This window comes from Amblyomma americanum, chromosome 1, assembly GCF_052857255.1.
Source record: "Amblyomma americanum isolate KBUSLIRL-KWMA chromosome 1, ASM5285725v1, whole genome shotgun sequence".
Lineage (NCBI taxonomy): Eukaryota > Metazoa > Arthropoda > Arachnida > Ixodida > Ixodidae > Amblyomma > Amblyomma americanum.
This window is the reverse complement of record NC_135497.1, coordinates 246062195-246134283: the sequence shown is the minus strand read 5'-3', so window position 1 is coordinate 246134283 and position 72089 is coordinate 246062195. Positions and strand designations below refer to the sequence as shown.

At 47.6% G+C, this 72089-nt stretch overlaps 2 protein-coding genes across 2 annotated transcripts; one reads left to right on the top strand and one right to left on the bottom strand.

The window, feature by feature from the left end:
• The first annotated feature begins 6029 nt into the window (after nt 1–6029).
• Nucleotides 6030–7292, top strand: LOC144096344 (G-protein coupled receptor dmsr-1-like). The gene has a single exon (XM_077629390.1). The coding sequence runs from the start codon at nt 6051–6053 to the stop codon at nt 7194–7196; it is 1146 nt and encodes a 381-aa protein (XP_077485516.1). The 5' UTR covers nt 6030–6050; the 3' UTR covers nt 7197–7292.
• Nucleotides 7293–24785: 17493 nt separating this feature from the next.
• LOC144116499 (uncharacterized) lies at nt 24786–47928 on the bottom strand. The gene is made up of 5 exons (XM_077651203.1): nt 47749–47928; nt 46893–46986; nt 46283–46358; nt 36662–36773; nt 24786–24847 (listed from the first exon to the last, which is right to left on the bottom strand). The coding sequence occupies exons 1-5, from the start codon at nt 47762–47764 to the stop codon at nt 24786–24788; spliced, it is 360 nt and encodes a 119-aa protein (XP_077507329.1). The 5' UTR covers nt 47765–47928.
• Nucleotides 47929–72089: the final 24161 nt, after the last annotated feature.

The window sequence follows — 72089 nt, the reverse complement described above, 5'->3', positions numbered from 1 at the left end:
ACCGCGGTCGTTAGTAATAGCCATATCAGTTTTTAGAATTTCGAAAACGCGATTACCCTCGCCGCTGTGGCTCGACAAAATCTAGCTGCATCGTGTGAAAGTACATGCGCTTTCGAAAGCATGCAGGCAAAGCAACTCCTCCAGTGCAGGTAAGAAGTCGAAAAGGCCAAATTTTGTCGAGCTACAGCGCCAAGGGTAATCGCGTTTTCAAAATTTAAAAAATTGATGTGCCTAATGACCGGCTAAAAATCTCTAATTGCAACTAGGCGCCTAAATCTGCTAGTTAAAAAGTTAATTATTGGAAATAAGTTAAACAGCTTACTGCATAAGACCAGCTTACTGCATATTCGCTGGTTTTTTGGTGTCCGCCAACACTGTCAATAATATGCCGCAAACACATATTTTTAACCCAAAATGCCTAATTTCGATTTTTTTTGAAAGTGTTTACTGAAACACCCGATATACTTGACAGGAAAAGAGAGCCCCAAGAAGTAATATAGCGACGGAGTGATAAAAATCTCACAAATTCCAAACTCCCTACTTCCCTCTATCCTTCACGGTGCATTGATAATGCAACAAGTTAGGCTCAAGTACAATTCTCGAGATATGTTTCCATACTATTTGATTATTTGAGGACCAAATAAACTGAGCATTAAAAGCCGGGAAAAATTCCTGCCTTCAAAATAAATTCCCGCCAGCATTTCTCCAGCAAAGAAAGCAGGTTGCGCTTGACATCGGGTTCCGCCAGCTGACAAAGATATTTACTTCAATTTCTTGCTTAGCCTTTTAATTTCTCGGCTCTATTCAATCTTAAACAGTGAAGATCGCTGATACCTTTACCGGATGGAGGCGCAGGTACGGTTCAAAACGGGGGAGGTTACCTTTGCTCTCAGGGGTACGTATGCATGCGCACGTATGCTTGTGGCAACACAATGAATCTATATGCACGTAAGGAGTGAATAAACATCCAACGCCTCAATGCTGACAAAAGAAAAGTTGGAGAGAAAGATCTGATATGCTATTGTGATGAGTGGAGACGAGCTCCACAACGCCCGTGTACTAAAACTCCGTTGCACTTTTAAAATCCGCAGGAGGTCAAAATTTTTCCAGAGCGCCGACTAAGCGCGCCCCGTATCTCACAGTGTTTCAATGGCGCGAAAAAATTCTCTCTTAATCGTTAATCATTCAAAGCCTTTCGGCATCACGATAGATCCGAAACATTGTGGCCGGGTTTTGACTCAGAGCGGAAAAAAATAATTAGGCGCCCGAAAAATCCTCGCATTTTTTTTTGTAGTATGAACGCGAAAAGCCCTACTGTCCTACGCGACCGAGAAAACGACAAAAGTTCGCGCAAGTGGCGACAAATGTCTACAGCAGGCAACACTTCGTTTATTCGCGGGGTGCCGTCTAAGCATCTAAGCACCGACCCGCGCACCTACCTCATATACAGCGCGGCGTGATACTGCCAATTAATTCGCCATCATCACCGACGTTTACTACTTCTACTGAGACTTTACTATACTGACAGTTGTAAATGTTTACAGCGCATGGCGCTGTTTCTTTGTTTCCTTGTCCTATCATCGTGTTTACACCAGTTACCGCTGCGTTGCCGCTACAATGGCGCGAACTCTCTGTAGGTAGCGCAAATGCGCCCTCCCGTTAGCTTGAGTGATGTGCCTTCAAGCTGGTAGGCACGGCGTATCAAGTTTCTTAACGCCCACAAGTACGGCCGGGGGAAATTTCCATAGCGGCTGCCAAATGTGCCTTACAATTCCGACAACGCAAGTGGCAAGAGGAGGCAAGGCGGGTGGCATGCAGTTTGCGTGATAGGGCCCGTTGCTTCAAGGCTGGAAATGCGACAGGACCACTCGAATGGCAGGACGTGCAAAAAGGAAGGAGGGCTCTAGTCTGTGTCTTCGTTTACGTCCTCATTTCTACTGCGTTCTTTCGCATTTATGTATTCTCTGTCTATTTAGTAAAGAAATTTGCAGCGCCAACTCTTTAGCGTGCGGCAGATTTTTTTTGAATAGCACGGTAACTTAAATTCTAGCTCCCATCAATCCTGTGCAACACTTTCAAAGATGCCGAAAAATAAGTGACTGCAATAACATCTTAACCCAGTTTACTGGACCGACAGAATCTTCATTCGATTTTCTCAATGTGTTTTTTGTCGCATGCATGACTTTTCACACTGAGGTGCAGTTCACAAGATTTCCAGCCTTCCACCTGGACGATTTCTGTTGTTTTTTTTTGCGTGGGTGGCATGAATTCAATTTTTGTAATTGTGAGTTTTCTATTATGACCCTCTACATCTATTCGTCTCTGGGGCAAAAACGCTGCGATACTACCACATTCGCGTCTAATTTTTTTCGTGTGTGTGTGTGCAAAAACTTTGCAGCGTAGCCACTCATAAGCAGTTTTTTCGTTTAGGTTACGGTCACATTGCTTGCATTTTTCATTTCAATGGTGTCTTCAATTGGGGCTGAAATTTTAGCCTGTTTGCACGCTTGTTCATTTTTAACGGTACGCTGAGTAAAGCGTGCAACAAATGAAGCTATTATTCGACCGATGCCAGGCGTACCAACCTGCTCTTCAGACACTTGTATTCGAAGAGAGCAGCACTGCATTTTATGTTCGGCTCACTATTGAATTTCCTCTAATAAGACCCGTCAGTTAAACTCAAACTTTACTCAGCCTTTGGCATTTCTGGTAATGCGAACGTGCTTACTTCCATTTTATGTTAACGTAAGAAGTTCGTCTACGTGGTACGTATTCATGGTTAAGGAGCGCAAAAAGACGAAGACGCGAAGAAGACGACACAACACAGAGCACTTGTGTCGTGTTGTCGGCTTCTTCTTTGCGTGTTCGTGTTTTAAGCGCTCGTTAACCATTAGTTCATTATTTAATGGCCAATCTCTGTTCCACTCAATTTTAATGCAGGAGTGCACTCTTCCCATATATTCATAAAACAACGCTGTCTATAAAACATTTTCCATATGCCGTAACGGCGTGGAAAAGTTCTTTTTCATTAGCATTATTACTGCGAAATCTTTTTAGACGCTTTGCCGAAACATACACACAGACATTTATTATACATCTATTTAATATTGTGAGCGCTGTACGCGAACCTTCACATCTTTCATCTGTATATCCCCATCATCACCATCGCTTGACTGGGCTCCGGGGATCGCGCGCTGAGTGCCCGGCTGTTCCAGAATAAAGACGCTTGTGCAAGCAGTGGCTCACAAGTGGCGGAGGTGTTACTCGTATCCCCTACCTCTCGCTTTGGACCCGTCTTTCGCTCTCCCTGAAGCTCCGATCAGGCCGTCGTTTGCGTCTGCAGCCCTCAGGTATGGAGGTAGGCAACGGAACACGCTCACCCCCGTCGACTTCGCCGGTTGCTGCGTCTGCCCCAGCCTGGACCGTCACCAGCCGCCAGCGCGACCATCAGGTCTCCGCCGGACTTCGTGGCGACGACGTCGACGACTGGCTCGACAACTACACCAGGGTCAGTACGTTCAACCGGTGGGATGACACCCACAAGCTCCTGAATGTCGTCTTCTACTTGACTGACGTTGCAAAGACGTGGTTCCTTAATCACGAAGATAACATCTCCGACTGGCCTACATTCGCACAGCAGCTGCGGCAAATTTTCGGCACGACGGCAGGCCGCTCTGTGCTAGCCAAGAAGAAGCTCGCCGCGAGCCTGCAGCAGCCTGGATAGTCCTGCACATCTTGCATCGAGGACGTTCTTGTTCTCTGCCGCCACGTTAGTGCTGACATGCCTGAATCGGAGCGCGTCTTCTGCATTCTTAAGGGAATGGGGACCGTTGCTTTCAACGCCCTGTTAGAGCAGAACCCCCTCCACCGTATCTGCCAATACCTCCACATGCCATCGCCTGGACGAGCTGCAGTCATGCCGCGTTCAGCCAGATCACAGTGATGGCAGCGTCCTCGTAGATGGGAACTTTCGTTCCGTAATCCATGCCCTGATACGCGAGGAACTCTACGGGCAGACCACCACTCTCGCTCAATTCATTTACGTTCGCACCCAATACTATTCGTGTTCCATTTGATAGCGAAGACACAAAATTTTTGCAGGATTGGGTTGTGAAATAACGGTGCTCGCAGATACCTCCAGCCCCGAAAATCATAATTTTTGCCTCAGTTCATTTATCTCGCAATCCAGAGCCACGGGCTAATTTCTGTTGACAGGGGTAACTGTCTACAGACTCAGCCATTTATCGTGCCAGAATAAGGGCGCCTGCGTGCCTCGCCAGTGATCGTAAGGGTGCTGCTGTCCCGGTGATGCTAACCACAGTGCGGTAATCCTCTTCCGTCCTGAGAGCGGAACGTCCGCTCCCCACAACACCCATATAGCGATACGTGGAATCCGATGCTCTTTCGTTATCACATTCTAACGCAGTCTACTGCACTTACGGAGCTCAGCCTCATCACAGCACACGCCCTCAGGGCCTCCACCGAGACAAGAGAATACACATTTCATAATGGGCTGAAGGAATTTAGCGTTTTGGTTATTTACGGACAACGTCATCAAAAAGCCTCAGACATCAATCTTTATAGCGCAGCGTGTTCGCCTCGAGTACTTGACCCTGTAATTCATGTGAAGAAGAGCCGTTCGCAGCCCATGAGGCACTGCAGCAACTGCTCTGCTGTAGCTTGAACAACAACTTAGCAACGGTTTCTCTTTTAGGTCAGACTCGATAAATTTTTAGGCTATTTTTTATTCCCTATGTATAATCAGCAGACAAAATAAGGAAAGAGGATCAGGTAATTGAGCAGCAAACGGGAGCAGGCACCAAGGATTAGGTTCTAAAAGGTATTCGTGGCTATACGTAATGAGGGTCTAGGATTTAGCTGTTTTCTGGTCGGTCATTCCAGTTAGCTAGCACGTGGGCGCTTGCCGAACGCAGGCCAACCTTACTTAAGAGATACAGACAGCTCTCTGAATCTTATTCCAGCTTTTGGAGGATTTTGTTTCATGTTATTACGGGGGTTAGCTCAGCAGCAGACGCTGCAGGCCGCAGTCTGAAGGCATACAATAATGAGGTCACCCCAGCACTACTTGCAGCATCTTCGACGTCATCAACAGCACAGCGAGAGAACGTCCTCTTCGCCTGGCGACTGTGTACCGTACCAGTATAAACCATTATACCAGTATACCATTTTGCGCACAGGCATCGCACACAGTGCATGACGTCTTAATAGATTATTAAATCGATAGCCTTAAAGGCCCCGTTGTCCAGAAAATCTGCGGTCGGCGTTGGCTTTGTGAGCGAAGAATCACAAGCATGCATGACGCTGGCTCGTAGCGCTCAGAGAGCAACCTAGGAGGTAGGTGGGCCACCTAGCTCACGTGACCTTGGGGCGTCATCACAACCTGCCCACCGGATAGTAAGCAAACTGCCCATCGTAGCAGGAGGCAGTTAAATTAATGATTGGTTGCTCGGGAAGAGCAGCCTAGCTGGGTCGCACAAGGTCCACTTCTTGGAGCACCTGCCATCTCTGGGCAGTGGCGCAGTGCTCAACCGGTTCACCACTGCGCCAGGAGCGGTAAAAGGGCTCCCAGGGATCTATGAATGTAAAGTGCGGAATGACCTGCATATATGGGAGAACCGACTACGCTATCGCGTCATACCCTTAAGGCGGAGCTTAAGTGTCCCCTCCAATTTTTTGTTCCTTTTCATAGGATGGGAGCACGTGAATTCAAAGCCGAATGAGTCAGAAACAACGAAGGCGAGGCAATATTTGAAATGACGGCAAATGAAAGTACATACGCTTAATTTGTATCTAGCGTGCATCAGCCCCAAAATTTAGCTAGAACCGAAAGGAATGCTTTCTAAGGTAAGCGGGAGGACGTTGGCGTTTTGTTAGGGTTAAGAAGTGATGTGTTGTGGGCAAACAAAATAATGATCTCTCTCTCTCTCTCTCTGAAGCGCAGGACTCTCGTGCTGCCTCAGCTGCCTGGTTGGTTGGCGAGAAGGAGCGCTACTGAAGCACTCATTGCCGAGTTTCTCAACGGGAACGATATGCTGCAGATCGTGGACAGCCTCTACCTCGACGAGGAGAACCTATGCCGGACGGAGGCTAATTTGTGTGGGCCGCACGGCATCGTCGAAAAGGAGGAGCTTCCTTACCATGGTGCCGAGCTCGGCCGCTTTTGCGCGTGGTACACGAGTCACCTGCATGGCTACCTGAGCATGCCCGTGTGCGTGTTTGGCATTCTGGCCAACGTGCTCAGCATCATTGTGCTTACGCAGCGTAACATGGTGTCGCCAACCAACGGCATCTTGACGGGGCTCGCCGTGGCTGACATGCTTGTGATCGCCACGTACCTCCCGTACACCATCACAACGCACGTGATGCCTCAAGAGTGCAAACAGAGTTTTGAAAGGGCCGTCTTCGTCCTAGTGCACAGCCATGTGAGCGTCGTCTTCCACACAGTGTCCACGTGGCTGACGGTGACACTAGCCGTGTGGCGGTTCCTGGCCGTCAGCTTCCCGGCATCAAGCAAAGAGTGGTGCAGCATGCAGCGTGCCCGCTGGGCTGTCGTCAGCGTGTACGTGTCGTGCGCGCTCTGCTGTTTGCCGCTGTACCTGTCCTTAACGGTGCACCAGATAGGCACGCCCCAGGAGCCGGATTACATTGTCAACTTCACCAACATAACGCTTGCCAACGACGCCTTCCTCCGAAATCTAGACTTCTGGACCTACTCGGTCCTCATGAAGCTGGTGCCGTGCGTGGCTCTGACCGGCCTCAGCTTGGGCTTGCTACGCGTGCTGTACAAGGCGAAGGCGCGTGAACGGCGCCTCAGGAAAGGAGATTGTGGCCACACTGGCCACGGCGGCAACAGCGAAGGGGACCGCGAACGCACCACACGCATGCTGCTCGCAGTCCTGCTGCTGTTCCTGGTCACCGAGCTCCCGTCCGGCATTTTAGCCCTGCTGAGCGGCATCCTGGGCCAAGACTTCCTCAATCACGTCTACAATAAGTTGGGCGCAGTCATGGACATCCTGGCACTCGTCAACAGCGCCGTCAACTTCATACTATACTGCTCTATGAGCAGGCAGTTTCGCAAAGCTTTTGCTGCTCTCTTCATGCCCCGCATCGTGCCCAAATGGTTTCCCCTGACTTCTAAACCACCAAACAGCACATATGCCACCACTTGTGTCTAGAGCAGGCTACACTTGGTGGCACCGCACTGTTTGGTTCCTGTGAGAGTGCGCGTGCACAATGACTACTACGTCACCGCGATTCATTGTTTTGCTCACGTGCTTGAAGACGGTATCTTATCAACATTGCCGATCTAAGTTAACTTCGGACGCGCTTTCATCACCGCTCTTCCATTCCACTCATCAATAAAGACACAAGATTTTGCAAGATAATGAACCGACCACAGAGCCCGAAGCCCGTTCTCAGCTGACAGAGCTGAAATTTGTAGGCCATGTGTGCGTCACCGCAGAGCTGGAAAGAATTTGTCCTGCAAAAGAAAGCCACTCGGCGTCGGCCGTGAACGTGCGCGTGGAGCATGCTTTGCTCTGGGTCCTGCTCCTTCAACTCAGCTGGCTCAAAATATAGCCATTAGTCCTCCACGAGCAGACTGAAGTGCCAATGGGGAAACTGTGCATGCGTACTCAGTGATGAGTTTTATCTGAGAGAGGACGTCTTGCCACAAATAATATCTTACTCAGCCGAAGCAACGCAAGTACCGGCAGCGTCGCCCTGTTCCCACAACCAAACTGTCAAAAGAAACGAAAGCGGTGGGACATTGTGACGAAATACTTAGTGAAAAATTAAAGAGCATGCCCAAGTGTAATGAGAGATTCGTAAACGAGACTATTGCATAGTGCTCATTTTAAGAGCCCGAGGTACAAATTCCTCATTCTGCGGTCACGTCTCGGTATTGCCGATTCAACAAGAATTCTATGAACACACGATTAGCAGGATAGTAATACATGACGCTGGCCCACGTGCTTCAGCAGCCCATAATAAAAACTGGTCCTATCTTTGCGCCGTTTTTGTTTATGTGGAACAGCCAGCTATTCTTTCTTGCGCGCCAGTCCTTGGCTGAAATAAAGAATATTTTAGAAGGCCTATGGCACCATTAAATCCTCTGTTCAAAATGTAAGATGGTCGTGCTTGTCGTCCGGGAAAGTAATTAAAGCTTCCTGCATAAGTTAACGGAAAGATCCTTGCGTCTAGACCAGCCACGAGAGCACGCGCTTTGCACTGTTTCTGAGACGAAGTCCAGGTAGCGTTCGCCGTGCTCGCCAGTCAGCGCAAAAGCCTGTCACCTTCCAACCTGTAGGGCGCCGCTTATTACTATCCTCCTTGTTATTGTGGTTGTTGGTGCTTGTCCGAAGCGTCGTGGACACCCGTGCGTTACTTGTTCGTCGTCACGAGCCCATCACGAGAGGGGAGCGAAAGCGTTCTTTGTACCTGTCGCGGAAGCCGCGCCGAGACCCCTACCCGTGGCTGGTCGCCGGCCGGCGGCGCACAAATACCGTGCTCGAGAGGGCCGCTCGCGCCGCCCACGCGAGGTCGCTGTCCACTCCTGCACACGCTTACTCCCTACCTGCCTCCCTTCCCTATTTCTCCATCCCGTTTCTTGGCACAGCCTCTGCGCATGAAGGCGTAGCACGGCTGGCTCAGCGGGCGACACCGATGCCTATGATGGCCCCTCTGCTGTTCCTGCTGCTGCTGGTGGTGGTGACACACCGCGCGCTCGCCGTCATGAGAAAACAGCACACGAAAAACCAGCATGCGTCAAAACAGCACACAAAAACAGCGCAGCGACAGAACAGCACAGGGAAAAAACGGCACAGCGACAGAACAGCTGACGGAAAAAGCAGCATGGCGACATAACAGCACAGAAAAAAAAACAGGAAGCGTCAAAACAGCACGCTGGACCAAACGGCGCAACGAGAAAACAGCACAGCGAAAAAAAAAACAACAGCAGGACGAAGGAAGAATGCAAGGAAAAAACAGCAGGACGACAAAACGGCACATCGGAGTGCGGTGCAGCGCTACTGGAGGGGGGAATAATCGTAGCCATAAACGAACGGTAAATCACAACGCATACGGCAGCGACCTTTGAAGTTGGCTAGTGCTCCTTTCACATACTAAGTAAGGAACAGGGTAGGGTCATATTCGTGATCTCAAATGTGCAATTTTCTGGCGTGTAATGGAATGAATAACGCTGAAGAAGTTGTTCTGCAAGCTTCGATTCTGCGGTTTGACAATCATGATGCTGAATTCGGACAAATAGCCCGATCTAGGGCTCTAGACGTACAAAAAGTCCTTATTCTTCAAAACTGTCGCGGTCGGCAATTTAAAGCTCAGCAATATTGTTTGGAGCCAGCTACAGGGCCTTCATACACTGAATATATCCAGTATGTGATGCTTACTTTTAGCGATGGCAGAATTGCCCGAGCCGACATTTTCAGTTTGGTGTTTAACCAGGACGCTGCACAGTGGTTGTCTGAGGCTGACCGGCAGTTATTGTACTTTGCGAAACGGGCTACTCCAACTGACCTGAAAATTTATGCACCAGCGTGCATTTGTTGAACGCAATTTTATATTCAAGCTGTTTTTTTTTTTCACTTGAAAGATAACTATCTCTAAACATCAATTTCCGCGACATTTGATCAAAGCTACGTTTCTCACTTACAAGACAAATCCTTTAAAACATCAATTTTCGACAAATTTGAATCTTTTGCTCAGAAACCACAAGAAACACTTAACCTTACCTAACAAACACAGGTGGGAGTAAACTGAAGCAGAGTTGTAGAATGAATGCAGGGAATTGCAAGCATGCAAGGACTATACATAACCACTAGTTCTACCATAAGTCCCCGCAGGGGAGCGCCTGCAGCTTGCAGGCGTTGGTGAGTGGTGACACCACGGGTTCAGCGCACCACAGCGGCCTTCGGCACCTGCCCAGCTCACATTAAGTGAGGTTGAGGCAGGGCCATCCGTGCCCCTGGCAGATGCAGCGAGAGCTGCTATGCCACCCCCACAAACGGGCGTGTCGGCCTCCAAGTCGGCAGCCCGCAAGGCTTCCCCCATTCGGGAGAATTCCACCACCCCCCTGCCCGTGGGCTTCCCACGGAACTCCAGCGCCTCCACTGAGGCGATGGATACAACTCGGAGCTCGCCTCGGCCGCTACGGCGGCGGGGCTCCCTTGACTGAAAAAAAAGAAAAAAATCACGATAACAAGCCCTCAACAAGAAGGGACCTGATGTTCTGAATACATTCCCTTAAAAATTTATAATGGCTTTTGTTATCCACTGGAACTGCTGTGGAATTTTAAGTAACTATGGTGATGCAACAAATCTCTTACATTCTCTGTTTCCTGTGGCATTGTGCCTTCAGGAGACAAATTTGGGACCCTTACACAAAAATATTTTTAAAAAGTATAAAGTACTTCGCCATGACCGTGAGCAGGCGAATAGACTCTCTGGAGGCGTTGCTGTTGTAGTTCATAGCGGTGTTGCAACGCATGAAATCAAGCTCCAGACGAGTTATGAAGCCGTGGCAGTCACTGTCATTCGCTTCAAAACAATTACCATATGCACAGTGTATCTTCAACCACACACCACAGTAACACTCCACGACCTATAAGCACTTTTTAATCAGTTGCCAGCGCCATATGCGGTAGTCAGAGATTTTAATGCGCACTCCCCATTTTGGGGGAGTGAACAGACGGATACTAGAGGCCGGGTTTTAGAAGATTTTATTCTGTGCAACAACGTCTGCTTGCTCAATACAGACAAACCCACATATTGCTCTTCATCCTCAGGTAAGATGAGTTGCATAGACTCGCCTTTAGCACTCCAACCGTTCTTACAACTTTTAAGTGGAATGTTCTTGATAACCCGTACAAAAGGGATCACTTTCCAGTGATAATTAACTTTTCATCACCACCACCAATCATCCCAACTAAACCACGCCGTTGGAAACTGCACTTAGCGGACTGGCCACTATTTCAAGAAAGGGCCTGTCTAGAGAGAATATATTCTGATAATCTTAGCGTTGATAAACTAACTGAAATCTTTACAACATGTATCATTGCGGCCGCACGTCTAGTTACTCCTTAGCCGTCAGGAATAGTACGCAAAAAAGGCTCTGGTACACACAAGAATGCCAAGACGCAAAAAAGAAAGAAAACAAAGCCTGGGGAACTTTCCGAAGGTACCCCACACACGACAACCTCATAAATTTTAAAATGGCGAGAGCAAAGGCATGGTACATTCATCGCAATGCTGCGAAAACTTCATGGAAAAGCTCTGTGTCGACCATAAATAGTTCAGTTGCATCGAAGCCAATGTGGCAGCAAGTCCGCAAACTTAATGACAGCTTTACTTATTTCACAATACCTTTCCTAACAGCTCCGGACACATAAACAAGCATTAGCGAACAGGCCGACAAACTAGGGGAACACTTCGCCGCAGTTTCTAGCTCCTCACACTACACCCAATCATTTTTAAAGTACAAGAACACAACAGAAAAACAACGACTGCCGACAGGTGGCAGTGCAAATGAACATTACAATAAATTAATCACACTACAAGAAATCTGTACAGTACTTTCGGCCGGCAAACAGACAGTACCAGGCCCAGAAGAAATACATTATGAAATGCTTGCTCACCTCTCCGAAGATGCTGTAGAAGCTCTTCTAAAACTCTTCAATAAAATATGGCAGTCCAGAAAAATGTCAGAGGCCTGGAAAAACGCCGTGGTTGTGCCATTCCTGAAATCTGTAAAACCGCCAACTTCGGCTGGTAGTTACAAACCAATAGCACTTACGAGTTGTCTCGCTAAACGTTCTGAAAGTGTGCTAAATATTACGTTAATGTTCTCCCTTGAATCGCGAAAACTTCTTGATATCCATCAATGTGGTTTTAAAAAAGCATGCTGTACAAACGACCATGTCGTCAGTCTTGAAAACACAGTCCGTGAAGCGTTCATACGCAAACAGCACTGTCTGGCAGTATTATTTTACTTGGAAAAAGCTTATGATACCACCCGGAGGTATAAAATTCTTCGTGACCTCGCGGATCTAGGCATCCGTGGAAGGATGTTTAACTGTTTAAAAGACATTCTTTCTGATCGTTCCTTTCATGTACGTCTAGGTTGCACGCTTTCGAAAAAAATCATCCGAGAAAACGGCGTACCGCAGGGGTGTATTCTAAGTACCACACTCTTTATTGTAAAAATGAACTCAATATCGCGAACAATTCCAAAGTCCATCATGTATTCCATATATGTAGACGACCTTCAAATTTCATGCACATCTTCTAGCTTATCAACGTGCGAAAGACAGGTACAACTTAAACTGAACAAACTAGCGACTTAGGCAGACCAAAACGGATTTAAGTTCTATCCACAAAAAACAGTTGCTGTCCTTTTCTCGCTGAAAAGAGGCATGCAGATTGATCCCACCCTGCACTTGAATGAAAGTCTTCCAGAAGTAAAACAAGGGCATAAATACCTAGGCATAACTTTTGGAAGTACTTTTCCTTCCTTTTTACTATTATTTCAATAAACAACCATTACCACCACCACCATAACTTTTGACAGAAAGCTCACATTCTTACCCCACATAAACAGCCTCAAAAAGAAAGCTTCTCGATCTCTAAACATACTGAAGATACTCCGACGGAACCACGGGGGATCCGACAGGTTATGCCTTTTACAGATCTACCGCTCCATAGTACGGTCAACTTTGGACTATGGATGCACTGTGTATGGGTATGCAAGACCATTATACCTAAAAAAACTGGATCCCGTACATAACATGGGTCTTCGTATATCAACTTGCGCATACAGAACATCCCCTATAAATAGTCTATATGTAGAAACAAATGAACCATCTCTTGCAAACAGAAGAGCAATACATACCTGTGCATATGTACTGAAAATAAGATCCTTACCAAAACACCTTTGTTACCCCATAGTTCCAAGTGCACATCTAGAAGACTGTTCAGTAACAAACCACACTCGATCAAACCTTTGTTACTAGGCTTTGAAGATGCATGTCATGAACTCAGAATACTAGATGCTCTATCAAAAATTGCCCCGAGGCACGATCCATTGCCTCCATGGTACTGTCTTTCCGCTGCTTGCGACTTCACTCTAACACAGTTCCGTAAAAAACAAACACGACGTGAACACCTAGTACAAGAATATTTGGCTTTGAAAGGGAAATAATAAAGCTACATGGAGTTTTACACAGATGGCTCTAGAACAGCGATGCAGGTTGGAAGTGCCGTATTAGAGGGGAAATGGGAAAAAATACTAAGATTGCCAAGTTATGTATCAATCTTTACTGCCGAATGTTATGCAGTGTGTATGGCTGTGGACAAAATAGTACACGAGAACATCGAAAACAGTATAATATACACAGATTCCCTCAGCCTACTCACAGCGCTGTAGTCAAAAAATGCAGTTGAACCTTTAGTAGGCCACATTATACACAGCATATAAAAAGTCACAACACAAGGACATATTATAAGGTTCTGCTGGGTCCCAAGCCACGTCGGCATAGAGGGTAATGAGCAGCAGTGCTAGCTCAAAATGGTGAAATCAAAAATGTGGACATACCTTTTAAAGACTGCATGAAGTTGATACATAAGAAATTAAAGAACAAATGACCGAAAGAGTGGGATAATGAACTCAACAACAAACTACACTTCATAAAACCTACCTTGGGGGAATGGAAGTCATGCAGGCAGCAGGAATGTTTCACTGAAGTAATCTTATGTCGCCTTCGCATAGGACACACACATTTGACACGCAACTACTTACTTGCAAAAGAAGCTAAACCTGTTTGTGAAAGATGCGGAGAAAAGCTCTCATTAAACCTTATCTTATTTACATAAGAAAGAAGTATTTTAAGACAGAAGTATTTTAGTCAATATTATAATCAATGCATTCCATTTCACCCAGCGCTACTCTTGAGTGATAATGCAACTGTTGACATTTTCGATGCTTTTACCTTTTTATGAGAGGCTGGTTGTCTTAATAAACTGTGAATGCCTCACTTTTCTTAGATAAACCTCAGCCACTTTCTCACTCCTGAGAAGAAGGCTGAGGTGTCTATTTCATTGGTTGGGGGCCTCGACATCTTCCCTGCAAAGGATGGCCGCTGAGGCTACCTGACCTTCTTTAAAGATTTTACCATCAGACATTTTAAAACTTTTTTTCTGGCCTTTACCTTTACTAGGTGATATGAAATAACATTTTAGGTTCTTTACATCACCGTTTTGTTTTCTTTTTTGTATAAAATCGAGCACAAGGCAATTTTCTACACCTTGCGTTTGGCGCATGATGGCCTTAGCCGCCTATGTGCCATAAAACCCAACACAACACAACACTCTACCATATGCACCGTTAGAGCAACGCTCTTCCTGAATCAATGAGCCCGACCTGTTTCTTAATGAACCCGCGAAACGAGCACTCGCTAACCCTAAATGTCGCTGCCGCAGATGTTGTGATTTACCGTTTGCGGTTATGGCTGTGATAATTCACCCCTACAGCAGCGATGCACTGTACTCCGCTATGCTGTTTTGTCGCTGTGCCGTTTTGTCCAGCGTGCTGTTCTGACGCATGCTGTTTTCCCTTGTGCTGTTTTTTCGCTGTGCCGTTTTTCCCTGTGCTGTTTCGTCGCTGCGCTGTTTGTGGGATGTTTTGACGCATGCTGTTTTGTCGTGTGCTGTTCTTTCGTGTTCCCAGCGCGCTCATGCTTCACTCGATTGGCGTGTTCTGTGATACAGGGCTGCGAAGCACCCTGCATTCCTGGTTCTCTGCTTCCGATGTTGGTCCTAAAGGGAGCTTTGTAAATGTCTTGTGGGGAGAACGCTTTTGTTGTTCTTTGTCTCCTGGCCGAAATAAAAGGAATAACTCAGAGTCAGCTCCTTTGGACAAGTGTCAGCGACAGTGTTGTGGTGTTGTAAGTTCACTGAAAACTTGCCCCTGCGTCTTTATTATGTTCTTTCCTGTGTGCTGGAGAGAGAATGTCGGGCGCAGTGTTCTGCGCGCAGATTTTTGGTCCGTTTTAAACGGTCAAGGGTTGAAGTGCGCGCACAGAGGAAACGCCGAGCGCTGTGGCATCGTGCATAGCAATTGTTCTAGGCATTAGCTAACTGTGTTCTGTAGAGATGGCGAAGAGCTCATGGATATCATGAACGTATAATTAAATGTTCTCGTTCAACGACCTCCACAGAACAGTGCTGTCGTAACATACCGGAAATGTAAATACGAAAAAATAAGTAGGACAGAAACGTTGTAGCATATGTGTACAGAAATGTAAGCTGTGCAACAGGAACACGAGAACGTGCTTGAATCAGGCAAAAACAGAGTACACTGAGACACGATGGTGGCTCACGTTTCGGTGGGCTGACTCCTTGTTTAGCATTTGCTGTTAATTGCGATAGGGGTATATCAGGGTCCCACTAATATGACAGAAACATTCGAGACTTAAAAATTGGAAATACTGACACTGGCGGATATTAACGAGGTGGCACGTATCTTACCTGAGTTTCAAAAGTTTCAATGACAAGGGCCTCTGCTACATTTACCGCGGGCTACGTTGTAATCTGGGAAACAAAACCGCAAACGATGTCTGCGCAAATTTGCGGAATACATTGTCTTTTCGTATATGCGCCACTGAAATGGGTGAGAGGAGTTTCAAAGGTTCGAATGTATAATCAGCGCATTGGTCATAATGGCAACTGCGTGAAGTGATAGCTACACAATGTAACCCGATGACTTTGTCAGATTTTCATGGTTGAAAAAAAAATATTCCTTGTGCTCCCGCAGTTATTTCTGTTTCTAAATTTATTTCATGTCGCCCATTACTCTTCAGTCATTGTATGAGCCGATGCAGTCGTCGTTCATATAGTGTCAGGCTAGCGTAGTACCATGGCCTGGCATGCAGTCAATGCATGGCACAGTCTGTTTTGCTTAGTTCAGGTTGCTCGAGCTATAGCAGCGTAATTCGCAGCGAAGTACTGTTGTCTGCTCCACTGAGAATTATCTACCAGGAGTTGTTTACCTGCAGAAGCACTGCTTCCACCCGAGTACATTTCCCACGGCAGCGCTCTAGAAACCTGCACCACGCGAGTTTGCGTAAAGTGTTATGCAAACACAAAAAAATCATAAATATTGTCGCCGACGAACGTAGGGCGACACAAAAGGGGGCTTTTAATCCAAAGGCCAAGAAGACCAGCAGCGCGTGTCCGAGCGGGAACGTCGTCTTTTTCGCTTCCACACGAGCCCAGCCATGCCGTTCGGCCGCATGGCAGCGCTCGCAGAATGTGAGCAGTGTGGCATTGGCCCCCTCCTTTCAAGAGGCATCGCCTCGATGCCTGCGGCAAGAGGGAAAAACAGAATTGAGGCACCGAAAGTGCGAAGGTGCGTGTGGCGGCGGCACTGAATGTGAACTCCAACAATGGCTAACGGGCGTAATACGATTTCATGTGGGACACGTGGACGACTTCAGACTTGGGCGGTCGAGAAGAGCGGACGAACCTTGAGGGAACACTTCATAGTTCACCTCGCTGAGTTGACGTAGCACTTCGTGGGGGACGAAGTAGCGGCGCAGAAGATTTTCAGAACGCCCGCGCAAACGTATAGGGCTCCATACCCAGACGTGCTCGCCGGGTTGGTAAATCACCTCCCTGTGGATGAGGTTGTAACGCCGGGCGTCAGTTTTCTGCTGGTGTCGAATCCGTTGTCTAGCAAGGTGGCGAGCGGCTTCTGCATCACGAATGAATTGGTCAGCGCCGGTGACAGACGAAGGACCACAATCTGGGAGCAGCATGACGTCCAGCATGGTCAGGCGTCCCGGCCATACACCAAACGGAAGGGAGTGAAGTGCGTCGTTTCTTGGAGGGCGGTGTTGTACGCAAACGTGACGTAAGGGAGTATCTCGTCCCAGTTGCGATGGTCTGCGTCGACATACATAGACATCATATCTGCAATGGTCTTGTTCAGCCTCTCAGTCAGACCATTCGTTTGAGGATGGTAAGCAGTCGTTTTTCTATGGCTGGTGCCACTGAGAGGTAGGACCTCATGTGTAAGAGCCGAGGTAAACGCGGTTCCCCGGTCAGTTAATACAACCGCGGGGGCACCGTGGCGAAGCACAATGTGGTGAACAAAGAACTGTGCAATTTCAGCCGCGGTGCCACGGGGTAGAGCTTTAGTTTCACAGTAGCGGCTGAGGTAGTCCGTGGCAACAACAATATATTGGTTACCCATGGAGGACACTGGGAATGGGCCCAGTAAGTCCATGCCGACTTGCTGAAATGGGATTTGCGGTGGATCAATTGGCTTCAGAAGGCCGGCTGGGTTTGACAGCGGTATCTTCCGTCACTGACACTCACGACAGGTTCTAACGTAGCGTTGGACGACCGCAGCAAGCCGAGGCCAGTAGTACCTGTGGCGGAGGCGTCCCAATGTTCTGGAAATACCAAGGTGGCCAGAAGAAAGGTCGTTGTGGCATGCAGCGAGAACTTCCTGACGAAGCGCGGTTGGGACAACAAGGAGATACCCAGTTTCGGTCGGGCCGTAGTTTTTCTTGTAGAGGACTCCATCTATTAAGCAAAACGACAAAAGTCCGCGAGAGAAGAGTCTGGGCGGAGACGGAGCGGTTCCTTCGAGGTACTCGATTAGAGGCAGCAGTTCGCAGTCGGCCCTCTGGTGGCGGGCAAGGTCGGATGTGGTGACAGCGCCGAGGAAAGCAGAATCGTCGTCGGGCTCATCTGGTGGGCACAGAAGAGGAGCTCGAGAGAGACAGTCTGCATCGCTATGTTGCTGACCCGACTTATACACGATAGTGACGTCGAACTTTGGCAACCGAAGGCTCCACCGTGCAAGGCGCCCCGATGGATCTTTGAGGTTCGCAAGCCAACACAAGGAGTGATGATCGCTGACGACTCGAAACGGGCGGCCGTACAGGTAGGGACGAAATTTGGTGATATCCCACACAACAGCGAGACACTCCTTTTCCGTGCTGGAATAATTCATTTCGGCACGGGACAAAGTGCGACTTGCGTATGCGAGCACGCGTTCCACACCGTCTTGCCACTGCACAAGCACCGCACCGAGGCCAACATTGCTGGCATCTGTGTGCAGTTCCGTGGCGGCTTTCTCGTCGAAGTGGCCAAGGATAGGCGTAGATTGGAGGCGGGCCTTAAGTTCTGTGAAAGCTGTTTCCTGATCCTGGCCCCAGAAGTAGGGTTCGGAGTCTTTTGTCAGGTGAGTCAGTGGCTCTGCGAGCTTGGAGAAGTTTTCAACGAACCTCCGATAATAGGCGCAAAACCCCAGAAAACGCCGCAAGCTTCGTGTATCTGGTGGCTGGGGAAATGCAGCAACGGCGGCCATATTTTCTGGGCCCTGAGCGCTCACAATATGGCCAAGAAACTTGAGCTCCCTAAATACGAAGTGGCACTTTTCAGGCTTCAGAGACAGACCTGCGGAACGAATGGCCTCAAAAACAGCACGCAAACGTTCCAGGTGCTCCTCGAACGTGTCGGAGAAAATCACGACGTCGTCAAGATACACAAGGCAGGACTGCCACTTCAGGTCAGTTAGTACGGTGTCCATCATACGTTGGAACGTTGCAGAGGCTGAACACAAGCCGACAGGAAGCACCTTAAATTCGTACAATCCGTCAGGAGTAACGAAGGCGGTCTTTTCTCGGTCACGTTCATCGACCAAGATTTGCCAATAACCGCTATGCAGGTCGAGTGACGAAAAGTAGGTAGCATGGCGGAGGCGATCTAATGAGTCATCAATGCGCGGCAGTGGATATACATCCTTTTTGGTAACGTTCTTGAGGCGTCGATAATCTACGCAGAACCCTAGGCTGCCATCTTTCTTTGTGACGAGAACAACAGGTGATGGCCAGGGACTCGTAGATGGTTGTATGACGTCGTAGCGGAGCATTTCGGCAACTTGGCGGCGGATGGCATCACGTTCCTTCGACGAAACACGATATGGACGCTGACATAGTGGTCTCTGGTCACTATCGACGATAATACGGTGCTGAGTTATTGGCGTCTGAAGAACCTTAGAGGTTGACGCAAAACAGTCGCGGAAAGAGTCAATAAGGCTTTCCACGCGGCGTTTCTGATTGGTCAGAAGGTCAGGGTTCACGTCGATCGTAATGGCTGGTGCCGTGTCCTGTTCCGCTGTCCCGGAGTCCGTTGTGGATATGGCACATTGGACGGCATGCTCACCAAGTTCTTCAAAATGAGCAATCGCTGTGTTTTTTGTCAAATGTTGGGGTTCGCTACTAAACTTGGTCACTAAGAGCTCAGTACGCACGTGAACAAGGTCGACAAGGGCGCGAGCAATGCAAACTTGCTGAGACAGTAGCAGCGACATGTTCGCTTCAGCAATGCCCCGAGTTCCGAAGCTGGTATCAAACTTGACTGCGACAAACTTGCTTGCTCTCGGCGGTATCGTTGTGTGGTCGTCAGAGATGCGTAGTGCTGCTCTGTGCGGCTCGGAGTCTGTAGCAACGGCTCGCTGTGTCGAAAACGATACCAATTGCTCATGCAGGTTGACGACCGCGCCATACTCTTTAAGGAAGTCCATGCCGAGACTCAGTTCTTTGGAACACTCTCGTAGCACGGCGAAGAAGCCAATGAAAGTTGCACCTCGGATCTTTATACGGCAGGTGGAGACGCCAACCGGCGTCACCACATGGCGACCAGCTCTGCGTATCTGCGGCCCATGCAAAGGTCTTAGAACCTTTCTTAGGGTCGTTGCTAGGTGGCTGCTCATGACCGAAAAGTCGGCTCCGGTATCCACGAGTGCTGACACGTCATAGCCATCGGCGGCAACAATAATTTCGGTGGCGGAAACAATTATTTGAACACTCATCGGTGAGGTGTTTGGTGCCGTCGTCGATGGGGTCGTCGGTGAGGTGATCGGCGTGGTCGTCGACGCGGTCGTCGGTGGGGTCGGCGGTGGCATCGTCGTTGCGGTCGGCGGTGAGATCGTCTTTGATGTCAGCGGCTGGGGTCGTCGGCGTTCGGGTCGTCGCATACAACCGCCGAATGGAGGCTGTTCACTCTCTGTGGCAGCGGCGGTCCTACCCCCGGAGGCCGCCATCTTCAGTTTCCCCGGCGGCGGGACCGTGCGTCTGAATTGGCCAGCGGATGATGCGCGACTGGGAACCCGTCTTGGAGACGGCGACCTAGACTGACTTCGTGGAGGCGGTGAGGGCAGCACATGATCGGCCAGGTACTGCTCAATGTCTCGCGGTCTCTCATCATAGCGTGGTCGATGTGCGCTCGGTGGAAATCCTCTTAATCCCATCCGCCGGTATGGGCAGTTGCGGAGGACATGACCAGGCTCCCCGCAGTGGTAGCATAGCGGCCGGTTGTTGGGTGTGCGCCACACGCCCGCTTTTCTAACAGGGCGCGGGTCACACAGCTCGACGAGGGGAAGGTATCCCTGCGTTGGTTCGGCAGCAGGGCGGAATGCCTGTGGCACTGGCGCAGGTCTCCGCAGGGCTTCACTATAGCTCATGATGTACGACTCCGGCTGTGGTGCCGGTGGTGGCTGGACCACTCGCCGAATTCCGTCACGGACGGCACCGGCTACAGCTGCAACACTGGCAGGTGGAGCATCTAAGCGGAGGTTGCGCAGTTCTTCTCGAATCACACTCCGCACAAGCTCTCGAATCGCCTCGTCTCCGGCGACTGGCAGTGACGCACAATAGTTGGTGGCCGCAACACTGCCCAGACGACCGCACTACGCACTGAGTTCCTGCAAGGAACGCTCCATGGCCGTGGCTTCTTTGGCGAAGTCTGCGACGGTTCTTGGAGGGTCGCGTATGAGGCCAGCGAAGAGCTGCTCCTTCACACCATGCATGAGGTGGCGCACGTTCGTAGCCTCGGGCATGGCAGGGTCAGCCCGACTGAAGAGACGCGCTATATCTTCGATAAACATGGTCACGCTTTCGTTCGACTGCTGTGACCTGGAGTGAACGGCGATTTCGGCGTTTTCCTTGCGTGCGTTGGTGCTGAAGGTAGCGACCAACTCACGATGGAACGCTTCCCAGCTGGTAAAGAATGCCTCATGGTTCTCGAACCATGTCTTCGCCGAGTCTTGGAACGCGAAATACACGTTTCGTAGTTTTCGGTCGTCGTCCCACTGGTTAAAAGTGGCCACACGGTCAAAGCCGGACAACCAGTCCTCGACATCCTCGCACCGATTGCCGTGGAAGGTTGGCGGCGAGCGAGGTGTGAGGACTACAACCGGTGGGACAGTGCCGGAAGGCTGACCTGTCTGACTGCCGGTAGTAGACGTCATGGTACGCACCGACCTCGTCAGTGGCTGACACTCAGGTTGCAGGCCTCGCAGGTGGCGGCTCGCTTTGTGGACGGTGTTGTGTCCAAGCGGCGCTGATGATCGTCAGAATTGCCCTTGGGGTCAGCGTTCATGGGATGATACCCAGAACCTCCACCAAAATGTCGCCGACAAACGTAGGGTGACACAAAAGGGGGCGTTTAATCCGAAGGCCAAGAAGACCAGCAGCGCGTGTCCGAGCGGGAACGTCTTCTTCGCTTCAGCACGAGGCCAGCCATGCCGTTCGGCCGCATGGCGGCGCTCGCAGAATGTGAGCAGTGTGGCAATATAGTGGTCTTGTTTTACTGATATTTGCCAAATCCTAACTAGACTCAATGTGTGCAGGAAACCTTTGCGCAATTAAAAACAACTAATGCTGCGTGCGAGTTGTGTAAATAGAGTGTAAAAAGCCTTGCACTTGTGGCCTCCTTTAGCAAACAAGCACTTCGAAATCGAATGTGGTGCACATATTTTGCAATGTTCTCTGTGATTACGTTCAGTGCAGAGCTAGCTTCGAAAAACTTCTGCAAAAATTCCATGTCAGTAACCCTCCAACATAACATGCGACCCCTGCATAAATGGTTTCTTGTGACGAGCTTGAAATCCTCACTATCCAACGTTGTAGAGAAAACAGCAATCACTATGTTATTCACCAGCACTCTCTTATTTACATTGCGCATGCGATCTTTGGCTAGTGCTTTCCATAAGATTGTCAACTGAGCTCAGTCTGTATAAAATGTCTGGAATTCATTTCTTGTTTTTTTTTGTCAACTGTCTACAAAGTTTTTTTAGCTGACGAGTCGTTTTATTCCTGTTAGATAGGAAATCGCCCAGTTAAATTAAAGCAAGGAGAAGTTTTCGGTTTGCTTCACTTCTGTGCGTTTTCGATCATTTTCATGTTAAAAGCTACAATTCGGCGTCTTGCCGTTTACGTCTCCAGAAGTTCTCGATCGGTTGCATTTCTTGTTACGTACAACTCGAGTAGCAGCATCCCATCGCTGCCACCAGTGTTACGGCTTGACTAGCATGACCAGCTGTGATGCTGTCGCGAATTGGTAACGCGTCCCCGACTTTCCGGAGGGGAATGCTATCGCCCGCAGGTTCAACACAGAGATCAGAGAAAACAAAGCGAAGCTGTATTTATAATTTAGACGAAAGCGGCCAATAAGAAACGGAAACTAAAACAAGAAAAACACACACTCAACACGCGTACAGCACTACAGAATAAAGGAAAGTGTTCACCAAATATTCAGCGTCCCAGATGAAGCGGGGGATGCCTTGCAGACAGGACGGAGCGCGGGTTGATGGGATGCGGCGTGTCGCTGGCGTTGCATCGACGGAAGCGGCGAAAGAGAGCCAGGTGGTATTATGAGCGGAGAGGAACACAGGAAGACGCCGGTGGATTCCCGTCAGCAGCCCCAGGAACTTGGCAGCAGCAGAAAGAACAAGCGTAGCCGAGACCCGTCGACGGCGTCACGAGACGCCGGAGGCTTAAACAATGCAGGCTATCCAAGGGTGCCTTTCGGCAGCACGGACCCTCAGTCCATCAGCTGCCACCCCCACGCTTGCAAGGAACACAGGAGGATTGCGTCGGCGATTCAAGCGAGGTCCACGGCAGCACGAACCCAACGTACGACGGCTACCACCTCCACGCTTGAATGACCCGATCTCCGCGGCACTGTCTTCCTTTACACCTCGGTTTTCTGACACGTAAGCTCTCCGCTCCTCGTGCTCGCCACGCTCGTTGTCGCCGTCGCCTCGCACACACCATTCGCACGCACACACACGCAACGCTGGGCTGCCACTCGCAGCGCTCCGCTGTCGAAGCATCACTGTCGGCGCACGTACCACACTAAAAAATTCCCTGAGAATTTGTTGTGCACCTCACAGATGCGCCCCGCCGCGGTGGCTCAGTGGTTAGGGCGCTCGACTACTGATCCGGAGTTCCCGGGTTCGAACCCGACCGCGGCGGCTGCGTTTTTATGGAGGAAAAACGCTAAGGCACCCGTGTGCTGTGCGATGTCAGTGCACGTTAAAGATCCCCAGGTGGTCGAAATTATTCCGAAGCCCTCCACTACGGCACCTCCCTCTTTCTTCTTTCACTCCCTCCTTTATCCCTCCCCTTACAGCGCGGTTCAGGTGTCCAACGATATATGAGACAGATACTGCGCCATTTCCTTTCCCCCCAAAAACCAATTATTATTATTATTATTATTATTATTCACCTCACAGATGCACGGTAGCGTGGTTGTGAGGGAGAAGGGACGAGGAAAGATGGAAGCTGACATTTGGGAACGAAAACACAAACAGGTTTACTGGCACTTTGAAGAAACTTATTTACACATTTTAAAAAAAGAAAGAGCAAGGAGTCAACAATTAAAAGTTAATAGCGTCGAGCGACTGGATGTTCTTTGTCGCTGGGGCCCATGGCCTTCGTTCCCGCTCAAGACGCTTGTTAAATACACTAAGGCTCCGCCCCTTCACCAGGCGGTGGCCTTAATGTATTTTTCTGAAAAAGAGGCGGAGGGGCGACAATTGGAATAAGAACTAACTAGTAACGTGACACCTCACGTTACCGATAAATGTTAACGTAAGTATGTTACCAGTTACAGTTTCGAGATGGTAACGAGTGCGTTACTAATTTACCGAAAAAAGTAAGGCGTTACCGGTAACGCCGTTACTTGTAACGCGTTACCGCCAACGCTGCAAAAACCAAAGGTCTTGCGCGCTGACACCTGCGAGCTCCAGACGCCACCAAAGACGCCACGTGACAATAAACAATTTTAGTTACGGCGTACGCATGTCTTACTGCGTTGCGTACGCTGTGAAGTGTAAACATGACACTTTTAGTTGGCCGTGCCGTAGCGTCCCTGAAGGGCACGCGTAAACAGTAGCACAATCTAGTGACAAGACTTCAAAGCACATCAACGCTCGGTTGAAGAAATTTTCATTCGTGGTTACCGATAACTAGGGTAAGTGCACTGCGAGCCTTTTTTTGTGCCATGAAGAAAAACTATGCAAACCGAGCAAAATGTAAGAACTGACTAAAAGCTAGAAAACCGCTTCGCCAGGTGTCATTGCAACGAGGAAAACACACTGCATTTAGTTAGGCATATGAGCTTGAAAATCGCGAAATTATCTGAAAAACAGGGGATAGTTATCGCTAATGCCGGTACGTGTGGGCAAGAATAGGCTAACATTTGAGCGTGCTGTTGCGTAAGAGAATACAGCGGCGACATGTATTTATTCCGAAGCGGGCGAGATGGTCGCCGCCATGTTCTCTACGAAGCACGTAGCGTCCCACGTTGCGTACGCTACGCTATGCTTTATAGCGGGCGGGCGTCCGATTTGTTACCCGCAGTGTCGTTGCGTGCGCAAGCTCACCGCGTACGTCCAACTAAAAGTGACTAATGGTTCGTCCCACACCCCAGCCGCACATCTTGAACACATGAGCAGCACCTGAAAAGTTGAATGCGAGAGGGGGGACGAATGAGTATGAAAGGAATGCCTGAGTGAACCCCTCTCTCGATTTCTGAATACCCTTTGTTTCGATTTTTGTCTGGCGCGCGTTCTGCTGCATTCTTTCGTGCGGTAGCAATGCGTGCTTCTTTGTGGCCCGCTCCGAGTTTCACTCGTGCAAAAACTTCCGGGCTGGTGGCTTTCGCTTTGTCCGAACCTGTCTAGCCGGTTTGGCCTCGTGCGGTGCCTATCGCATCTCCATGGAGTGCCGTGATGGCAGTCTCGAACGATTACATTGTGGACCGGCCTTCACCCTTACAATGTTTTGGGCCTGTAATTTGTCCTTTCTCTGCGGACTACCGCTTGGCTTGTCTAGCTTGGCTCTCATTGCGCGCGACCGCCTTCCTGAAACTGCCCTAGCTGATCTGTGCTGCGCGCTTCCCTTTCTCGCGGTGCCCTCACCTTTAATATCTGCTCTTTGTCTCAGCACCGAGCCGCATTTCCCACTTGAGTTCAAACTATCAGCCCACGCTTTCGATGAGCCACTGCACGTCGTAGCCCAAAATTGTTCCGACTGCACTTTGCTTTCCGCTGAGCCTAGCAACTTGCCCTCCTGAGGCCCTCTATCCGACCCCACCATCCTGACTCTCTGGCCCGCAACTTTACCTGAACCACACCCTTTGGCTAACGTTGCGTTCTGGCTTGAGGTTTCAGCGGCGCACTCAGGTGACTCGCGGTCACTCTCTTTACAGTAAAGCGTCTCTAATACTTGGCTACTATTGCTCGCCAGCCGCATCGATGGAGGTTCTTCCTTGATTCCTTCACTGCGCTGGCCCGTGAGCATACTATAGACTCTCTTCCTGAGAGAACACATCTGACTCACTTATCAAAGCAGCCTCTGCTTCTGGGCTAGAGGCGGCCGCCTTGCCTTTGTTTTCGGTGGGTTTGCTATCCGCCTCTAAATCGGCAAATGCTGCCCCTGCAGCTGCCAAACTGGCGTTCGTTTCTGGGCTTAAATCTTTCCTGCCATTACTACCCTGAGCAACGGCTGTGTCCCCAGATGACGAAGCGGGGTTTCTAGACTGGTCGCTGACACACAGATAGGAGCGCTGCCCGCTTCCATCACTTCGGACTTTGAAGTCCGACTCTCCACGAATGCCAAAATGCCCGCACAGAGTGCTATTCGCCGTCTCATGGTTGTCGACCTCCTCGCCGGACAGGCGCGCTAATACGCCGCCGACATCACCTGGGAGGATGACCACCAACATCACAGAGCAGTAGCCCTGGTCTAGGTCTTCCTTAGCGCAAATCCGCTCGAATTTTGCGAGAGAAGTGCGCAAATTTTCTCCTTTTTGAAAATTTCTCAAACGGGCTCTCGCTCTTTCCCTTTCCTGTAGCTGAACTTTACGCGTGAGCGCCTGCTGCTGTTCGCGTAGTTTCTCTAGTTCAGCCTGTCTCTCGCGATATTTCGCCTGCAGTTCTCTTTCATGTTCCTCGCGAAGTTTTCACCTTTGCTGTTCTTTCCTCTCCTCCAGAATCAATTCCCATGTCTCGTCTGCCTCCTCGACGGTCACCACTTCTGCCCCCAATAACCTCCAAAATCACTTCTCTTGTTTTAGTGGGGCCTACTGCAATGCCCAGTTCTTCCAGAATTTCAAGGAGTTGCTCTACCTTGGACTTGTCCATAGCGGATCACACCTTGTGCCGCTAATCCCCACTAAATTGGAAGCTCCAGCTGAAAGCGATCAAAACACAACTGCCAAATTTCATTTCCCAGGAAAACAAATTCCCACACCTAACATCTGCCTGTGTTAGTGCGCTCTGGCGAAATGAGTGGCAAACATCGGGCACGCACCCAGTCAAAGTATGACTGAAGCCGTCAGACCCGTAGCTTCCATCCAGATTTTGTCGCTAATGGCTTCAAATCCCCATCGCTGATCCACAGTTGGGGCGCCCAGGCTTCGGATCCCACCACTGGCGACCAATTGTTACGACTCGGGTAGCAGCACCCCACCGCTGCCACCAGTTGTTACGGCTCGAGTAGCATGACGAGTTGTCGTGATGCAGGGTAGCGTGGTTGTGCCGGAGAAGGGACGAGGAAGGATGGAAGCTGACATTTGGGAACGAAAGCACAAACAGGTTCACTGGCGCTCTGAAGAAAGTTATTTCCATATTGTACAAAAGAGCAAAAAGTCAAGAATTAAATTTCATAGCGTCGAGCGACTGGATGAGCTTTGTCGCCAGGGCCCAGAGCATTCGTTCCCGCTCAGGACGCTTGCTAAATACATTAAGGCTCCGCCCTTTCACCAGGCGGTGGCCAATTCAACACGAGGCACAGATCGGAAGAGCTACGCACATCACAGCAAGCGGAGGCACTCGTGGTAATGGGCGAGGAGGTTTAGGAGGTCCCCTGCTACTTTGCCCCGTGGTGCAGCTGCATAGCAAGCGGCACTTGTCCATCGAAAACACCGGTGCGGCGCCCTGGCTACAACTTCGGCGGGCTCTCTCCGGGCGGGTTGGCTCTTGTCAGACACGGTTAATTACTGATAGTCACCGTGCGCCTCTTGCCCCGTCGTTTGTACACCGTCGGTCGCGTCTTGAGAGGAACCAGACAAAGGGAAGGTCACCGCAGGTACGTTCCCAGCACATCCTTTTTTTTTCGTGGGGTCAAATCACCTGGCGAAATTGGCACTCCTGTTGCCGCCACAATGGTCATACCGGTCGATGGAATCTGCGCCAAAATCCTCTTCGGCTAGTGTGCGTCCCGTTCATAACATTCTGTCCATTTCTGTTCCACTTGTGCTTCACTTGCAAAAAGCAGCGCCAGGGCATTTTTTTTCGTACAACAGACTGGCACCTTATTTCCTGGATGGTTTCATTGATCAGTAGATCCTCTCGACCATTCGAAACCGTACGAGGTCCATGAACGGGTACAACGATGCCAGCATCGTCGGCTTCTGACGCTAACGGCCACGAGAGGATCCGTTTCACCCTAACTTCAAAGCGTAAAAAGCACAGCCGCTGTACAGGCTCTATTGTCGATGTGCGCCCTTGCACGGACAATTCCGATCCATACATAATGAATGGCTGCTATGGACCGGGAGCTAAAAGTATCTATAAAAATTACAAAGAAGGAGAGTTATTCCAGAATTTGGGGTGGGACGAAGGGATTTTCATCTTGTTCCCAAAGTGAGCGTCGCTATTTGTGAGGTGATGCATGTGTGTGGTGTTTGTGTTGAACGTACCATACATTTGTGACCAGTGACTGCTGTGCAGTGCGGATGTTTTACTTCATTTCTGCCTTTGTTGCGAGCAAATTCCAGAAAATAAATTGCCACGACCTGAAGGCGTTTCAAAACCCTTGATTTTGCTCAGTCTGTGCGGCTGAAAATAAAATCGTTTATCGCGTGTGCTTTTTCGCCATTTCATTGCTTTTTTCTTCAAGAACGTTTACCGCTATAGGTGGCCGATTTATAAAAAGGTTTTGTACAGAACACGCTGTTTTGTTTTGCTGGCCTCATATGGCTGCGACGCATTGTGACAAAGTCGACAGAGGCTACGAAAACTCGCAAAATCGGCAGCTTAGTAAAACCGAGAAACTCGTAAACGCCTCGAGCCAGCTACGAATTTATCTTCTAGCGAGTCACTCGGCTGTCATTCTCTGTGCGTATTTTGCAAGCGAAAGCATAAGGCAGTTCTCGTAGCTCGATAGATTGGTGAGTGCCTCCTCTGTGTACTTCCGAGACTCGCGAAAACTAGTTGTCGCTTAGTCTACGATAGCGTCTCTACCCTCATATTTTCGCAGCTTTTCGTAGCCGGCCGCAACCTTCAGTAGATTTCCGCCGGCAAAATCTCCGTTCCGTACAAGTCTGTTGTGGCTGCATCTTTTATGCAGCCGCTGAAGTTCCCGTGTGACTGTATACCTCGTCATCGAACATTTCGGAGCGGGCATACTTAAGGCAAAACATAATTGTTACTCCCTTAGTTTACCTGCATGCTCTTCTTGAGACCTAGCTCTTCCCGTGCCACCATTTCGTTACTTACCCTTTCTAACTAGCAGAAAATAAATTGTCCGTAAATTTTTGTTACCTATTCGGGTGGGCTGTGAACTAATTATGTTTGTGTTTAGTTTTTCTTTTCGCCGCGATACACACGACCCTATTCCTTTGGCATTCACCCCCTCCCCCCCCTCCTTCACCTCTATTTTTAAAAAAAATCTTCCCAATAGCTGGTTAGGCGGACAACCTTAGAAAATAGAATCGAGATCGTAGACAAAGCTGGTAAATCAAATGGGTCGCAGTTGGGAACGAGAGGAAATCGTGAAATTGAGTGAAATGAACTTCCGTATACACAATTAAGCGATAAAATCACTGCATTGAAAAGAGTGTGCAATTCAGCAGCGAATACTCCGGGTCCATAACACCTCATTCATGGTACTGACACCAGTCTTCTCGGAGGCAATGACATCTCTGGGTATGCTATTCAGCGAATAGCCGACATAAGAGCTGACACAAGGAAGATCCTGTCACAGCAAAGTGCTTTTCATACACGGTGCCTAAATGAATCTGAATGGAAACAAGAGCTAAAGCCGGACCCATATTTTAGCATGGAACTGGAACCGAAATGGACCTCTATTTTTCCCACCATCATGGAACTGAACAGATACCAATAGGATAAGCCGCTCCGAATTAGTCCGGGAGACGATCCAAGGAGTGCGTTGACGCCGGTCGTGCGCCGCGCATCGTTGTTGAAACAAAGCGAAAGGATTTCTCCCCACAGAACCACCAACAATCTGTGGATGGATGGAGTACTGCGTTGTTATAAAATGAAACATTGCGCATCAAGAAATTCGCCTTCAGTGATCCCAGAAATAGTTTATCATGCCCGTCTCTAATTCAAGAGTTTGCTGCCGTCGGCAACCACGCTCTGCCCTATTTTTTGTTTCATTTATTACAGTGCCTTTCAGACGTGAAGGAGTTAAGAAAATAGCAATAGTTTATAATTTAAGAAGCACCAATTCAGAAAAACAATACACGGAAAGGTGAACAATTGCAGATTAAAAAATGAAAATATAAGGTTCAGTAATGGCTTAGTGAAAAGTTAATGCGCAAACATAGACAACCACAGGGAGACTGCACATACGCCCAACCGCTTAATTGTGTATGAGTGCCGTCTCCCTGTGGTTGTCAGTGTTGGCGCATTAACTTTTCACTGAATCAATATTCACGAACTCGCCTAAAGAAAAGTTTTAATGAAGCTCAGTAATGGTTTTGAGCTCAAATAAACCAAAGATTGCGACGACTGAGGTTTTCGGGCCGTTCCACTCAACAGTGGCCTGTCAAATGAATGCTCAGAAAAACACGCCATAAGTGTGGCAGCGAAACCATACTTATTTGAAGACGAGGCTCACTAGTTGAAAGTATACGTTATGAAAGGTATATATGATTAATATTCTTTAAAGTGGTCAATGTATTACAAGAATGTTAACACCTGTATCACCTTGCCGCGTGAATTTCTGAAAGGTGAAGAAATTTTAATGCTGTTGTCCCTGATACAACACTACATAGGCAGGAGTAGTTGGCAAAAGTATTGTTATTGGAAAAAGAAATAGGCCTGCGAAGCACCCTGGTCAAACTGGTGAAAGTTTCAATGGCTTGCCTAATGAGGTTGGTGGCGGTAACGTCAAATTTTGTATGCTGACACGAGTCAGAGAAGTACAAGCTTTTTGGGACGGAATGGAGCTTCCTAATGATTGCGCGTATCTGTTTATGTAGCATGAAGTGAAGGAAACTAAATAAACAATAACAAAGAATGATTTTCAGCTGGAAAGCGGTTGAAGGTACGCAAAATGAGAGAAAAGCACCATATACGCGCACTGTATCCCGCATCACGCGAAAAGTTCAGAACCTCATGACCAGTAAGTTGGAAATGGTGCAACATTGTGTGTTCCACTGTCTCAGTACGTACGCACAACGTCGTGGTTGTGTTCTTGGCCGTTTATGAAAGTCGGATACACACATGTTGGCTATAGTCACGTGATTCGTTGGAAGGACTACTGATCACCTTTTTTTAGGATCAACAATCTTCTAAGTCTTCATGGAGCCGGACTAGCAACTTTTGTACAAGGGCAATACAGTGGGCGCACTTCGGTGGCTGCAACGTTGGCGAAAGGTCTTGAGTGTCGGCTGCGCCGTCACATAATTTTGTGCGCAGACAGGCTGTTCGAGCGCGTTATTGCTGCGGAACGTTTGTCTGCTTCCTAGGGCTGGAAGACCCATAAGCGTGTTTCTAATTGCTACCAACAGGGAAAGCTGGCGCCACGGTCTTTGCGAGTTTCTGAAAAGGCACTTCGTCCACCGTAGGAATGCCGGTAAGACAGCGGTGCTGTACTTGGCTTGGTTATTCACACAACTACGGCTGCAGAAATAAAAATTTTTGTAACACATATATTGCAAGGAAGCGTTGTTTTTCAATCAGAATGTCCTGCAATAAATTATGCTTCCTGTCTGTTGCAATTAATGGGAGAAAAGAAGAACGCCTTAAACGGGCACCGAATTCACCTATGGTGAGAAAGTGCTTTCTCTTGATTCTCTCACATGTAGCTAACCGTAAAAAATAATTTTGTGCGATAAGCGGCACACTTTTTAGAACAAATATTCTTTCATGAAAGCTGTTACGCCTAAAATAATACACTATAGAAGCTAACCATTTTCGCATTCCGCAAAACAAACTTTTCATTCGTGTCATCTGCTGTTGAGGGACCGAGCCCCATTTTCGTGCGCAGGCTATGGCTTCCCTGTCAAAACGCACTACAGGATTCTAAGACAGAAAATTTCTGTAGTCTGTAGTCTTGTATTTTGGGCATGTCTTGTGTAGTCTGTCTTGTCTTCTGTAGTCTGTCTTGTCTTTTGTAGTCCTGTCTTCTGTAGTCTGTCTTGTCTTTTATAGTCTGTCTTCTGTAGTTTGTCCTCTCTTTTGTAGTCTGTCTTGTCTTCTGTAGTCTGACTTGTCTTCTGTGGTCTGTCTTGTCTTCTGTAGTTTGCCTTGTCTTCTGTAGTGTGTTTGTGTAGTGCTCGTACACTGTGTAACAGTCGTTACTGTCACCTGTCAATTAACACAGGATTTGTGTTCTGGATTAGGCTATGCACAAAAATGCACAGCTTGTTAATGGTCGCCTGTCAATTAACACAAGCTTTGTGCATTCCAGAGTAATTCGTGCACAAAACCACTAGAATTGAAATGAAAATGATCAATATTTATTTACCGTTTCGTGCTTTTTTTTCGAGCTTGCTGATGTATGCTGTCCAGCGTTGTCCAGGCCGCAGGTTCCTAGATACATCGCCCATGAGCCAAGAAAAATGGTTTTTGTCTTGGCTGAAAAAAACAAAAAATAGAGATTACCGCTGCTACCTGCGCAAAAAAAATGTGAAAGCGTTCATGCTTCCTCGACACTGGTCGCCTTTCGACTTTGACGCTATGGTTGTTTTCTTGTTGACTTGATTGGTTATCAATTAACTCTTATTTTACCTTCATTTCATCCCAGCAACGATTTCGAGTTTTCAAATTTCCCTCCACGGATCGTTTCAGCCCACTCACTGAATACCCGCCCAGTCTAATCACGCGTTCATTGCCTTTCGCTTCTCAATAATTACCTAATTGCCTCTAATTTATCATTCTTTTTCCTATCTCCTGGTTAAGTATAGGACACTTATCACTGGTCACGTGATTGCTCATTTCGAGTTTTCAAACTTGGCGCCAAGCTTTGGCTTTGTCCATACTTCCAGTTTTTCAAACTTGGCACTGCGCTGTAGCTCCACCTACTTTCAGCGTTTTCAAATTTCGCGGCACTTTTTCTCTGGCCCAGCCACTTTTTGGACATTTTTGGCGGTAAATAATTATCCGATTATGAAATTTTCTTTTCGAGCGGCATCCTCACATCATTCTCTGCCAATTACACAACCAATCGTATGACGCTATCTCTTCTGAGTTGCCCACAACTGCTGCGGACACGATCCCCGGCAACATAGCCTAGTGAACTTCTCATTTTATTCAAAATGTTGTAATACTGAACAAGGCTTATGACTGGCCGAGTTGGTACTGACTCACCTTAAAACCAGCCAGAACACACAAGAAGACATGAGCTCAAGAGGCAGGACTAACAAAAATTTAATTGAAGATTTTGATTATTTGATTTGTGAGGGTTTAACGTACTAAAGCGACTCGGGCTATGAGGGACGCCGTAGTGGAGGGCTCCAGAAATTTCAACCACCTGTGGTTCATTAGCGTGCACTGACAACGCACAGTACACGGGCCTCTAAAATTTTGCCTCCATTGAAATTTGACTGGTGCGGCCAGGATCGAACCTGCGTCTTTTGGGACAGCAGCCGAGCGCCATAACCACTGAGCCACTGTGGCGGCATCATTGAAGGAAAGCCGCAAAAGGAGACCCGCGAAGAGATACAAGCGCACAATAACCCAAAGCAGTGAAAGGGCGAAGTGCAATCAAAGGTCACTGGCATACTAATGAATCAGCTAAAAAAGCAAATTCCTTACGGTGAAGGTTTTCCGATGGCTTAGCCACACGTGTCCTTAGCCTTACCGATGTAGTAAGCCTCAACTATCTACCGACAAATTTATCCCTTCCATAAACCACTGATGTGTCGTGGAAATTAGGCGTGCAAAGCGACATGTCATCCTCAGATTTGCATTCACAATATTGAGCATACAGTGCCAGATTAGAATTTGCCTTCCCCCTATAGAGTGAAAGTGCTCAGTGAAGTGCAAATTCAAGTATCTGCCTGTCTGCCCATATTAGTTGCAGCCATAAGGCAGTGGAACGCAATAAACTCCATTACTTTTGCAAGTGGTGAACCTTTTTTTGTGACACTGTCCATTGGGGACAAGTACCCAGTTTTATCAAGCCTTTTTAATGGCGGCGCAAAGGCCTCCTGTCTTGCACTTCGCTGTTAAGACAACAGCAGCATTACGCTTTCCCGCGACTTTCTTGAGACGGTGAAATACTGTGGAGGTAAGGTGTATCAGCATCATCGGAGTATGTGCTCCTTACCCTCAAGCGAGTGAAAACATACTATAACAGGTTGTTGAGATGGGCAAGTGGGAACCCAGCTGCTTGGAAACCTGCTACAAGAATGCGTCCTCAGCAGTTATGGCATGACTTATCTAAAGCTGATGTCATGCACACGATTGCACACCCATCAAGTGTTTCCGTCTTTACTGACCTTAACCAGCGACAAATACACCTCTTCACCATCCTTCCCCAACAACGAGTGGTCCGACTCGTAGCTAAAAAGCGCCTTCCCCGATCTTTAGCTGTAGCCCCGACAAACATATTCGTCCACAAAGCGCAAGTCTGCATCAAGAAACTGCTAACGGTTCTGCTTAGACAATTCTGATGTAAAAGACAGGCCTTGACCGCATGCCTTAAAGACTCCTAAAACATCTTGTGCCAACATATCTGAGCCTTCTATGTCCAGAAAAATTACAGTCATGAACATAACGAAATGCTACTATGCCAAGGTCTTCCAAACAGGGCTCTAATGCCTTATTGACTTTAGACAAAAAATGTTGCTGAGCAAAGGTACGACCTGCGTGTAAATACCGCCTTGCCAACTGACAAATGCGGATTTGCAGTAAAAGGGCAACAGCCTCAAGAAGCCAGCAACCGAAATCACGCAATCTTCTGTAAAAGCATGTTCATTGTTCACCCTGATGCAGTTTGCACATACCTCAGAGGTCTATCATGCGACAATGAATAGTGCAGGCCCTCCATGTCGATGCTCACTGCAGAGCACCTGCCCAGGTTGCTGTCCACAAGAAACTAGAACTCCACAGAACTCCACTTTTGTGAGTTGGCAAGGCGGTATTTACATCAGAAATCAGGCATATGCAGAGGGTCCCAGGTTGCACTGTTCCTCCGCGACATTCTTCTGTACTGAGTCGATACCGCATCAAAGCCCTGTTTGGAAGGCCTCGGCATAGTAGCATTTTGTTATGTTGATAGCTACCTAATTTTTTTGCACAAGGAGGGCTCAGATAAGTTGGCACAAGACGTTTTAGAAATCTTTAGGCATGTGGTCAAAGCCTATCTTTTAGGTCTGAATTTCACTAAGAATAACCGTTTGTAGCTTCTTGACTTAGACCTGCGCTTTGTGGACGATCACATATGTTGGCGCCAAAGCCCAAGATCAGGAAGCCTCTTAGCTACGAGTTGAACCACTCGAGGCTGGTGAAGGACAGGTTGGCAATCACATGCATCACGACTGCTTTATGGAAGTCATGCCATCACAGTGTTTAGAATGCATTCTCGGAGCTGGTTTCCAAGCCAATGGCACCTGGGTTCCCACTTGGCCATCTTGCGCACCTGTCAGAGTGTGTTTTTACTCTCTCGAGGGAACGGAACACCGTTCACATGATGCTGATGTAGTTGAGCAGCACAAAAAGACGGGCTCTATACCTTACCTTCACGCCATTTCGCACCATCCCAAGAAAGTTGCACCAAAGTATGATGTTGCTGTTGTCTTGACCGCTAAAAGTAAGGTAGAGCCCTTTGCTTCTTCGTTCAAACTAGGCTTGATACAACTACGGGTAATCGTCCGCTATGCACAGTGGCAGATAAAAAATGTTCACCACTTGCAAAAGTAAACCGTTTTTTTGCATTCCACTGCCTCGTAGCTGAAACTACTATGGGCAGACAAGCAGATATCTGAATGTGCGCCTGGCTGAGAGCACTTTCACTGTATAGAGAGGAAGGCGAATTTTCACCTGACACTGCACGTTCAATCTCGTGAATGCAATCGGATGACGACCTTTCTCTTTGCACGCCTGATTTCTACGGCACATCAGTGGTTTAGGGAAGTGATAAATCTGTCCTGATATAGTTGAGGCTTACTACATCAGTAAGGCTAAAAACAAGTGCCTGGCTAAACCGTCGGTGAACCTTCACTGTAAGGAATTAGTTTTTTAGATGGTTTACTAGAACATCAGTGCCTTTCGGTTATTTTTCGCCCTCTCACTGCTTTGGGGTCTTGTGTGCTTGACTCTCTTTGCAGGTCTTCTTTTGCCACTTTCCTTCAATAAAATTTCAGTTGTTAGACCACCCTCATCTTGTGCTCATCTCTTCTCCTGTTTTGTGTCTTCCGGCTGGTTTTAAGATGTAATACTGAATGCCGAAAGAAAGCCATTTTAGAATCAAGTGCACTTATAATGGCCACAGCTATAATGAATGTTCATTTATTACAATATATAGTGCTTACTTCATTAATTTATGCATGAAGTATATGACTCTGCATCAAAATAAAAAAAGGACTAAGCCTCTAACCCTCATGGCCAAACTGCAGTTACAGCAAACAAAAGGACACCATAAACCTGCCCCACATGCAAAAGCTTGCACACAGGCCAATGCAGAAATAAGATCAGATTACTTCCCAAACTGCATGACACTGCCACGCAAAGATTGTGACAGGCAATAAAGGAGCAACAAAAAAAGCAAACTGTAGGTAGCAGCCAATCTCATGCAGACAAGCTACAAGGTCAGGCCAACATAGACGTGGAAGAAATTTAAAAAAAAAGCCACAACAAGCACATAATAATTTTTAAGGTTTTCACAGCCCTTTAAATGGCAAATACTTTCCTGAAAAAACATAACAGAAGCGGCAATTTTTTTTCGGCAATCAATTTTTTTCATGTACTTCATTATTCTTGAAGCATGGGCGGGCATAGAGTAGTCAGATTAGTGCATGCGTTCCTAAGCAATGCCATGCCAAAAACTGTACTTGCATAAAAAGCTTGCCTTACTGAGTGAATACCACTGGCCATCCACTAATTTCCCAGCCTGCTCCAGGTCCCTGGAAAAAATCACACGCAACTTGGTGGCTTGCACAACTTCCATGCAACTCTTGGTCTTTAGCTGGAAAAATTGAGGGATCAGTGAGATATAAAATTTTACATGCATTGCTTTGTTTCAATGGCGGACTAAGAAAGAAACAGCGGTTTCTGTGAGCGCAACTATTTTTTCACACTAGCTTTCTACAGTAAACCATGTTTATCGCGACCTAATTCACACTGACTTGCTGCACGGCCCCAGTACTACTGTGTATAGCTCTATGGTTTCAAATGCTTGTTAGCTCTGAGCCCTTGGGCTTGCACTCGTTAATGCAGAAAACCTCGGAAAGAGCAACCAGAGCTTCGAGCTTTAAGCCATAGGTATTCAGAAGCTCAGTGGTCTGTGAGAGAACTTCTGGCTGGGTGACACAGTAGCAAATGCTTCTCCAGCTACTTTCACTCCACTGCAAAAAACTCGCACAGCAGAGACCTGTCCTCTATTTTGCATTGCAGAAACAATCACTGAAATTCAAAGCACGCATACTAAATGCACACCTACCTTCCAAGACAGCTTCATAATAATGGGTATAATTATTGGAATGAAATACCAGTCAGTACATGTATTTTTCAGTTTATCCAAAAATTATAAGCAACCAACAAACAATAAATATTAAAAGAGAAATAAAATAACCAGAATTGTTTAAAAATCTGTCAGAAGAATTATGTGACATCCACTACAGTCCAGCAGTTCTTCGCGCTTGTGCACCTTCAAACCACACTTTCTTATACCCTAGTTACACGGCTGGCTTAACTGCGGTTATGCTTAACCGAGGTTACCGAGCTTAACCACGGTTAACGCGAACCGCGGTTTACTGCTGTTACACAGCGGCTAGAGGCGGCTGTTATTAGTCACTAGCGCCCTCTAGGGTAAAACAATAAAAATGACGCGGCGATCGGCAAAATAGTCGCAGTTCACAAATGAGAGCAACATTTTCGCCACGTTGCTTTTTAAACATGATTTCTTAAAACAAAATGCACTTTACGGCGTGCAGAAGACTCGTGTGAGATATTTTTCAGCCTACGCCTGCTTCGGTAGAAGGGCGGCAGGCTAAAACAGTTTGTAAACATTGGTGCCACTCTCGTTCTTTCTCGAAATCTCTCGTGGAATGCGCTCATTCATCCGCTGCGTTGCCTGTGCTCCCGACTGTTGCGGTGTTTTGTGTAGCATCGGCCGTGCACATACTGCTGCATGAGCAGTAATGGCTTTGACCAGGCCAGTCGTCAATGAAAGCGGTGAAGATGAGGCATTCTGGACCTTCTTCATGTCCATGCAAGCAAGGCTTCAACAGCGGCGAATCCGGGAGCGCCAAGTTTTCGCTGAAGTGGAAAGACTTAACATGGAGCGAAGACGTGCAGAAAGGCGCCGTAAACAGCTCATGGTGATCACTGCGCGAATCGCTTTGCGTGACAGGTGCCTATGGGCTTATCCACGAGGTCCGTCATGGTGGGAAACAACCCAGCCTCACCTCTCGGACGACGACTTTCGAGGACACTTCAGAATGAACAGACACACATTCAATTATGTGGTGAGCGTTTGTGACTGCATGAGGCGTGTCGACACAAACATGCGCGATGCGATCCCTTTGGAGAAAAGGGTAGCCATCGGGCTCTACAGGTTGGCGTCTTCTGCCGAGGACAGAACTGTGGCCAACGTATTCGGAGTTAGCCGTGCTTCGGTTAACATCATCTTTCGTGAGCTTTGCGCCGTTATAGTTCGTGTCCTCGAGTCGCGATTTGTGCGCTACCCACGACGGCACGAGTTGGAGGAGCACGTTAGGCAATTTGCAGCAGTGACCGGATTTCCCCAAGGTGTGGGAGCCTTAGATGGTTGCCACATTGAGGTGAGCCCACCCAAAGAACAAGCTGCGGATTACTATAATTACAAGGGTTGGTACTCTGTGATCTTTCTTGCAGTGGTGGACCATTCATATAAGTTTATGTATACAAATGTTGGCACACCCGGAAGGAACCATGACTCTGATGTGTTCCTCAAGTCACGTCTCCCAAAGGTGCTGTCCAGTGACCTGTTCCAGCTGGGAAAAAGAACATTCAATGGAGTGTCAGTTTGCCCTGTAATAATAGCAGATCAGGCTTTCCCACTGCAAACCCATGTGATGAAGCCATTTCCGCAGCCAGGGCCAGCAGGTTCTCCGTCACAAGTTTTCAACTACCACCTGTCCAGTGCGAGACGGGCTGTTGAAAACGCATTTGGCCGTCTGAAGGCACGTTTCAGGATTTTATTGAAAGGCACGGAGAACAAACTTGTCAATGTGAGACTTATCATTCGTGCGTGCTGCGTGCTGCATAACATGTGTGAACAGCTCGGGGATCGGTGTGATTCAAGCTGGATTGAATGCATGCACTCTGCTGAGGTCAACAGGCCTCAGCCAGTATGCACAACTAGCCGGTATACACCAGGTGGTGCAGAGGTTCGAAATGTTTTAGCAAATTTCCTTGCTGGCAACTGAACAATGCACCACCTGGATCGTGTCCATGAAGTCGCTTCAGTGGGCTGTGAGCCGAAGACTGTGCCCTGTTTTTCATTGTGTATTTTATTTTGAACTGAAGTTCCTAACGAGTTTGCTACATCAGTTGTTTTGAATTGCTAATATGATTGTGAGTACAGCTTTGTTGTGAAACCCTGTTCTTCTTTCACGCTTTATATTCGCCATTTAATCTGATTACTGCACTGTGATGTTCAAAGCAGAACATTATATCTCGTCCTGCCTTGCTGAAACACATGAAACTCATAAATATAGGTGCAGCTATTCCGTGCTTAATTTTAGATTTTAGTGTCTTTGGTGGTGTATTGAGGACAGAGGTTATCACATCAGGCGGTCTCTTTGTTGAATTGTTTTGTTGACAATGTGTAATGTTTTGTTTATGACGGTTCAACGTCCCAAAGCGACTCAGGCTATGATAGACACTGTAGTGAAGGGCTACGGAAATTTTTAACACCTGCGGTTCTGTAATGTGCACTGGCATCGCACAGTGTACGGGCCTCTAGAATTTCGCCTCCATCGAAATTCGGTCACCGCAGCCGAGATTGAGCCCGTGTTTTTCGGTTCAGCATCCGAGCGTCGTAACTATAGTGAGCCACTGTGGCAGCAGAATGTGTAATGTAGCAGCCAAAACTTTGCATTGAGTTATATGCAACCTAACTTTGCTGCAACATGAAATGGCATTTCCTTTATTTATATTTTTCGCACAAAAACTTGGCTAAGCACCAGTATTGTGGTCGCGAGCCTCTCTTGTGGTAGTGAATTGCAATGTCCTGTAGTGTAATTACAATTTCACTATAGTTAATCTCCTGCTCCTTTTTTTTCTGGCGAAAATATTGCTGCATCATTTGAAACGCAGTCTTGTGTACCTTTTAGTTCTTTTTGCAGCTTCAGTCCTTTCTTTTGAAGCTTAGATGATGCTGTGATATATATGCTGTTATTTCATGCTCTCAATTTACATTCCATGCAATTACTGCGCTGCAATGTTAAAAGCAAAATATCGCATCTGGTCGTAATATGTCAAAACACATTGTATGAAATGCACTACTATAGGTGCAACCATTACATGCTTGGTTTTAATGTATTTAAATATGTACTCACAAAAGAGTAGCTCATTCAGTTATCTATTGGAATTATCTTTTGCTGATTTAACCCAAAATTAAAGTTTTCATTGCATTGCATACACCAAGGTTCATTGTGCTGACTAGGTTACAGGCATATGCAGTGGATTTTTTATCTTTACTTATATTTATAACACCTTAACTAGGGTGTACAGAAATACTGAGATTGAGTAAGTTGCTGTGGTCATAAATCTACAAACACTAGAAAACACAGCAGAGAAACAGACTCCCTCGAGTGGATATACAAATGAACCATATAATAATTTTTTTAAAGTTCAAAAAACCGACACAGTCTTGTTCGCTGGTGAACATACTGCACACAGCCCTGACGGAATACACTATCAAATGCTGTCCCACTCCTTTGAACTTGCCGTAGAGGCACTTTTAAATTTTTTTAATAAGGTTTGGGTGTCGGGTATACTACCCGAAGCCTGGAAGAAGGCCATCATAGTTCCATTTTTAAAACCTGAAAATCCAGCAACCTTTCCCAGTAGTTATAGGCCCATAGCCCTCACCAGCTGCCTTGCGAAACCCTTTGAAAGTATCATGAACATTAGACTAACCTTATTGCTAGAACCCCGTGAGCTTCTCCCATGTCCATCAGTGCGGTTTCAAAAATGCATGCTCCACAACAGACCACCCGGTTCATCTTGAAAATACTGTCTGTGAAGCTTTTGTACACAAAACGCTGTCTTGCTGTTTTTTTAAATTTCGAGAAAGCGTATGATACAACCTCGAGATGTTATGCCATTTCGGTGGCTATATCAAAAATAGTCAAAAAGAACATTCCAAACAGCATTATCAACATGGACTCGCTGAGTGTAATCATAGCACTGAACGCCAGAAATGTGAGAGAACCTTTAATAGGAGATATACTACATAACATAATAACTGATGAAAAAAAGACATGTAATTAAGCTCTGTTGGATTACAGGCGACCTTGGAATTAGAGTAAACGAGAGAGCTAAAGTGGTGCGCTGCTCAAACTCGGCATAAGGAAGTCGGGACTGTAAACATACCCTGTGCAGAATGCATAAAGTTAGCAAAAAATAAACTTAAAGAAAAATGGCAGTCTACATGGACTAGTGAAGAAAATAAGCTACATTTAGCAAAACCAACTCTGGGAGAATGGAGAACATACAGGCATCAGGAGCAATTTATAGAGGTAATTTTATTCCACCTGCACATCGGACACACACACCTAACACAACTTTCCAATGACAAAACAAGACAAACCTTTATGTGAGAAATGTGGAGATGAGCTCACAGTGAATCACATCTTATTCTCGTGCACAGAGCTCTAACGGCTAAGGAAAAAATTTTTTACAGTATTTTACAATGAATGCATTCCCTTCCACCCCAATTTACTTTTAGGCAATAAACCACCTGTAGGTAATTCATCTGTTTTTGGTTTTCTGAAAGAAGCGGCGATTTTAAGCAAAATATAATATCACAGAACTACTGGATCTAAAAATTCTTACCTTGTGCCTTGACGCATTCTGTGATGCACCTGATCTATTTTCTCAGGCCTGAGAAGAAGGCTGAGGTCTATGTTTTGATTTGTTGGGCTCCTCGGAGTCCTTGTCCGGACAAGGACTGTCGCTGAGGACACCCAATTTTTGAGATTATACCATGTGTTTGGCACATGATAGCCTGTGTTGCTTATCGCCATAAAACCAAATACAATACTAGAATTGTGATTAGCTGTTTATTTGTTTTGCTTTTCAAAATACTGCTGCATCATTTGAATCATAGAGGCTTGCATATCGTTAGATTCTTTTTGCAGTTTTAGCCCTTTCTTTTGAAGCTTGTATGACTTCTTGGCAAGCTTGGCAGCGGTGGCAGCTTCCTCCTTCTGCAGCTCCAGCAGCTGCGGTATTGTGGAGTTGCCAGCCCGTTTCCTTCCGCTGCTGGGGGTAGTTATGACATCTGCAGCGGCAACGTTGTCCTCATCTCTGGAGCCTCGGTTAACTGCGGCGATGCTGGTACTTGTGTGAGCTGGCATGCTGTAGAGCCTGTCTTCCTGCTGCTCAATGACATCATTCGGGCTGGCATCAATTTCACCTGCATCCTCCCAAGTAGCCAACACCTCAGACCCTTCAACCAGAGCTGCCACCTCTGGCACCTGTATAGCATCGAACGAAACCTTGTTTACATTGCAATAATCCAAATTTGTAACCAACGCAAGAGGGACATGTCCATGAAGATAACACATCTCATGCATAGGCAGACAAAGGCTTCTTACATTGGATGACCGAAGCCGTACCAGAACTTGTCACAGCTGCTTGTCAGTAGCTATCGTTAAGCTAATAGGTAGGTTTTGTATATGGTCTTCTAATAATCCATTTAAAATGCGGGGTGGTAAATGCTTAGCATTTTTCAAGAAAATGTCATCATAGACAATTTTTACAGAGGACCCACTGTTTTTTGTTGGAAGGATGTTATACAAAAGAACATTTAAAGGATCAAGGAAATTTTGTACCAGAACTACCTGCGTGGTATGAAATCTAGGCCAGTGGACTCCAAAAAAGGAAGTCGGCTGGCAACAAAAAAGAGACAAGGAGTGGTGTAAACCTGATTCCTACATCCTTAGGCACGTCTGAACAGTTAGGAGTTGAAATCTAGATAATGAAGGAGGAATACGGGGTTCAAGATAAAGCACGATATTGGCCACTAATTTGGGGAGGCCAAGGCACAACCGAAGCGCTTCCCGCTCCAAATGAAGGAGCGGGCGAATTTTGTAAGTAGCTGTACCAGAAAACAGCACAGATCCAAATTCTAAAATTGGTCGGACATACAAAACATAAATCAGCAAAAGTGCATCAGTTGAAGTCAGCGTTCGTCCTGCGTCTATCTTCTTTCTTCCGGGTCCTATGTATTTCGGCTGAAAAATATATGCATTCTACGTACCAAGACTAACTAGCTCGTCTTTCCACTTTAACAAGTCATGTACTGAGATTTAAGCGCAGTGTTGGTGAGGAAAATCATACGAGTGCAGTGGTGCAGTACACAATTTATGGTTGTCACAAATTTTCTTTTTAGTCCACACTCCTTCATAGCTTTAATTATTCCAACATAGCCAACGCATCTTATAAACATCATTTTATGAATATTTTCTATTTACACGTATTTATGTCATTGAATTTAGTTTCAGACGTGAACACTTTGGAACTTAAAAAATACATACTACCTCAATACTTTCTTCAACCAAGGTATCGTCATTAGTTGCCAGGGTTCCCAAAAATTTGTGGAGCATTCGGTAGTACTCCCATCCAATTCCTGGTGAGCCGGTGGTTGTGCCATCACGCCTCAGTTTCCTAAACAAAGAGAGCACTATTTACATTTCCAAGCAATCTATTAAGCATTGCATAAAATGTCTGACAGTGCTGATGTAAAATTATGCTTCATAATTACAGGACATAATAGTTTGTAGCAGCAACTCAGAATAATGCTATGAAACTGTAACGAAAACACCAAACTGAAAATGTATTTACACTGCACTGTTATGTATATACTGAACGATGCATAATTAAATCGTAATGAAACTTCTTTAGAAAGGTGTTTTACCGAAAACAAAGCGGTCAGACAATGCACAGAGGACGCGTGCTAATTAACCCACCGCGAGTCTATCAACAGCGTCGCAAAAAAAAATTCTGCAGTTCTCATTCAATAAAAGCAATTAGTGCATACAGGAAACCTCGTAATTCGTCACCACCGATAGCAGTGGTGCGAGTACCATTTCATGCCAGCCGAACGCAAAACTAGACGTGTTTTTAGATGTAAATAACTTTTGTAGGAACAACTAGTGAACTGCTCGGTAATGGGTCCGCAGCGCCGTGTGTACACTAGCCCTACATGCCTTCCGAGTAGTCGCGTCATTCACACTGAGCGCAGCCGTCCCGACGCGGCTGTGTAACAGCGAACCGCATAATATTATACACGGGCGACAGAATATAGCATTTGTACTTACCGGTACTTTTTGTTCAGGTTGTTAATTTTCATCCGAACTTGTTTTGTGCTGTAGGGTCCCTCGTCGGCAGGTAGTCCCGCGTTCAATTGGGCTGTGATGGCGGCATAAATTTTGGCGTTCCTCACGTTCCCACGAAGATGGGGCAGATGGTTCTCCCAGATTCGTATCAGGCTCTCCGTTGTTGGCGGAGGCCAATTCGTGCGTCTCACATCGGAGGCCGGCCTGCATGCTGTCTCTGTGGGCGCCGCCATCTTCTCGGTCAATGACGATAACCGAGGTTGCCAATCTCGGTTAGCGATAACCGCGGTTAGCTGCGTAACCGCAGTTTCCTTCACCGTGTAACAGCGGCTAACCATGGTTCCGCTTAACCGTGGTTTCCTTAACCGCGGTTAACCCTGCCCGTGTAACAGGGGTATTACAGGCACATTTGCACAGAAATTGGTCCTTGAAGGTATTGGTGAGCGCTACCAAAATACGGAAAGGAACGAACACACAAGACAAGTGCTTGTCTTGTGTGTTTGTCCCTTTCCGTATTTTGGTAGCGCTCACTAATACCTTCAAGGATGCATTTCCAACTAGCCCCAGTTGTAGCTCTTTTGACAGAAATTGGGTTGAACCTGATCTTTAAGAATCTTTTTTGGTGCAACAGTAGGAAGAAACCAGGTTTTACCCAAAAACGAAGCACCCTACACATTGCATCACAAGCCCAGATGGTGCACTTGAGTCGCCTCTTGTGCTTATGCAAGAAACAAGAACAGAGATATCTTGACTAAATCAAAAAAAGAGGAAGTGCAGTGCATGTGTAATGCAGAGAAGATATAAGCAATACCACACTAAAACACTGGGAGGATTCCAAGAGTAGGTGAATGCATGAATGCGTGGCAATCAGGTGGCTAAATGAGATTAGGAAATTTGAGGAAAAAGGGTGGTAGCATGTGGCACAGGAGACAGTTACCTAAAATGAACTAGAGAACCATTGTTCTGCACTAATTTTAACAGCACATTCACACGACAGACAAAATCACTAGCTCCAGGAACAGACTGAGCATCATGCAACTCAATGTCAATCACCATTGCAAATGGCACCAGCACCGCAGACCGCACATGAGGAAAAGTAGACATATTTTTGCTCTCAACTTTGAGCAGCAGTCAGCTGCGCTTTTAGGAGCAAAGCTCTAAAGTACGGCAACATTGGCACTTTGTTTTACTGACATGAGGGTGCTTGTGAGCGTGCAAGTCCCATGTTTGTTTTGCACCAAATGTGTTAATTGCGAGGTATGTTTAACTAAAGAGGGGCATCTAACATGGGCATCAGCTCTTCATTACTTCCCTTCTATATCCCTCCCTTATATCACGGTTCAAGTGTCCACCAAAATGTGAGACAGTTACTGTTACATTTCCTTGAATTTTCCTTCAAATAATTTTAAATTTTTCAAGTATACAGCTTTAAAAAGGTAGAGGTACAAACTGTGCAGTATAACCATATGCTATGGCAATAAACCAGCAATAAATCTGTGCTGACAGCAGCTTGCCCAGTGCATTGCAAGGATGCTATACCATACAAGGATTGGTGTCATCGTGCAATGTTACATTACTGACTGACAATTTGGTCTCTGTGTCAGAAATACTGGTAAACCATCATTGTAGAGCACAATGTTTTTAAAGGGATAAATGAACATATAGGTCTTTTTCGAGGACACATATGCATACCAGGCAACAGGTGTGCAATGTCAAAGCACGTTTATGTTAACAGCAGCTGCGTCAAGAGCTACATCAGCGACTATATTTTGTACAAGTCTACAGTTCAGGTAATTGTAAGCTGAGGTACTGCTGTGAAGTGCATTTGAGTTTCATGCATTTCTAAACCTTGCTGCAAGCCTATATTGAAAATATTTTTCTAAATAGGCAGCTAAGATATGCATCACTGAAAAAGAATAACTACCATGAACGGATCAGGAGGGATGACACAGCCGAAGGCAGGAAGCACGCATGGCCCAATAGATGCTGGCCGCTGGCAACTGCAAATAAATACATCCAGAGCAACAGCTGTCAGTGGCTGTAGCCATGTCATGAATGACAAGAGAGGAAATCGTCTACTGCTTTAAAAACTAAACTTAGACGTAATATAAGTAAATAAAAAACCAATGAGCTAGCCCATGACAAAACAAATGAACAGATTTTATGTAATGCACCCATATACATTCTTTGAGAAGAGTCACAATGACTGTTATAACCACACTGAAAGATGAGCTGGCTGAAATACCGCACACCAATTTGAATATAGGATGTGCAGGTTTTCATTAATTCCTATCATGGTGCCTTGCACCAATGTCTAGGTAATAAATTGAAAGTTGCAACCAGTCTGCCTTGGTTAAATGAGAAGAGAGAATGGAAAAAAGCATGCCTTCACTAGCAAGAAGCTTGATATCTCACAGCACAGCTTGGCATCATAGAAAAATTGCTAGCGCATTTAACAAATCTGCATACAATTAAAAGCCGGACAAATTTGTCGACTGGCAATGCAAGTAAAGGCAAGAGAAACAAAAAAATACCAAAGAACACTCGTGAGTGCGGCGAAGGGAGGTCTGTGGGTAGGATCCCGTGCCTGGGAAGAATTCCGAGCTCGGAGAATCGCCGGCACCACAGCTGATGGCACGCAACCAAGAATAAATAACAAAGGGAAAATAAGTAACAAAAAAACCATCGACAATGGCGAACGACTTGAATGCGTGCCACAAAAGCGAGGGATATAGCAAAAAGGTAGAAATCCTAAATAATTGTGCAGTTGCATATCCGACAGCTCGCAGTGCTCAGAAGGAGAGGAAGCATCAACGTTTACAGCTCAGGACACGCAAGATTGATCTAACTTTGACATAACACTGCCTCAAATCCTGTTCCACTGGGGAAGCACAGAGAAGTTTACAAATGACAAGGCGATGAATATGAACTAGCCTTTCGCATGCGATCACTGTCTCAAAATTTAGTATGACGCATATTAAGGCACAAGCACTAATCCGATGAGTACTAACCCTGAGCAAAATAGTGCGGTGTCTGATCGCAGCTGGCCTAGCGCGAGCGCTCCGCCGCGCGGCACATCTCGCTCAATGTCTCCTACGCAGTGCAAATCCATGCTTTTGCACCGAGTGTCGAAGCGCTAGGAACCGAAAGCGTAACTCTGTTGTGATATCTGGTGCCATTTTTATTTACCACGACACGCGAGTAATAAATGCAAATAAAGACAATGAGAACAACACTTGTCATGCAGGATATAGGCCCTGCTTTTTTGGCGCCGCATTATAGCTGCGGCAACCGCAGGCGGACTGCCTCCACTCACATCCCTACATAGCCGCATACAAATAGCGCGTGTGAATACAGATCATTAGCAAAGAAACGCAGAGCGGGACTCACCGGCCATGCGATTCATCCAGGCTTAGCAAAACGGCGCAGGAGTCTTTGTTCCCCTAACAGATGAAAAGACGTCGCAGCACTCTTCATGGCTTACCCGTTGAAACTCGCCAATGTTGACAGGCCGAAATCCTGGTCGTTGGCTTCCAAAATACACTCCTGCTCACCTTCCTATTGAATGAGTTCTTCACACGTGTCCGCCGTACAAGTACTCAAGCAATGCTTCAAAGAGGCAAATATTACAAAACACGACGTGTCGGTGGCGCTGCAATGGCGCCGACGGCTGCGCTTTCGTGTCGGTGAAAAATTAGAACCGACAAAAAAATTTATTTTTTAAACGATGAATACTTATATTATCTTCACAACAAAGAAACTGCATTTATTTTATATTATTTTTAGATTATTTAAGAATACTAAAGCGCTTTCAGTTACTTTTTCTGGCATGTCATTTGTAGAATGTGCGATCCTGTGATCCCCTGAAGTGACCCGGATGCCCTAGCAGACGACGGAGCAGACGACGGTGTTGACAGTGCAATTTCGTTTGATGCTAGATAAAATAACTAAGTTGCGACAAAAACAGCGAAGAAAAGCGTCGTATCTCAAGCTGGCGAATATCGTGGATAAGTTGAACGCAATTGGCACGATGGAGAGTAGCTGCGATGCATTAATTTGCGCGAAACTGGCACGATCACCGGAGATCATGAAACTTAACAGCTTAATCGGTGACCAGTACAAGCGGAGTGCTTTGATATCAACTGCGTTACGAAACTACGTCGATACTTGCGTCTCACTTTAGCTAATATGCAACAGTGGCTAGCACTCGCCACATCCTGATCGCGTGTAGTTTAACAAGCAAGAGCCCACTAGCGCATCGAAGCAGGCGTGTTTTCGAGCTCGTATCGTTACGAAAAATACGAGTTGTTTCGGCACGTACTGGAATTGAAGTTCTCAGCCTGTGCGTCACGGACGGTGACGATGGCGTCGCGGACGATCTTAACTAAGACTCGCCGCAAAGCAGCCGATAACCTAAGCATATGTGCGTTAAATGTTGTTCACCAGTAGTGCAAGCGTGGGCATAAAGTATCGCTCAGTCGCAGCGCCAGTCGCTCGCTTCTCAATTTTCCAGCCTTCCGAGTGAAGGTCGCAAGCTGTTTAGCCAATCAGTGAGCCAGCGGGAGTGAGCGAGGCGAGCTTTCGGGAACGACGCCGCCCGCGGGCGCGCCGGGCAATGAACTACGCGCTACCCCCTGGTTGCCCTAGTCGTCGCTAAGCCTAGCCGGTTTCGCATCGATGCAGTAGCTGAGTGCACTTCGAAACTGGCTAGCGCTGAGGTGCTGCTCTCGTCATCGTTTTACTGTGAACCCCGTCTCATAGTAAAACAAAGATATGCTCGGTTTCCGCGACACCTTCAGGAGCGGAGCCAGCTGAGGCCAGGGGAGCCGCGATTGAGCAGCAGCAATTAAAGGCGCCGTGGGGAGACATTTGTTTGTATTCCTGTTATCGCTTCTACCAACGACTCGATATTGGCCAACGATACTCCATCCGACGGCTTAGTATGGACTTGAACAAACATTACTGTCGCATTTTTCTGACACTGGCGGCCGGTATTCAGGCTGGCATGCCGCACCCGTACGTTATCATGTCGCTCAACTGTATGGCCGTGGTGCACATCAAAACCCCCAGACATCTTCCTTTTCGCTCAGATTGTCATAGCACACAGTCACACTGGGACCAGAGTAGTTTAGAGGACCGAGCGCGGGTGCACAGGAGTTAGACTGTGTCAAAGCAGGCGAAACTCTTTAAAGCGCGCGGTTGATGTCAGTCCCAAGACTTTATTCTCATTTCGACCGAGAATCAAATCGGTTCAAACTCGCCGGCCGCCGCAGTTCACCTTCGGCTGCATACGCTGCTGTCTATATTTAGCGACATTTTCGTGTCACCGTCATGAAATTTTCAGTGAAGGCAATGAACGACATCGTGAAGTATTTTTTTGCTATTTTATGATAAGCACCACGTCACTGCCGCTAAAAAAAATTCTCCGCCAACACTGCAGCAGCGTTGGACTAAAGAGCGTTAGCTACGAGAACTTCAAGTGTTTAGATCGGGGTGCTAGTTCTGGGTGCTCAGCAAACGGGGAGAAGACAAAATACAAACATCTGAGGGCATTTCGTTTCGGAAACATTCGTTCTAAGATACAAGCAGCGTCATCTACTTCAAAGATTTTGCACTAGTATTGCGATTTACAGCCACCTTCGCTATATCCGGTATGTTTCCTCCTTATATATCAGTTAGCGAATTTTATAAACGCGTGCATTACAACAAGATGAATTGTTTGACTGCATCCGGAACTCTCTGCGACAAACGATTAGGCCATATGGCTGTCTGGAAGTCCCCGGAATGCACGGTTTGGGGGCGAAAAGGTCGTCGGTGCGAATCCCACACATATTTTGGGCTTCATCTAAATATTTATTTTATCCTCAGGAACATGACAAGTCAAATGACACCACTTCGATCGTTATGCGTCAAACGGGCGACCCCAAATTTGATGCAAATGGGGGTCCCCGGGGTTCCACTTCGATAGCCGCTATACTGGCATATGTAAAACGGATCGAAGGTATCTGTGACAACTGACGCTCTACGCGCCCGCTGTTGCTATGTGATATAGTGTGGTAACTGTCTTGGCTAATTTGACCTTCCCTGCAGACAGACGTGTCCTTGACAAACGTAAGTAGTAAGAGCTGACGCTCTTAAAACTTAAACGCGCGGAAAAATGATATCGGGGTTGCTTTGAACATTTATACAGAGAACTGCGTGCATGTACACACCTGCTGCCTTTGTGTAGCCGGATGGTTATGGCGAGTAATTTTTCCTGATTGACGATGAACGACATTCTTTTCCGCGACGCATAGAAGTGTCCTTGGTTTTGTCTGCGCATATAGTAGTAGCGGTACATTATGTTACATGTCTTGAACATGTCACAGAAGCCAAGAGGACACTGACTTTCAGTAGCGCCATTCGACTTGCGCACACCGATTGGTGTGCAGGCGCTGTCGTGGCTGCAGCTACATGCCGCCACCGCAAGAGCGTGCGGACACGCAGGCACCGCTGGCTTCGCCGCTTGTGCATACAGCTTTTTGGGCTTTCAAAGCCGCATTATACTCTTGAGCATGCACTACTTTCGTCACATTGTCATGTGGGAACAGAAAGAAATTAGGTGAGTGCTCGAGCAGTGCCTCTCCTCTAAGCCAATTCTCGTTCGGTGAGAGAGCCAGGTCGCGGGAAGCGAGTTGAAAACTCGATTCGCCAATGTGAATGAGCAGTTCATTTCGCTCGGTGCCCGTCACCAACAGACCAGAGCACCTCGCATCCTCTTCGCGACTCGCCACAGTGAACGCGCTTTGAAGCATCTTTGGTCAATTTGATCGTATCGCTGTCACACGACCGCACGACAGTATTTCTAGAATTCTGCAGTAAAATAATTACCCTCACCAGGAATCTGTCGTATGACGCATCCCACGATAGGTATCTATCGCGCGGCACAATCCACGACAGGTATCTGTCGCGTGGCTCATCCCACGACAGGTATCTGTCGCGCGGCATATCCCACGACAAGCTGTTGTGTCGCGCGACAGGCCGCACTACAGGTACTTTTGTCGCGTGAAAAGAGGCGCGCTAGAAGTCTGTCGCGCGACTGAACCCACGACAGGCAACTTTGCTGAGGGACGCAATCCCTGTCGCGCGGCACGACTCACACTGTCGCGCGACAGTACCTGCAACAGAAACCTGTCGCGCGACAAATGCTGCGACAGAGACCTTCTTCGCACGACAAAATGCAGGAAAGATGTCTGTCGTGCGGCAGAACCTACTACTAACAACTTTGTCGCGCGAAAGAACCCACGACACGAAGCTTGTCGCAAGACACAAGGCACGACAAGACAGCTTATCTTGCGACACAAAATTGTGTCGCGCGACAGATGCGTGACAAAAAAGTATGTCGTGCGTTTGATCGGGTTGTGCCATGAGAAACTTCCCTGAACCCCGCGTTTCGATGAGAACATAATTTATTTGCTAACTGCTGGCTCTAATTAATGTCCTGTCGCTGCGCTTACAGATTCTGCCGAGAAAAGCATGAGTTAGGAAGCGAAACCATGTCCTACAAGTTAGTGAGAGCCCTGTTCATGATGGCATGTACAACATGCGAGTATTTGCGTGACTTATTCCATAAAGTTAAAGTCGTTCATGCATAAAATGCGCGGCCACCGCCGGTCTTCGAAATGAAGAAAAGGCAACAGAAGTTGAGCTTGACGAAGTGCTTAGCGCTTTTAAAAATAAGTGTCTCCAAGGCTCCTACGAGAAATGTGCAGATTCCTCCCAGCGCAGCGGCGCAGCTCTGTCTGTGCAGTGGCGGGACGAGCGATAACAGCTGCAGCAAATCACGTGGTATGATGCGACAGTCACACCTGCGAGAAGTGGAGCTTTTTTCTCCAAAAGCGCCGCGCCAAAAATGCTACCGGAAACGTGTGTACCCCCCCCCCCCCCCCCCCCGCAAAGTACGCGAAACTTAGGAGGACGCTCGAGCTTCTCCTACTCTTTCTTTGTACTCCTTTCCTTTCTCATTTCTCACCGATTACCAATTAACAAAGACCACACCCATCACATTCATCGATTACAATCACAGCTATCGGTAACATTACCGATTACCATTCACTATTATAGATTACCAATCACTATTATGGTTATAGTATACACGCCATACTACGTACCTGCTTATCTCAGGCATACACACAATTTGTTTGAATGCAATGAACCACCTTAACACTGCCTCTTAATTCGGCGCAATATGTAAAGACTGATGTTCATATTATTTTCTAAATTAGCATTACAACAGCGCACATCCTAGACAGACGTTACCGCCATACACACTGCAATGTGTTCACTAGGTGCCCCTGGTGCCCCTCTAACTCTATTCAACCAACTACCTTTCAAGGCCTATGTGTTGCGTAGCCGCCTGGTACCCAGATGTCCTAGGTTAGAACTCCTATAACGTTTATTTTCTTTTTCGATATTGTTCACAAATTTTGGGATTTTAAAGCCAAAGTTTTACTGGCCTAGCGACGCCGATTTTGCATTGTGTTGCAGATCGACATTCATTTGACCGGAGCTGCGCTGTAGCCTAGGCAACGCCGCCACCACGTGCATATCTCCTTCATTCCCTCTTTTATACCTTCCCTTACGGCACGGTTCAGGTGTCCACCGAGATGTGACACAGATACTGCGCCATTTCCTTTCCTTAAAAACCAATTTTCCATTTTCAGTTCATTCTTTCTCTCGTTTTTCTTTCCCTTCCTCCTTTATCCTTTCGCTTACTCGCTGTTCTGGTGTCTACTTAATTGTGACAGTTACTGCGCCATTTCTTTTCCTGAAACTGCCAAAGAGAAAGTAAGCCGCTGGTGTTCAATGGGTTCATTAGCGTTGACAACGTTGTAGACACCATTGATGTTCACGAAATTAAAGGCGCACAACCGGCGCCTTGGTTCAATGGACACATCAGTCTCTCTTTCAGGTACATGGCGTCGGTGACCAACTACAAAAAGATGCTTTGATTGCAGTGGTTAAGGCGCTCGTCTACTGAGCCGGAGTACCCGGTTTCGAACCCCGACCGCGGCGGCCTCGCTTCGATTGAGGCGAACCGCAAAAGGCGCCCGTGTGCAGTGCAATATCAGTGCACGTTAAAGATCCCAAGGTGGTCGAAATTATTCCGGAGCCCTCCATTACGGCACCTCTCACTTCCTCCTTTCACTCCCTCCTTTACCCCCTTCCCTTACGGCATAGTTCGGTTGTCCACCAAGATATGTGAGACAGTTACTACGTCATTTGCTACCCTAAAAACCAAGTTTCAATTTTATGGAGGCAAAACGCTAAGGCGCCCGTGTCCTATGCGATGTCAGTGCACGTTGAAGTTCCCCAGGTGGTCGAAAATATTCCAGAGCCCTCCACTACGGAACCTCCCTCTTCCTTTCTTCTTTCACTCCCTCCTTTAATCATTCCCTTGCGGCGCGGTTCAGATGTCCAACGATATATGAGACAGATACTGCGCCATTTCCGATACCCCCAAAACCAATTATTATTATTATTATTATTATTATTCTGCGCACTGAATATATGCAGCGCGCCCACCCTGCCGCACCAGCAGGGGGCACTTAATGGTTGATCGCGAGATGATGGTCTCGCATTGAACGCTGCGGCCTATTCCTGGAGCTCCGCTTGTATGCCACAACATTGTCAGCGCTAATGCATTCAGCCCACATCTTTCTCTCCGCACCCGTGTTCGATCTCAACCGCGGCGGCCACGTCTCGATGGAGGCGGAAACGCAAAGGTGCTCGTGTGCTGTGCGATGTCAGGCACATTCAGCAAATAGATCGGAAAGGCTGCATTTTTTTATATGCTCGAAGGGAAAAGTTGCTTTAGGAGGGCATTTCATGGTATACCGATGTGCTAGAGATTCACTTCACACTATTCATACCAATATCGATATTTGCCCGAAGTAACACGAGGAAACGTGTGCATCACATCTTTTGGCAGCCTGTCAAGCTCTTTTTCCTACTTATCAGCAGCCGTTGCTCAAGGTGAAAGTTTTCAAAGGAACACCTGGTACAACTTCAATAGGACGCATGAGACAATGCCTTATTTTGTGTCACTTCCTCTTATCATACGCTGCTCTGCTTGACCGAAGCCTTTGACAACAATAATGGAGCAGAATTTAGGCAAATCAATAGTGAGAAATGAAATTATTCCTAGCATTGTCTGGTCTCAGCTTGCAAAGTCATGGTGCCACACCACACCTGCACCATAATGGTTTTCCAAGTAAAACGACTTTCCTCCTACTGGAAAAGGCCTCCTTGATCAAGCAAAGCAGACTTATAAGGGGAAATAACCATACACAGCTTCCCAAAGCGAGCAGGTGCCTCTGGTTTACCTTTGTTTAGATTAACAATTTGAGAACTAATAGCCACAGCAAAAATGTTTGGATAATAAATTTTCTTATTTGATTTTTCTTGCAAGACTGATGGAGTGAGCAATATAGCTCCTTGCCAACTAACCACGAGTGCAATTAAACTATCACACATTCACCACATGATTTCCGAGCATATCTCGCTCTACTTTATTTCTGGAACTGCCTCATAATCTTTTTTATCATTTTGATGGTGTTCTAAAGGTTGACCTAATTTTTCTGCGCTTCATGAACGCCTGACAAAGTTTCTTACGCATGCTATTTTACCTACGAATTACTTACAATCTGACACAACGTATTATCGACTGGACTAATTAATGAAGTCCGGGTTTAGTGTGTTTTGGTAATAGGCTGCAAGTACGACTGTTCTTCTGTCCCGACCTGCGTGCCGCAGGGTTGTGTGAGTCTCATCTAAAATGCCAGTTTTATGCTGATTTTTCACATATTTTGCTGTGCAAGATATGTAAACGGACATATTATATATATATATATATATATATATATATATATATATATATATATATTGTAAGCACTGTGAGTGACCTTCATCTTCATCTCAGCGTAATCATCATCGGTCATCGGGTCGTGCGAAGAAGACGAAGTGTTGCTAAGCTGTGACTAGTCGGTAGCTGCTGCTTCGGCCTACCTGAAGTAAAAAGGTGAATTTGCTGGTGCGTTCTTCTGCCTCACAAGTGGTGGAGGTGACTCCTGATCCCAGCGTCCTCAACGCGGCACCCCCTGGAGCTCCGTTCCGGTCGTGTTCTTGGCGGCACATCAACCGCCATGGCGCAGTCACATCCCCCTGCTCTCACCGTTCCGGCGCCTGTAGCTACCGATGGGCATCCCACGGCTGCCCATGCCACCTCTGCACCACTGACGTCCCAAGGTGCACTTGCTCAGCACCATTTGACCCACCCAACTTGGTCAGTTACCTCACGTCAGCGCGACCCTCCGGTTTTCGCCGGTCTCCGCGGTGACGACGTCGAAGACTGGCTACAGCAGTACGATCGGGTGAGCGCTTTTAACGGTTGGGACGCTTCTATGAAGCTACTCAACGTCTCATTCTACCTGAGTGACGTGGCTAAGACGTGGTTCCTCAACCATGAGGACGCCATTCCTGACTGGCCTCAATTCACGACACAGATCCGCCAGATATTTGGAACTGTTGGTGCTGGTCCGACCTCTTTTCAAAAGAAGCTAGAGACCCGTGTGCAGCTTCCAGGCGAGACATACACATCATACATTGAGGACGTACTCGCCCTTTGCCGGCGAGTTAACAATGGCATGGTCGAGGCTGAACGTGTCGGACATATTTTAAAAGGAATTGGCTCTTTTGCCTACGCAGCTCTAGCTGCCCAAAATCCCGTCACGGTGGCAGACATTCGTGCCACTTGCCAGCGACTTGACTATCTACAGTCGCGCCGCCTCAACAACACCTGGGATCCGAGCCAAATTCCCGAAACTGATCTGCGCACCATCATACGATCTATAATACGGGAAGAGCTCCACAATGATATTTCGTCGGTTCCTGCCTTCTCACGCCCACCTGCTCAATCTACTGGGTTGCGTGGCATTATCAAGGAGGAGCTTACTTCACTCAATCGTCCCATGGCTACAGAACCACCAGCCCCTCCCTACGTTCCGACGTATGCTGAAGTCACTGCGGCTCCTCCTCCTTGTCCTCCTGTCCATCACGCGCCCGCCCCACCCAGCCTCGCCGCCCTGTCCCCGCGACCACCGGTGTATGGTAATTGGCGGCCTCTCCCACCTCGTCCAGTATGTTTCTACTGCGGAATCCGCGGCCATGTAACACGCGTTTGTCGCCGACGACTGCGAGATGAGCGTGCGAGCTATGGGTACGTTCGACGTGACGACGCCTACCAGCTTCCTCCTCGCCAGTACTACACCGATAATGACCTCCGTCCCTCTTCCTCCCCGTCGACTTCTCCTGACCGGTCTAGGACAGCACGGCCATCGCGTCGTCGCTCCCCGTCACCCTTTCGCCGGACTTCGTCGCCCCTTCGCCCTCCATCTTCAGCTTCTGCCCGCCAAACGGAAAACTAACCTGTGCAGTTTCCGGAGGTAAAACTGCACCGCCTGTCGTCGCTCCAATTCCTCCTCTGCTCCCATCAAACATGTTGACTGTATTCCTTGAGGGACATGAACTGGAAGCTTTAATTGATACCGGCGCCGCTATTTCTATTATGAAACTTGACTTGTGTTTAAAACTGCGAAAAGTGCGCACACCTTATACCGGTCCTCCTTTACGTGCTGCAAATGGACAGAATATTAACCCTTGTGGAGCGTGTACAGCCCGAGTCACCATTGATGGCATCTTGCACTTCATTGAGTTTGCTGTCCTATCCTCCTGTGTCCATCAACTCATCTTCGGCTGGGATTTCCTCCAAAACGCCTCAGCAGTCATTACGTGTTCCCCTCCCACTATTGAAGTCACTGAATGCAACATTCTTGCCGATAGAGAACCACTTTCTTCCCGTGTAGTTATGCTTGCCGATCACGTCCTCTATCCGGGCAACGAAGATATTCTATCTGTGACTTCTGACGCCGTCACCGATGGCGACGTCCTGATTACACCCAGCCCTCGTCTCCTGTCAAGAGGTATTATCATCATCGTGTCCCTTCTTCGCTTCTCCAGCGGTTCTTCTCTTCTCGCCGCATTCAACACCACATCAGAGCCCATTCTTCTGCGACGCGACTCTACTGTTGCATCAATTGCTTCCGCCCAGCCTGTCACACTTCTTCCCATTTCCACCTCCGATCGCTCTGATTCATCCCCTGCCTCGCTCAGTGCAGCACTTCGCCACACGATCAGCACCGACCTGACAACAGACCAGACAGACGCATTGCTCGCTGTATTGAACAAGCACGCAGACTCGTTCGACGTCAATTCCGGCACACTGGGTCAAACCGCTGCAGCAACGCATCGCATACTCACCGACGGATCAAGCATAGTTAGACGCCGGCCTTATCGTGTTTCTCCAACCGAGCGCAAAGTTATTCAGGAAAATGTTGCTGACATGCTTGCACGCAACATCATACGCCCATCGTCTAGTTCCTGGTCATCGCCTGTTGTGCTAGTGCAAAAAAAAGACGGTTCGGTTCGTTTTTGTGTAGATTACCGTGCTCTAAACAGAATAACTCGTAAGGATGTGTATCCCCTCCCTCGAATTGACGACGCCCTCGATTGTTTGCAAGGTGCCCAATTTTTCTCCAGCCTTGACTTAAGATCAGGCTACTGGCAGATCCCCATGAATGAAGATGATAAAGAGAAGACCGCCTTTGCAACACCGGACGGTTTATACGAATTCAATGTAATGCCTTTTGGACTCTGCAACGCTCCTGCTACATTCGAGCGTATGATTGACACAGTTCTCCGCGGCCTCCAATGGAAAACATGTCTCTGTTACTTAGATGACATCGTCATTTTTTCTTCGTCATTTCCTGATCACCTTACTCGTCTCGATGAAGTTTTGACAGCACTTTCCAGCGCTGGCCTACAGCTAAACACGAAGAAATGCCGTTTTGCATCAAAATCCATTAAAGTTCTTGGCCATCTCGTAAGCAGCGAAGGAATTAAGCCTGACCCTGAAAAAATCGCTGCTGCGCTGCACTTTCCCCGTCCAACTCGGGTCAAAGATCTCCGCAGTTTCCTCGGCTTGGCATCATACTTCCGCAGATTCATCCGCAATTTCGCCTCTATTGCCTCACCTTTACATGCGCTTCTTCACAACGACACGCCTTTCATCTGGTCTCCTGCTTGCGAAGAAGCATTTGAAACTCTGAAGCGTGCTCTGACTTCGGGTCCCGTCCTCTGCCATTTTGATGATAAAGCACCGACAATTTTGCACACCGACGCCAGTAGCCATGGCATTGGCGCTGTCCTTCTGCAACGCCAAAACACCTCTACAGAAAATGTTGTTGCCTATGCGAGCCGAACTCTGACTTCTGCGGAACAAAACTACACTATTACCGAACAAGAATGTCTCGCCGTCGTCTGGGCTGTTCAGAAGTTTCGTCCTTACCTGTACGGCCGTCACTTCACAGTCGTCACTGACCACCACGCCCTATGCTGGTTATCCACTTTGAAAAATCTGTCCGGTCGTCTCGGGCGGTGGATCCTCCGCCTTCAAGAGTACGACTTTACTGTCACTTACAAATCGGGCAAGAAGCACAAGGACGCCGACGCTCTCTCTCGTTGCCCTATTGCTTTGCCGTCGCAACCCATGTCCTCGCATTCCTCTCCTGTCCCAACGGAGTCAAGCCATTTAAACCCTACAGTTATGCAGTCTTTGAGCGCCGCCTCTATTGCTCCCATGCCAGATATACACTGCAATCTTGCTCACCACCAGAGTGCTGACCCTTACTGTCAAAAGCTGATTGATAGTCTCAGCGGTGTTCTTAGACCTCCAAATGCCCGTCTCCGTCGTCGGCTCAAAAATTTCAAGTTACAGGATGGCACATTATTTTGGCACAACTACAGCCCACTGGGCCACACATGGGTTCCCGTAATTCCTTCTTCCCTGCGTCCTCAAGTTCTACAAGCCTTCCACGACGACCCCACCGCAGGTCACCTTGGGTACCACAAAACCTATGACCGCATCAAACGTCGTTTCTTCTGGCCTGGCCTTTCAACCTCAGTATTAAAATACGTAGCGTCTTGCATCCCTTGTCAACGACGCAAGCGGTCAACGTCGCCTCCTGCCGGTCTCTTGCAACCTCTCCCATGTCCTTCCACACCTTTCGAAGTCGTCGGAATCGACTTGTATGGACCCCTGCCCTTGACTCCAGCTGGCAACCGCTGGGTCGTTACTGCCGTTGACCACCTCACCCGATACGCTGAAACCGCAGCACTTCCTTCCGGCTCCGCTTCCGAAATCGCCAACTTCTTCCTCCACACCATACTTCTTCGCCACGGCGCCCCTCGCCTCCTCCTTAGCGATCGTGGCAAGTCGTTCCTCTCCACCGTCCTCGCCGCAGTGCTTCATGCTTCAGGCACGGTGCATAAAACTACATCTCCTTACCACCCTCAGACCAATGGCCTCACAGAACGCTTTCATCGCACCCTTTCTGATATGCTATCCACCTACATTCACCCTCAGCACAACAACTGGGACTCTTTACTCCCCTTTGTAACCTTCGCCTACAACACTGCCGTTCAACGAACCACCACCTACTCTCCGTTTTTTCTTGTTTATGCCCGCCATCCTACCTTCTCCCTCGAAGCATCTTTCTTCACAGCTTCTACTCCTTCTGCCGCGCCTTCCCACGAACAGTTCGTGTCTCGTATCGCCCACTGCCGTGATCGTGCCCGCCTTCAAACTGAAGCCACTCAAGCTTCCAGGAAAAGCACGTATGATGCGACTCATCGCTCAGTGTCTTTCCGCCCTGGAGACGAAGTGCTACTCTGGACACCTACTCGCATCCCCGGCCTGTGTGAAAAGTTTCTGAGCCGTTTTATTGGCCCGTACACGGTTCTGGAACAAACTTCCCCTGTAAACTATCTCATCACACCTGCATCGCCTGTTCGCGATCGTCGGTGTCGCGGCACCGAGATTGTGCACGTGTCGCGCTTGAAACCCTTTAACCGCCGACCTTAAGATTTAATTTGCGACCAGGATGGTCGCTTTCGTTCGGGAGGGGGAATGTTGTAAGCACTGTGAGTGACCTTCATCTTCATCTCAGCGTAATCATCATCGGTCATCGGGTCGTGCGAAGAAGACGAAGTGTTGCTAAGCTGTGACTAGTCGGTAGCTGCTGCTTCGGCCTACCTGAAGTAAAAAGGTGAATTTGCTGGTGCGTTCTTCTGCCTCACAATATATATATATATATATATATATATATATATATATATATATATATATATATATATATATATATATATATATTAGCGGAGAAGGCAAATGAAGTGAGGGGCTCGTTTGAGAAACATATTAAGGAAGCCAACAGTCACCGAAACCAAGGTGCATAGGGGAATGTTTTCTATTTTTTTAATATCTAGTGCCAATCAATTAGTTTTAAAGGAATTCACTTATCAAGCAGCAGAAAAAACAACCATGCCGCCGGTGGGATCCGAACCCACGACCTCCGAATATCGTAATTTCCTTTAAAACTAATTTTTTGGCACTAGATAATAAAAAAATGGAAAACATTCCCGTATGCACCTTGGTTTCGGTGACTGTTGGCTTCCTTAATATATATAGATATATATTGAAGCGTGAAGACGACGAGACTGAGCGAGTGAATGGGTGGACGAAGACGAAGACGACAACGAAGTTCTGTGTTCCGAGTGCCGCTCGTAGCTGTTCCTTCGCTGGTGTACATAGCTGTAAATATATTCTTTCCCGCAACATATTTGGTGGACATCCCCAGGATTCTGGTCCATGCGCCTCGAAAAACCGGTCGCGCCATCTCGTGACAGCCGGCGGCGCGGTGGCGGGTAACTCAATAACGATGAAAGATAAAAATCAATACCTCATCGCGCATAAAATTTAGAGAATAGCTCTCTCGCCAAGATGTTAAACTCTTCTTAAAGTTTATTTTAGGAGAGTTTTATCAATGTAGCTTACATGCTGCGTTTACCATCCGCAATAAGCTGCGATAGCATGGAGCCTATGGCGAGGCCCTGAAAAATACCCCACTTGACTTCACGTTATCGCTCACCACAGCCCTAATTTACAATATATCGACAAGCTCTCGGAGCTTCAGGTAGCGTAATGTCCTACCTTTAAAGAACTATAAAGTATGTTACATTGTAATGAAGCAAAATATTTCCTGCGCTGTGTTTCTCTTGCTCATGCATTCTCAGCATCGGCAAGAAGCGCATGACGCCCTCTCTCGGTGTTTTGGCATGGCGCACGTCTTTGCTGCCGTGTCCCTGTTTTGGTAGTTTGCTTGGGAGGTTGAGCCGTGCCGTACGAATGCGCACTTTTATCAAAAGTGCCCCTATCTGAGTGAGGCTATGACCATGGGCTGCTACATAAAATGCTACAAGAAAGCGCATGCCTTCTAGGAGGTATATAGAGGAAACTGTAAGGAGACTCTTTTGCTTGACAGGTACACTTTTAATTTAGCGCGTACAGTGACCACACGGGCATTGGTGATAGTGGAATTGCGTGCGCATTAACAGTGCAAAACAATGAAACTTCGAAACTCCAGGGGAACGAAATTTCCGGACGCTAATACTTAGAGCTCACTCACCGATACTTGTATATGGGTCTTGCACTGTGCATTGAAAATATCAAAATCGTGTATTAATGGCTACATTTGAACAATAATATTAGTAGGCTCAATAGCAGACAGCTCTTCGAAAGTTTTGTCGATGTGGAGAAAGTGCAGCACGGATGCCTTGAAGTGAATGTTGTAAGTGCCAGGCGGAAAATCTGATGCTGCGTTTTATGGCATTAGGTGATTTGTCGAATGTAACAATTAGTAGTGTGATAGTTCACAATATTTTTTCTAAGTTGGTAAAGTGCATCCCATGATTCGATTGTTTGCCGTCAATAAGTGCTTTACCATTGCTGTAATCGATGCTAGTTTCGGCAATTATATCAATGGTGTACGTAAAATATGAACCGCTAACGAAGACTACATAGAATGGCATGCTGGGAAGTATTCTGAAAACTGCGCCATCTGTTCGGCATGCATGTAAATACGCCGTTACCCAGAGCAGAAATCAAGAGTTAAACATTAAATAAATGTTCTTGATTACGATTTAAATTTGCTGAGAAATGAACGGAAGTTATTGTCGTATAACACGAGGTTTCAAAGCTTACTGGGTTTCTCCTGCGCGGCGGCTGGGCTGTGCACACAGCCCACTTGTGCAATGTGGCAGTCGCATGATTAATTAGTGACAGGACGGTACGTGCGAGCGGCCCTGAATATGCAGTGAACTTACCGTGTTGCGAATATGTGCAACAGCACTTATAGGCACTCTCGGACGAGTGGCGCGAACATATTTTTTTTGCATATGGGGTGGAAGCCTACCCCAGCCATTTTATTTTTTTTGCTGTCGCTTTCCTATGTACTCCTCGGTAACCTCTCTTTTTGCCTTTAATTCTGCCGGTTGCAGTTCCGGTACTTGAGAGATTAGATAGCAATCGCCGGGCCCGCAACATTTTTAGATTACTTGTATTTTCGTTAGCTGTTGTCTATGAAGCGATTGGCAAACTATTACTTCTTCGAGGTGCGGCTCCGGGAGAGTTGCATCGACCGCAGGTGTAAGAAGAGGGTGCCATTTCCAGGGAACGATTAACATCCTACCGCTACCTTTAAATTTGCCTTGATTGGTTTTCACAGCCTACGATACCAAGCACTCGAAGCAGGGTATTTTCCATACCACGCCTTAGGCCTTTTCTGTAGGATGACTGTCTTTGAAGGGGCAGAGGAGGCTTCCGATAACGGTGGCCGGCTTGTGTGTAGTTTGCATCCCTTCCTTTCTGACAATACTGGCCAATCTTTCGCTGACACCTTTCGCGTGCGAACTGCATGCGCGTTTTTGCCACTTGCGTGTCCTTAACGTAAGCATATAGAGTTGTTTGCGTTGCTTTCTTTTCGGTTTTCGATGATGCATCGAGTGAAGAATCTTGGGTATTCATTTCTTGGAAACGTTTTTTTCAGCTGATGATGAGTTTTAATATTGCAACGGCAACTTCGCAGCAAGCGCAATGGGATGAAGTGTTTTCTTCAACACAAAGTTAGCAGAAATAGCATTTTCCAAGCACTTTAAGTCAAAGGAACCTAGCGCCAGGCTTCGAGAAAGCTTGTGCCCTTTGGAAACCAGTTAATTGGTACACGGCGGTACTGGGGAAGGAATCACACACCGTCCTCGAGCAGCATGCTTAAAGCAATATGTCATTGCTGTCGTCGCGGATTTTGGAACAAATAAGAAAGAATTTGGAATCGTGTTAACCAAAACTTGCTTGAATTTCACCCTACCTTTCAGACACAATTTTTGGCAATGTTTCTCCCACAAAAGGTACGAGAACAAGACCCACTGTTCGCAGCATCAAACGGAAGAAGAAGGGTGAGGGGCGGTAACGTGAAGGGCCAAGAAAGTGAGCAGGTACATAGGTAGGGAAAAATTCTTTTTCCAGAGCTACACGGACAGCCGGCTGCAGGGTGGTAAGGGGGAGGAAGGAAAGGACAGTGGGGAGGGGTCTTCTGCTGTACCATTGCCTGCTTTTCTTTTTTTTCCTCCTTTTACTTTTCCTCGAATCGTGGAGCGCAGACCGTGGTTGCTTGTTGAATGAAAACTGAACATTTTGACAGATTTGCCTATCTGGTTTGGTTTGAAGACTCATATAAAGTGTTTGTCTCCAACCAAAAACTTTAATTTGAATGCAAAATTTCGAAGCTGAGTCGGCTCCTTCATCAGGGGTGGCTGATACCTCAGTCACACGGGCAACGCAAAGGCCTTTAAGAATCAGGTCCTTATATTCAAAGGTCGAATTTCGATGGAGGCGAAATTCTAAAGGCCCGTGTACTGTGCGATGTCAGTGCACGGTAAAGAACCCCAGGTGGTGGAAATTTCCAGACCCCTTCACTACGGCGCCCCTCATAGCCTGAGTCGCTTTGGGACGTTAAACCCCCATAAACCAAACCTTATATCCAAAGGCGTAAGGTGTGCAGCTATATGGCACAAATGTTGCGCCTTTGCCGCTAAGGGCCTTGGAGGCGAAGACGCTAGACAGACCTTTGGAGCCCAAAGGCGCGGCCTTAGAGAACCTACGATCGCAGTGTCATCCAACGTCTAGAGTAAAATCAATAACAAAAGATACAGCCAACAATGTTTGAAAATATTTTTTTAAATATGAAAGGTGTGTCTGGCTTTGCTTTTGTTGCGGGTGTTTATATTCTATGAACAGATTTCAAGACAGTGAAAGTGTTGCAGCAACACCGAGTGATCCTGGTGGCCAAGGCAATACACAATACGTGCTGCTGATGATGAGATTAGCTCTTGCAATAATTTTAAGGAAGCTATCAGAATAAAAAAAATTGTCTGAGCTCAACGAATGAAAAGCATACCGCACTTTAATTTTAAAACACTCACTTTAGCCGCCTCGAGCACAGCAGCGGGTGGTAAGCCTGAACGACTCTTTCACCTTTGGGCTACACCGTGTAGGTGCGTCGCTGCTCCTTTAAGCTTTCGCTCCTTTGGTAAAAAAAAGGTGCCTTTGCCGGAAAGGCCTTCGAGGAATGCCGTGTGACAGGGGTATGAGGGCAGTAGCTAGCTTGTTGAAGTATGGAGGGGAGGAGGCGGTCAAATGAACAAAAGCTGGGATGTGAAAGGCGTGGGGGAGGGGGTGGAAGGGGGTTAAAGCTGTGAGTCACGTTGTCGCACTGTGTCGAGGCGGTCAATGGCGACTTGCTTTCGTTGAGTTGAAGAAAGAAGTCCCTGGGCCTATACTGGAGGCCGGTTTCCTTTTGTGCGGTCAATATTGTTCCGGGTGGTTTGGATGTGCCAAGATTCGAGAAGGAGCCTTTTTTTGTAATTTGTTTCTGTTCCGAGGGTGCTTGTTTCTTCGAATTTGATTATATGGTCTGAGTCCGCGGAATGTTCGGCTACAGGAATGCCCTCTCTTGCGAAGTAGCGGATGTCGTTTCTATGTTGCCGTATACTTTCTTTGAGATTTTTGGTTGCGCCGATGTAGCTTGCGTCGCAGTCGGCGCAAGGAATTTTGTAGACAATGCCTTGGGCATTTTATCTCGGCGGCCGGTCTTTGGGAACAGGTAGGCAAAGCACAACAGTGTTTGTGGGCTTGTACGCCACCTGGAGACCCCCTTTCTTCAAGAATCAGGCGATGATTTCGCTGAAACCACCGACATAAAGTACAGTGACCCTGGGACATTTTCTGGCACCGACAACGTTGACGTGGACGACTGGATCCAGGGGCTAGACTACGCAACTGTGACAAATTCTGTCACAAGTTATTGATAGTGACGTCAAAATGACGTCACGATAAGACGTCATTACGTGACGTAACAAGAAATCAGCCAATTACAGCAAGGCGGCGCCCGTGAGCATTCGAGGGCCGTCTGCTAATTTTTTTGTAAAAAGAAGTAAGAATAAGCAACGATGAAAATAACTAATATTTTATTTTGACAAAAAATTGTGTTTAAAGTTCGCAAATATTAAGCAAAACAAAAAGCATTCGAAGATGTGCAATGAAATTGACTGGTGGGTAACTTTCGGTGCCGCGGGGATACGCTGACGGCGGTAAAACGTTAAGCCACTTTGCACGAAAGAGCCGATTCTACGCCGTGTTATTTTTATGCGCGGCGTCTCGGATCACTCGAGCTACTGTGCGGGTGACCTAAGTGCGCAGAAAAATTTCAACGAATGCAGTGAAGGCTACGTGCCTACCGAGCGAACTTGCAAGAAGCGCTTAGTACGAAATCGACGAAGACAACTTGTTGAAGTCTGTTGTTCGGCTCCTTCGATCGATGACAAAAATGACAAAAGTTGAAGCGTTGCAGTATGTGACGAGTGGTTGTTTGTTTCTTTCCCCTTGGGAAGCAGAAGACTAACACGAAGTGCCATTTGCTGGAAAAAATAAAGTGCTTTGACAGCATAAGCGTGTCTTATTCATATGTAGCTGTGTGTCACAGAGGTGACGACGGAACCCACCCCTTCTGCGCACTAACTTTACAAATTGCCTCCAACACCCGCTGTACGCATTTGCTCACCATCGGTTGTGCGATGCAGACGTGCGCCTCGCTACCAACGGCAGCCTGAAAGCCGCCCGTCGCAAAGAACTGCAATGCACACAGCACCTGCCGCCGCACCGACAGCGCACTCTCACGCAAACCTCCCAGTTCATCGGCGAGTTCGTCGCACAGCCACTACACAGTCTGTTTCTCCAGTCGAAAAAGGCGTCGAAACAGCTCGTCCGTCAAGTCAAACGCGTCTTCGTGCGCCCTCCTTAGCCGTTGATCGCGCCAGAGCATCCGCCTCAGTTATCGCTGCGTACACCGCCGCCATTTTCTGTCACAAACGCAACGGTCAAATTGACATCCTCAAAACTGTGACAAAAAACTGTCAGCAAACGCCTGCATAATTAGGTCTGCAACGTCATCACTTCTGTCATACCCGTGACGTCATCAACAGCCACCCATGACGCAAAAAAACAATATGGCCGCTGGCCACAACCTACCAATAGGAGCGAGGCTTATTGACACCTTTGTGACAAGTTTTTGACAATTTTCCTAAATGACAGTTACGTAATCTAGCCCCAAATGTATGAACGCGTGAGTACATACAACCGCTGGGATTAAACCCTTATGCTCGCCAATGTGATTTTCTACCTCAAAGACACCGCCGGAGTCGGGCACGAGACTCACGAAGATGACTCGACCAGCTGGGACGTCTGCAAGCAGAAACTGCGCGACCTGTTTGGACGGCCGCTCGGCCGAACTCTCGCCGCTAAGAGGGACCTTGCATCCCGAGCTCAAACGTCTACGGAATCCCATGTTTCGTACATTCAGGACGTGTTGGCCCTCTGTAACAAAGTTGACAATAACTTGTCCGAATCTGAAAGAGTGGGTCACGTGTTGAAGGGGATCGCAGACGATGCCTTCAACCTGCCCGTCTACAAGAATTGAACTACAGTCGACGACATTATTAAGGAATGTCGCCGCTTCGAGGAAGCTAAAAGCAGCTGTATTAGCCAGCCGTACACACGCCTCCCCAACACGGCTGCCACTTCCTCATGTGAAGACCTGCTGCACCGGCAAACTCCTGCGCCTCCAGAAAATGTGACCCGCATCATTCGACGTGAACTCGAAGCCATGTCCCCTGCCTCCCTGCACCTACGTGATGGCGACAACCACTTGTCCACCATCTCTATGGTACAAGCCGTCGTCCGTCAAGAGCTTGCAAATCTTGGCCTCCAACCCGTCAGCCCCGTACGTCCTTCATCCCCACCCGACATCACTGCGATTGCTCCTGACCGACCTTCCTAATTCGCTCCACGTCGACGTAACCCTAACGACTGGTGGACACCCGACGACAGGCCCATTTATTTCCTCTGCCACCGTATTGGCAACATCTCCCGTCACTGTCGCAATTATTGGTCCCGTCGTTGCTCATGCAATCCTCTCAGCTCTCACCACAACGACGAACAGCCCAGCCACTTACCACCCTCTCCAGTCCGGCAGAGTGCTACAGTCAACGGCCAGTTTTCTCGCCCCAGCCGCTCCCCGTCCTCCCTGCGTCGGCAGTCTCGTTCGCCCCTACGCCGTCGCTCCTCTCCTGGCCCCTACGTACGCTCGCAAGTGGAAAACTAGACACTGCAGTGTCTGGAGGTGGTGCTGCAGTACAGCCCCAGTCCCAAAATCCTCGCTTAGTCCTCCGCGCACACAAAAATTTGCTCGCTATTCATGTCGATGGAGTCCCTGTGAGAGCCCTGAACGATACGGGCGCGCACGTGTCCGTCATGAGTTCAACCCTCCGACGCCGCCTCAGAAATTTTTGACCCCTTCACCCAGAGCCGTTCTCCGCGTTGCCGACGGCGGAACGCCTCCTGTGGTTGGACTATGCACAGCCCGTGTGACCATTTCCGGCCGCCATACATCCGTTCTATACTCTGTTCTGGACCAGTGCTCTCATTACGTCATTCTTGGCCTCGACTTCTTGTCTGAGCATTCAGCCCTCATCAACTGCGCCACCAGTGTTGTCCAGCTTGACCTTCCCCTTTCTGTTGAGTCACCGTCCCCAGTTGTACTTTGTGCTGTCGACTTTGTCCGTCTAACGCCTAAAGCCGCCACTTACATTTCTTTCTCATCTGTTCCTCTTGTCCCTGATGGTCCCTACGTAGCCACTCCGGACCTTGACATCGCCCTCTCGCGAAGTATTGCCCTTTCGCACACTGTCCGTACAATGTCGGCCAACCGAGCGTACCTTCCGGTTCTGAACTTTGGCTCGTCTATCCAACCGCTCCCGCAAGGCATCCCACTCGCTACGTTCTGCCCGGCTGCCGAATGTGTCATATCAGTCGTGGGCACCTGCTTACCTTCTGCTCATCAAAGCCTGTTGCCTGCGGCCACATTAGCCGAGAAACCAACGGACGACTACGCCGACATGATCTCTTCTGACCTACCGCCGATGCAAGCTCACGATCTTAGGTGCCTTTTATCATCTTTTCGCGACATCTTCGACTTTGATGCCCGTGTTTTGGCTCCTACCTCTGTAGTGACGCATCGCATAAACACTGGTGATGCCGCTCCTATCAACACGCGTCCGTACCGCGTGTCCAGCGCTGAACGCACCGTCATCAATCACGAGGTGGACAAGATGCTCGCAAAAGACATCATCGAGCCTTCGTCAAGCTCTGGTCTTCACCAGTTGTCCTGGTAAAAAAGAAGGATGGCAGCTGGCGCTTCTGCGTTGATTACCGGCACCTAAACCGCATCACAAAAAAGGACGTATATCCTCTCCCGAGGATCGATGATGCATTAGATTGCCTCCACGGTGCCAAATATTTCTCTTCAATTGATCTTCGATCGGGGTACTGGCAAATTGCCGTTGATGAAAAGGACCGTGAAAAGACCGCCATCCTGACGCCTGATGGCTTATACCAATTTAAAGTCATGCCATTCGGACTCTGTAACGTGCCGGCCACATTTGAACGAATGATGGACACCCTTCTTCGCGGCTTTAAGTGGTCGACCTGCCTCTGCTACCTTGACGATGTTGTGGTTTTCTCGCCTACTTTTGCCACGCACCTCGAACGCCTCTCCAGTATTCTGACAGTATTCCGTAACGCCGGACTACAGCTGAACTAATCGAAATGCAATTTCGGTCGCCGCCAACTCACTATTCTTGGACACCTGGTTGATGCTTCTGGTGTCCGCCCAGATCCAGTCAAAATCGAAGCCGTCAAGGACTTCCCTCATCCAAGGTCGTCGAAAGATGTGCGCAGCTTTATCGGCTTGTGCTCAAATTTTTGCCGTTTTATCAAAGATTTCGCCGGCATCGCTCGCCCCTCACCGACCTTCTAAAGAACGACACCCCCTTTAACTGGGGCCCTGCTCAAGAGCACTTATTTTCCTCCCCCGTTCAATTGCTAACCTCTCCACCCATCTTAGCCCATATTGACCCGTCGTCTCGCACAGAATCCATGATTTGGGCCAGCATGAACTTTGGGACACAAACGAAGAGAGACACGTGGAACACGGAACACACTGCTGTTCCGTGTTCCACGTGTGTTCCGTGTTCCACGTGTCTCTCTCTCTCACACACACACACACACACACACACACACACACACACACACACACACACACACACACACACACACACACACACACACACACACACACACACACACACACACACACACACACACACACACACACACACACACACACACACACACACACACACACACACACACACACACACACACACACACACACACACACGCACACGCACACGCACACACACACACACACACACACACACACACACACACACACACACACACACACACACACACACACACACACACACACACACACACACACACACACACACACACACACACACACACACACACACACACACACACACACACACACACACACACACACACACACACACACACACACACACACACACACACACACACACACACACACACACACACACACACACACACACACACACACACACACACACACACACACACACACACACACACACACACACACACACACACACACACACACACACACACACACACACACACACACACACACACACACACACACACACACACACACACACACACACACACACACACACACACACACACACACACACACACACACACACACACACACACACACACACACACACACACACACACACACACACACACACACACACACACACACACACACACACACACACACACACACACACACACACACACACAACAGGGCCGCCGCGAAGGCTGAGTGGTTATAGCACTCGGCTGCTGGCCCGAAAGACGCGGGTTCGATCCCGGCCGCGGCGGTCGAATTTCGATGGAGGCGAAATTATAGAGGCTCTGTGCTGTGCGATGTCAGTGCACGTTAAAGAACCCCAGGTGGTCGAAATTTCCGGAGCCCTTCACTACGGCGTCTCTCATAGCCTGAGTCGCTTTGGGACGTTAATCCTCTATAAACCAAACCAAACCAAACACACACACACACACACGCACACACACGCACACGAACGCAAGTTACTTATAAACCAGCTGGTTTATAACTTTCTTTAAACCAATTGATTGGCATTAGAAATTAAAAAAATATAAAACATTCCTCTATGCACCCTGGTTTCGGTGACTGTTGGCTTCCTTAATATATATATATATATATATATATATATATATATATATATATATATATATATATATATATATATATATATATAAAGTAATTTTCTTTAAGCGATAGTTTAGTCGAAGTATTATTATCCCACAGATCATCACTACACAATAAAGAAAATTAAATCATTCTCCTGTGCACCTTGGTTTCGGTGACTGTTGGCTCCCTGCATAGGTTTGTCACAAGGAGCTCCTCATTTCCTTAACTTTGTCTGCTAATAGCTTAACGAGGGTCTCGGTTCTGGCAGCCTTGATGCCATAGGTAGCATAAGAGGGCTCTCGCACAGTTTCTGCCCTCGGCGTTAGATGACGTTTCACGTCACACTCGCGGTAGTGCAGGTCATGCTACGTCCGCCGCTATGGACGAGGGTGGCGCTGGTGAACACTCTCAAGGTTCGCTTACACCGTGTAAACATAAATACCCACGAGAGCAGAAGATTGGACAGCCGTCACCGTAGCTCAGTTGGTAGAGCACCGGACGCGATATTCGGCGGTCGTGGGTCCGGATCCCACCGGCGGCATGGTTATTTTTTCTGCTGCATTAAACTAATTTTCTTTAAGCGATAGTTTAATCGATGTATCATTATCCCACTGATCAGCACTAAACATTAAAAAAATTAAATCATTCTCCTGTGCACCTTGGTTTCGGTGACTGTTGGCTCCCTGCACAGGTTTGTCAAAAGGAGCTCTGCATTTCCTTAACTTTGTCTGCTAATAGCTTAACGAGCGTCTCGGTTCTGGCAGCCTTGATGCAATTGGTAGCATAAGAGGGCTCTCGCACAGCTTCCGCTCTCGGCGTCAGATGAAGTTCCACGTCACACTCGCGGTAATACAGGACGTGCTACGTCCGCCGCTATGGATGAGGGTGGCGCTGGTGAACACTCCCATGGTTCGCTTACACCGAATAAACATAAATACCCACGAGAGCAGCAGATTGGACAGC

Coding starts and splice junctions, on each gene's coding strand:
- LOC144096344 (XM_077629390.1), top strand. CDS start 6,051: ATGCTGCAGATCGTGGACAGCCTCTACCTCGACGAGGAGAACCTATGC.
- LOC144116499 (XM_077651203.1), bottom strand. Junction 46,359..46,892: donor GCACTCACGAGTGTTCTTTG/GTATTTTTTTGT, acceptor ATTTATTTGCAG/TTGCCAGCGGCCAGCATCTA. Junction 36,774..46,282: donor TCCCTCCTGATCCGTTCATG/GTAGTTATTCTT, acceptor CAATTTTTCCAG/CTAAAGACCAAGAGTTGCAT.